Source organism: Netta rufina (assembly GCF_964035555.1).
Source record: "Netta rufina genome assembly, chromosome: 1".
Lineage (NCBI taxonomy): Eukaryota > Metazoa > Chordata > Aves > Anseriformes > Anatidae > Netta > Netta rufina.
In genome coordinates this window covers 195,655,768-195,727,856 of record NC_140123.1, presented here as the reverse complement: position 1 = coordinate 195,727,856, position 72,089 = coordinate 195,655,768, and the positions used below count along the sequence as shown (strand labels likewise).

General features: G+C 36.8%; 1 protein-coding gene across 1 annotated transcript; it reads left to right on the top strand.

Moving 5' to 3' along the window:
- Window positions 1–20,216: 20,216 nt before the first annotated feature.
- Window positions 20,217–46,413, top strand: GNAT3 (G protein subunit alpha transducin 3; the record flags this gene model as incomplete). The annotated part of the gene is made up of 8 exons (XM_084284442.1): window positions 20,217–20,334; window positions 27,411–27,453; window positions 31,643–31,784; window positions 37,209–37,366; window positions 39,894–40,022; window positions 44,345–44,474; window positions 44,681–44,834; window positions 46,223–46,413. The coding sequence occupies 8 exons, from the start codon at window positions 20,217–20,219 to the stop codon at window positions 46,411–46,413; spliced, it is 1,065 nt and encodes a 354-aa protein (XP_084140568.1).
- Window positions 46,414–72,089: the final 25,676 nt, after the last annotated feature.

Sequence of the window (72,089 nt, the reverse complement as noted above, 5' to 3'; positions counted from 1 at the left end):
CACAATGTATCCTCCCAAGATTTTAATAATATATAGTGATTGTCCTCATCCTTTTTTCCTGACAGGGAAGGGCCCCATGCTGGCTTCATCTGAGTAAGCCACCAAGGAGTATATAGGGAGACCAAAACCAAGATGACAATAGCAAATTCTGCTGCTGCATTGGAGCTCTCTAGTGGAATACATGCTGCAGAGCAACCTCCTCTTAACTGAAGGCTCATGCATTTACCTCAGTTCCTCAGTTTCCAGAACGCAACTATATTCTGGCATTCCTAAGGAGTGAAAAAGCACCAGCGCTAAATCACTTTCTGCCAGAACAATATTATATTGTGTTTCTTAAGAGAGGAGCTGAGGAAAAGAGGTAATATGCAAAATAACAAAGGTGAAATGCATTTCTACTACATCTATACACTTATGAAGAAACAAGATAACAAAAGGTACTTATTCATCCAATCCTTTGTGCAGGCGAAAAAAAAAAAAATGTGTCAGAATCAATGATATCTAATCTTAAATAGCATATATTATTTTGACTATCTAACAAAACATACCAAAATATTGGGCTTGATTGCCATTCTGAGTACATGAAGATAAATGGTATGCAGAAAAAATTAACATATCCAACAACACCCTCTTTTTCAATGTCTATTGTGCATTTAGCCTAACTCCAATGAAACTCTCAACAGCATAATCCAGCAGCAAAGTAAGGTTCAAAGACAGCTATGTTTCTGCTGGGATATAAACTAGACATTCTGGATGACCAGCACATAATTTTTTTACTCATATTTTTAATTTGTGTTAGCTGGGCACAGATAAATATAAAACCCATAGGACAAGACTGAGTTTGAAGAAGATTCAGAATTTTCCATTTGACATGTTTTTTGCTGCTTAGTTCAATATTAAAATCATTTAAATGGGCACCACTAATGGTCCAAGCTCATTTGAGGTAGGACTGCTGCAGTTTGGGTAACAGATAAATAAGAGGATGTCAGCACTCTCTGTCAACCACAGGAGGGTACTGAAGGCCAAAACTCTGTTATACTTCCACTTGACCCTTCATAATAAAGGAATCCCACTTAAGCAGTGCTGCTGAGGGAATCACAGCGCAGAGAGACCAACCTGATTCATTCTCCATCTTCTTCCCTTTTTCCCTGCTGTTTGGCCACATCAGAGGTTCTGAGAGAACTACATGTGAGGTAGTTGCTACACTCAGTGTCACCTGGAGGCTCAGAAGCAGCATGGCCCTCATTTTAAGCCTAGCATCTGCACTCCAGGAAATCTTTGTCCAGTCCTGGCTAAGCCTTGGATCCCTTCATTTCCTGTGTGTAATGGCATGAAATTAAGAGGAAAAGATATTGGAAAGGAGGCAATATATAAAACAACAAGATTGTATGTGCATTTATACTACATCTATAGACTTGTGAAGAAACGGGAACAAAATATTCTGGTTCATGAAACCAGCACAGGAGACTGGGTAGAATATACATACAGCAATATCATTCATAAACTGTGTCAACAGAATTTTTTATTTATTTTTATTTTTATTTTATTTTATTTTATTTTATTTTATTTTATTTTATTTTATTTTATTTTATTTTTTAAGCAGAGCATATACTTATGCATATAAATAGCTTTCTAATCAATTAGATGTCATCAACATAAAGATCCAGATTCTATTACTGTGAAACATTAGAGACCCCATTATTCATCACTAATGAGGATTATATACCTGATGTTACCATAGCACTTAAAGGCATCAGGTGACTATTGGTTCTCTTGCTGTTTACAGTTGAGCAAAAATACCATAAGAAACAGACCGTAAGTGACAAAGCCAGTGTTGCACTACGATTAGCTTTCCTGTCTCTCTCCATAACAGAAAACATAGGATTTCCATGATTTGCAGTTTGAACAGCTCTGTTCTCAAAGAATTCACTTTCCAGGCTTGTAGAAATTGTTGTACATTAATAAACCAATGAAGAAGGGAAGTAGAGAAGATGAGGAACTATAAAATGAGTACATCATTGTAAAGTAGAAGGAGGTTTTGTCCCACCATCTGTGTTTCATATCACCTTCTAAGCAATGATCTAATTTTTTATAAAATTCTCAACAAAAGAAGGAAATAGAAACTAGCTAAAGAATTTCCTTACCTTAATATCTGTTCTGAAATCTTAGAGACATCCTTAAAAAGCAAAATATTCTAGGAATTTTTGACATAAAATTCCATTCATAGGTAATAAGTCTTACCAAAGTTCATTTGTTCCTATTTTGAAAAACACACGAGGTAAGATTCAGATCACGTACTTGTGTGCCGTTGATAAACCTGAGGAGCAATTAGGAAGCCTGAGCTGAATAAAGAGAATCTGAATATTTGCTCTCCAGCATGATGTAACCCTGAACACAGCAAGATTCCAAAGATTTGTATTTTATGCCATAAAGTCCTTCAAATCATCTTTATCAGAGTGGACACTAAAGTTCCCTTCTGAATCTCATCTCAAGTTATCCCTGGAAATCTGAGTTTGCATTCCAAAAAGATGGGGGGAAGCCCTTCTTCCGCTGTTTTTATGAATTGGTTACTGCTGGATAAAGATAAATGTATAAATATATATAAAATAAAATAAATAAATTTTCCTCAGGGTTTTTTTTACTACTGAGTACGGTAGTTTACAGAGCCATTTTACCTTATGATTTCCTCCTGTTTTGTGCTCCTGGTAGAGAAGTCTAAGCAACATTTCACACTCATGTTTCTATTCAGCATCACTTTGGAGAGCTCAGCATCTCTAACAGAGGTGAAAACCTTTTACTGTACTGGGAACCTTGGTGTGCCAACTTCATTACTGTGACTCCCCTCTCTGGGCCAGGCAAGCACTAAGTTGGCTAATTCAGGTGATCAGAGTCTACACTGAGTCTACATCTGGTTTAAATCAACAAATCAACAACTGTATATTAAAGTGACTAGGCACTCTTTTTTTTTTTTTTTTTTTTTTTTTTTTTTTTTTGTGTGTGTGTGTGTGTGTGTGTGTTTGTTTTGTTTTGTTTTCTGGATTAATTGCATACACAATTTTCTTTCATACTTCCATTGTTCAGTCTAGACTCCTCTTTGAGCCTTGGAGTCCTCCTGAAAGTGATTCATTACCACATGATTGGAGGATGGAGGAAAATCCTCAACCTAAAAAAGGTTTTTGAAACCCTTATCATTTTCTTCAAAGTAAATAGATGGCTATGTTTTGATCTGGCATACATCATTGTTATATGGTACAATATTTCATTGAAACTTTTGGGAAGGAAAGGGAAAATGAAGAGCTTTGTGAGTAGCTAAAAAACTATTTGAAGAACAAGAGGTCATTGAGCAAGATAAATATGTGTAATGGCACAGCAGGATCCAAGTGAATGAGTAGAGAAATCATGTTGTTCAAATAGAAAATCTTCAGATTTTTCTTTAGGTACCTTATTCTTACAGATAAAGTAATGTAGTATTAGATAAGATATCAAAAGGATTCCATTCTGCCTCTCTGCATTATACATGTATGTGTCTGGATTTAGTATGCTACCAGAGACCCTGGTAGAAATTCATCCGACTTGTTGGGATTTCCATAAGTTTCATTTATAGCTTGTCCTGGGGCTTAATTACCACTATAGTTAGTTTTTAAAGAATACCTAATGGAAACCTTCATTATAAATTATGACTGTCTTTTATTTCCTGACATCACAAGCATCCTCTTAATGCATGTTTATGGACTTTTACATCTCATTTGTTTTTAGTTGATTATTTAAACTTGAAAATATATTGATTTATTTATTTATTAATAATGGAAAAGCACATCTACCTTATCAAAACTATTACAACTAGTTTTCATGGTCATGCTTTCAGACTGCATGTATTACATTAGACAAATACATTAGTATAACGTCACAATATCAGATATATTTCTTGTAAAAACTGGGTCCTAGTGGAACTGTCTAGACTGTTATATTCACCTGTTGTTTACATATAAAGTGGTACAGTGAACGTATATAACCTTTTTTGACTAGAATATCCTTTACATTTTCAATCAGAAAACGTGTAACAGGGAGAAAGAAGGCAATTTCTCCACTTTTCACTCCATTAAGAGCTTCTACACCTGTCTGTAACAGGCTTCTCTAAGTAGTTTCATGTAAAAGCTCCTCTTGCATTTTAGCAGTGTAATGTTATCTATGTGAAGAACTCCCCTTTACTATATTGACTTGTATATTACTGTTCCTTTCAGGTATGTCAGTTGTGACTAATTTGTTCTAAGAAAAACAACATATTTAGAAGATGTCTGTATGTCCACTTTCCTCCTTCTTTTAGTATATAGGGAAAGCTGAGTATATACAATTTTCTTGCCTCCAGAGATTTGTCTCTATTCATTTTTCCATGTAATTTCCATGCATAACCACATGAACTCAAAAAATACAGAACTTGGCCCATAGTAAAACAGATGTTTCTCTATAATAGACTGTGCCTGCGTAGTCAGACACACAGTAGCCAGTTTTGTTTGAATATAAAGTTTATTTGTGGTCCTTTTGCTGCTGGAGAAAACAGTTCTCCTTTGCTTCTGTTGTTTTGAATGCTTGTTTTGTTGTTGGTTGCTTGTTTTCATTTTTAAAACTATGGCTTCTGAACTAATATTTAAATGTTCAACCCACAGGCCAATGAAGCAGGTAGAATTTATTTCAGAGACAGATTTCAGTCTTAGTTATTAATTAGGAAAGAAAAAAAAAAAAAAACTGACATAGAAATGTTCTTTCAAAAGCGAGACCTGGATGGATGTCCTGAAAGACTATACAATTAATCTACTATAGTGAAAATAAATGTGTTATCTTGAAAGCAGAGTAGAAAAAGACACATGCAAAAGAGCTTTTTTCAGCACAAAGATGCACATGACTGTCCCCACAGGGACACTCCCTGTCTCCCATTGTTCTTGATTACTATTTCCTCATTTTGTGGTTATAGATCAATGACTGCACTTTTTTACCGAAACGTGTTTCTATCAATAAATCTTTTTCATCTCATTGCGCCCATTCCAAATTATTTGAAATTGGTAATAGCTTTGGCCATTTTCCAAATTTTTCTTTCTTTTCCAAAATTTTTTGAGTCATTCATGAGATTCATATGTACTTTTTTCCCAGCAGGTCCATCTTGGAGTTTATCAGGATGTCTCCAGAATGATTTCTACTAATCAGTGCAACAAATCTCTAGTAATAAGTCAAAAGTATTCATGCACTGGAGACTGGAAAGGTTCCTAATATAAAGATCTTTACACACTGTTTTCTTAAATGAAAAAATTAACTTTGGAACTCTTGGAGTCTCTCTGGACATTGATGACATTACCATTTGTCCAATGACTTTGAGAAGATCAGTTCATCCTCAGCTTATGTAGTAAAGAAATCCTTCACCAGATACTTGCATGAGAGTGGGATACTATCTATATTTTCCTTGGAGAACTGCTGAATTTGGAGCAGTGGATAATAATAATTAATAATAATAATAAAGAATAATAATAATTAATAATAAAGGTGTAATTATTAATAATAGTAATAATAAATAATAATAATAATACATATTTTGCTTCTGATGCAAAATATGTGCTTCTGATGAGAACCATGTTCAGAAGAGCCTTTGTGAGAATGACAATGAAAGTACTGAAGAACTAAAGTTCTGAAAGTAGTGAAGAAATAAAAAAGATTTTAGCATTCTTGGTGATGATTTTAGCCGTAGAAGATGAGGCCTCTATGCTATTTGCTGCATGTGTGAGAGGAAACTAAAATCTGGAAATGCCTATTATTTTTCATTGCCTGTAAAAAGGATAGAAGGTGACTCATTGAAATTTAGACTCGTACACTGTAGGCATCTGAGGACAGGTGCAACTAATAACAAATACACTTCAACATTTTGATAGCAATGAAAGCATGTAGTTTTACTTAGCATTCATGATTCTGGTGAATTATTAATGCAGAATACACAACATTGAAGTGAACGATGAAATATTTTGAATACGTCTACATAAATATGCTCTTTTGCATATTTATGCAAATAACAAAATATAAATATAAAAAATAATTATGCAAATAACAAAATAACATAATATAATAAAATAAAAAAAATGTTATTTTGTTTTCATAGATACAAAGTTGTACAAATGTGATGCTCAAAATAGCATCTCATGGTATCAGATGGTGATAAAGAGGATTTTTCAGTTCTTTTTTTACATAGTGTCACATAATTAGAAATGTCTCTGGAGAATGAGATGACCATATCCCAAAGTACACACATGTCAGAGAAATATTCTTTTCTGTCTTTGGGTATGCCTCTTGGCAATTTTTTAAAAGTTATAACTCTTCCTCCTACTTTTAAAGTTCTCACACAACTAATTACATCTTTACCTTTAGCCACTGTGATTTCTCTAATATACCAAAAAAAAAAAAAAAAAAAAAAAAAAGGAAAATGAAAATGAAAGAACTGCCATCCTGTAGGTCTCTATTCACAATGATGCACCATCTGATTTCTTTTGTTATTTTTGTTCTTTTTCTAAAAACTCTCTTCAACCTCGGGTCTTGGAAGTGGCAAGATATTTCCAGGGTTGCCCTTCCTGGAACATCCCAGGAACATTCCCTTCCTGGTACATTACCCTTCCTGAAACATTACCCTTCCTGAAATATGTGATAGGATTATACGTTCCAGCAAGATGCTGAGAGAGATGCTGATCAGCAAATTGATCAAAATAAAATGCTAGGTTTAGACACTGATACAATGATCAAACACAAAATAATAATTTTGACAGAGTAGCTGGGAACAAAGAGGAATCTGCGAGCATATCATCGCTTGTTCACATCTGAAGGCAGATCTTACTTTTTCAGAAGTTAACCTCTAGCATTCCCCACATGTTATGGTATATTATGAAATGAAACTGGTGGCCAAACTAGGAAAATAGGCTACTCTGCTTCTTGCTTTATACTGCTTATGGCAGCTGCAGAAGTGGAAGATATCTGTACAATCCACAGACAGCACTAAAAGGACCACATTGCTGAACAGTGTTTGTGCTACTCTGGGACATAGGCACTGGCTTCCATAAATACATGGATCAGCGCAGACTGTGATGTAAAATAAATAGGATTCTGCAGTCATCTAAAGAGAAATGCATCTTTGAAAGACCTTGTCTGCCTTTTATTGACTAATTTGCTCTAACGGTTGTAGATATTAATGAAGCCAGAACTCAAATATCTACTGCCCTTTTGTTTTCTGAATTTATTGCTATGCTAAAAGTACTACTAATTCTAGGGATTTTGACTATATCAAAGGCTAAAAAATCCAGGAAGCTAAAATATCCTGGCAGACAACATCATGAAATAAATGAGCTAGGCAGTACAATAATATTATGTTAGTATCACATAACTTGTACTGGAAAGGCTTCCTCCAAAGTCTGGATTGCACCTGTTATCTAAGTGGTTCTTCCCACTTATAGAGAAACTCCTGTCACTGGTATTACAGATTTGTGCATATTGTGGGCATAGAAGCCATCTCAGACTGTTCTCACACTCTAACTTAGGAAGCACAGGAAGGTGTAATGCAGAATAAGGCTTTGAGAGCCAAAATCAGGAAAGGCTGACCACGAGCTAGCTTGGACACATCTTGTCCATTAGATCACCAGCTTCAGAACCTTGCACCTACAGTAACTGAGAAAAAATATCACAGACCATCTCAAGTCTGTGTTAATAAACAGTCAAAGGCCTCAAAACAGACAGGTTGTGAATAATCTTTCTTTAGTCATGACAATTTTCATTGTCAAGCCAAGTCCAAGAATTACCCAGGGAAAGTTGCAAACACTCTACATTCTTCACCAGGATGGTTCTAACAATTCCATTCCAGGATAATCGCCAGGCATTCTTGAATACACTAATAGAGCTGCTGCCTATAAATTAAACACTTAACTGAGCATAGGGGTCAAATACTGAATAGGAAGACCTATTTCTGTCGCACCTCAAGTACTGTGTTCAGTTTTGGGCCCCTCGCTACAAGAAGGACATCGAGGTGCTTGAGCGGGTCCAGAGAAGGGCGACGAAGCTGGTGAGGGGCCTGGAGAACAAGTCCTACGAGGAGCGGCTGAGGGAGCTGGGCTTGTTCAGCCTGGAGAAGAGGAGGCTTAGGGGCGACCTTATTGCTCTTTACAGATACCTTAAAGGAGGCTGTAGTGAGGTGGGGTTTGGCCTGTTCTCCCACGTGCCTGGTGACAGGATGAGGGGGAATGGGCTAAAGTTGCGCCAGGGGAGTTTTAGGTTAGATGTTAGGAAGAACTTTTTTACCGAAAGGGTTGTTAGACATTGGAACAGGTTGCCCAGGGAAGTGGTGGAGTCACCATCCCTGGAAGTCTTTAAAAGACATTTAGATGTAGAGCTTAGGGATATGGTTTAGTGGGGACTGTTAGCGTTAGGTCAGAGGTTGGACTCGATGATCTTGAGGTCTCTTCCAACCTAGAAATTCTGTAAATATCAAAGAAGAGCTGGTCATCTGGAAAGGCTAGTGGCATTGCCAATCTACATATGTAGTGAGTAGTTTAATTACAAAGTGTAAATCTGAACAGAATATGGGGCTGAATATGTATGAGGAGTCTGATCACAAATGCTGAATCCAGCTCTGCAGTGTCTGCAGGTCAGAAGGACTTAAAAACTGGGTGGGCACAAATGAAATCTAAGACCCAAGCAGAGCAACACACCAAAGCATGAGGTGTGACTGCTCGACTGCTCAGATAGCAGGACTGCTTCTCTCCTCTCCTCCCCCAACACACAAACACACACATACACACTTCCATGAAGCTAGAATCACAAAGGGCAGCACAAGGCATCCAGCCAACACTTCAACCCAGAGATGACTTTCCATCAGGGTGACTTGACAGCAACAGAGGGCATGCAGTTAAATAAGTAGCCTGAAAAAGTTGTGTGAAATACCAGTAATACAGCTTGCCAGCTGCACAACACTAACTTTAAAATAACGTATGGGTGTTACAATGACTTCTGGAAGAAGAGAGCCTGCAGATTCTGTTCTGCAGTTCAGTTACAGACAGACTCAGATAGTCAAACTTGAGACAAGATAAATGCTGGGAATAGAGACTATTGAACAAAACATTTGGAGATGCCAAGAGAACAAGTCCCCTGAAGAGTAGGAAGCAATTCTACTTAAAGTTACAACTTTCAGAATAAAAGTGGAAGGATATTTAATTTTGGAAACGAACATGTGGTTTTGAATAACAAGACCATCACTCTTGAAAGCATAAATTAATGTGCTGCCTGGAAGTAAATAGGTGTTCCCCATCTTAAAAAGTTAGTTTATAATTACCAAATTATTTTTATACTTCCTTTTCAGCATTTGAAGTTGGACACCATTGAGGATGGAGACCCACTCCCAGATGTGATCTGTTATGGAACAACACTTAGACATTATTGACATTCATAAAATGTCTGGCTAGTCTTGTAGGCTCTTCATTTCCTTTTCACCTAAGTTCTGATCTCATTTCTTGTTAGACACTGAGGATTCAGAGGTTCACAGTATGAGAGTAAAGTTCTTAACATATGTGCTTAGGATCTTCTTTCCCAAATGTCCAAGGAGGTTGAGCTGTGCTCCTGTCATTCAGGAGAGTAGTAAAAATATTTTGTTTTTGTTTTTCCTTCCCTCTCTAAGTACAGAACATTTCAGGGGTGGAGGCCCAGCTCAGGAAGAAATGCTCGTCTCTTAAATTCCTCTTTAAGGGGAGTGGGAGCTGAGAAAAATGAGGTAATTTCCATTTTCCCTTGAATTCTTCCCAGGACAATACACATTTTTCTAGGGGAAATGTCACCTCAAGCTGCATTAATTATAATGCTACTTTATAAGCAGCATAGAAGAATACATAAAACATAATTCTTACAATCCCCAGAGTGAAAAATCCTAGTACTTCCTCTACATGCTACATGTGTCAACATGAGGTACATCATGATGCTATTGCACATTATTTCAGAATACCATTGAAACTGAAATTACTTTATACGTCTTAGTTGAAGATGTTTGAAAGTTGAACTGATCTGACCACAGAAGTAAATGAGAATGTATAGGGCTCAATCAGAAGCTAAAAAGGTTGCAAGCCACAAAGATAATGAGAAACAGCTTTTCTGCCCTGGAGAAGTAATTTTTCTTACAGAAGTTATACCAAGCAGGAGACAGGCTTTCACAGAATAATTTGAATACCATAGACTGACTTTCCCAGGAAATCACTCTCTCTTTCTCGCCTTACCATATTTTGTTGCCATGTTCTGTTCTTTTAATTCATCGGGTCTAACACAGAGTTACAGTGAAATGTACCTTTAAAAATGGTTCCCTTATGCCACCATCCTCTCTAAAAACCCACCAACATAAGAACCTCATTTATGTAATAATGTGATCTAGAGTCAGAATGAGAGAACTAGTAAGACACTGAAGTCAACTTCCATGAGAATACAGTATAAGAGTCCATACAGATTAAACCATCTCTCTTCAGATGTGATGCATTACCTCAGCAGCAGAACAACCTCTTCTACAGTCTTTCCCATAGGGATTATGACAATATGACAACAGCTCTTACACAAAAGAAAAGAAGTGGACACACTTCAAGCAGCAAGGTTTGATTCAGTTAGCAGCCTGTAACTGCTTTTTATTTGTTTGTTTCTTTGTTTATTTTCCAGTCTGCAAAGTTTTTCCAAGCTCTGAAACTATCTACTTATACCATCTTCAGTATGCAGAAGCTAAACATTGTCAATAACTACTCAGGTATGTTACAGTACAGATCTGCTCATGTTCTGTGTGGAGTCCCATGCTTGCCAAAGGGACTGCAGTCACGCATGAACAACAACAACAATGCCACCAACAATAACAACAAAAAAGGAGGACTACCATGATGTCAAGAAAAAAAAAATATTTCTTTTTTATCTTTTCAATATTTTCCCCTGCATACCAGTTTGACTCCAAAAGGAAAGGTTAAAATATTTGTTACTCAAGGAGTCAAATTAGAATCGTTTTTGCTCATACTCTTTCTTCATTTTTGACAGTGCAAGGCACTGTGGGACTTGGCAGATCTTAATATATGGCTCTTCTGGGAATTAGAAATGTTCAGAGTGAGATGTTGGCAAATATTTTCCCATTGTTTTAAGATTTTTAATGTACTATGTTGACTGTTCATCCTGTACTAGAAATGAAATCCTTTTTGCAGAGATTGCAGGCATCATCCACTTTTTTTTGCTAAGACTCCCTAACATTTTTCTGAAAATATGAGATGCACCCCTTGAAGAAGCCAGCTGGAGAGTGTCAGACACTCCAGTGGGAAATACATATGAATCAGTTCAAAAACCTAAAATAACATACTCATTACAGTGCGTTGCTTTCTGACTGTCCCTTTCAATTTTCTCAGGTGAAAGTCAGGAGAAAATTTAAATGCACCATAACAGAGAGATCATCTGCTAATATTTGTAGAATGGTCAGACGCTGAGATATTTGTTGTCTTCATGTAAGAAATCAGGGAAAAACACTTTAGACAGTGCAGTTCATAGCTCTTTCAAATACATTAGAGAAATCCATTCTATAAGTGTGGTCTGGAATCAAAGTATTTGTTCAGGAGAAACTGAAGAGTTTGGGGTTCTTTAATGATTTTGCACTAGATGTTTCTTTTTTACTACTAAGGCAAAATTATGCAGCAATTTAAAAATTTTTGGAATGACTTGAACATAATAGCTTAGCCACATGTTTGCTGTCACAAAATTGACATAGGTTCAGTAAGAACACAGCCTATGTTCAGCTAAAGTATTTGTAAACACATCAAAATTATGTGAGCCTTATCTGGACTGATACTCAGCCAGCTAGCCCCCACCCAGCTCCCAATAATCTCTACACACACAATATCACATATTCCATTGCATCAGTATGTGTGGCAAATATAGAACTGAAGATAATGAGTGTACTGAAGTTCAGTTTTCAATTTAGAAAAACTGAACTAACTTCAATACACTTCACGTATCTCACAGTGAGCCTGAGATCTTCAGAAAAAGGTAGAAGAATTATTGAATATGTCAATATATTAAAAACAAATAAAAAATAAAAAAATCTGACAGCATTAAAAATGTAAGTTTTTTCTTTTTCTTTTTCTTTTTCTTTTTCTTTTTCTTTTTCTTTTTCTTTTTCTTTTTCTTTTTCTTTTTCTTTTTCTTTTTCTTTTTCTTTTTCTTTTTTAATATTCTTTCTTTCTCTCTTCTACTTCCTTTTCATTTTCCTCTGTAATCAATAAAAATGAATGACTATATAATTACTTTTTATTTTTTATATAACAAAATGGCTTTGGAAGTGATAGAGCATCATTTCTTTAATCCTGTTATAGAACTAAGGGACGAATTTTTCTTTTTTTTTTTTTTTTTCCTTCTATTTGATAATGCTTCCTAGAGAAAGACAATAATAAATTAGAAAATAAAATAAAATAAAATAAAATAAAATAAAATAAAATAAAATAAAATAAAATAAAATAAAAAATAAATGTTAAACATCATTCACTTATTTATATCTTACATATATATATAGAGAGAGAGAAGGAAAAGATGCAGGATTTTCAACTGGGAACTTAACCTATTAATATATTCTTTGCATTTAAATGTTTTTCATAGAAACAATATTTTATTCATCATAAAAAACTTACATTTTTTTCTTTGTTTTTGTTTGTTTGTTTTTGTTTTTGTTTGTTTGTTTGTTTGTGTTTGTTTGTTTTCCAGTTAGAAAGTTTCAGGAACTTGTAGTTTAAGACTAATATCACTTATAAGGGAATCCACAGAGCTGTCAATCATATCTTTTCCTAAGTATCTGCCGTAAACATGGATATTAAATCTGCATTGTTGACTTTTAAAATTCTTGACTTTTAAAAATGTGGAGGTAGTATAAAAAATAAACCAACACAAAGAAGCTTCAAGAAATAGATATATAATGGTCTCAAGTGAGATTAAGTAGATCCATGATTTCTTACCAGTTATCAGGATATTAATTAACCTTGTTTTACTACAGCTGTTCTGAATAGCATGGAAACTACAGATGATAGCTCATCATGTAAACGTCCAAGACAATATCTAGAACACTGTGTTCAGTTAAGTCCTGTTAACATATGTGACTCTACTAAAACAGTTGTGTTAGAGATATTTTAATTTCTGAAAAATATGCTTGAAAAGACTCAAGCAACTTGTAAACTTTTTCCAGTAGGGAATAGTTCTGTTGTCCAAACACTGAATTTCAAGTGTGCCTACATACTGCTCTGGGTTAACTTAACATTAACTGAACAGTGTTTATAAGTGATTGGTATGTTACAGGGCAAGGCTGCCTTTTGGACAGATGAGCTACAAGAATTACAGGACCAGTGTGAACCTCATGAAGTTCAAGGTAAAATGACAATTCCTGCACCTGGAGCAGAATAACCTGATGCAGCAATCCAAGCTGAAAGTGGCTTTGCAAAAACGACCTGGATGCTGGACAGCAAATTGAGTATGGGTGTGTAATAGTAACAGTGTGCCCAAAGAAGCATTTCTGGATTCCCCAGTCGGAAACTGAGGAAGTCCAAGCTCTGACTACACTTGAGTCAACTCAATTAAACACATCATGTATGTGCACTGGCAGGATCAAAGGCAACAGTGCTTTAGGGAAAATCAGAAAACCTGATGCCAGAGACTCTGAAAGGTCTGCTTCTATCGTGGAGACAGAATGATGAATAGCAAAAGTAATTCTGTCTCCTAATGCTATTTCCATAAACACAGGATTATGAAGGTGCTACCAGTTAAATTATACATTTTCTTATTCTATATCAGATATTTCAGTGCCATATAGCTGATTTTGAAATTGATATATTTTCTACCTTTCTTGAGATGTATGATGATTCCTAAGAGGACATAGGTACTTATTTGGATGTTTTATGTGGTCTTCATATCACACTTGAACTTCAACAGCTTTGCTTTTATGACTAAGTCACAATATCTTGGAAGGGTATTGGAGTGGCAATGGGGGATAGTTTGAGAAGACTTTCATAGCCAATCTGCTACCCAAAGGTTCTCCCCCATTACCTGTTATTGCTAGGCTGGAATGAAAGTTTTGAAGTTAACCCTACTACCTGCTTCCAGATCCATCTTACATTCCTGTTCTTTCAAGTCTAAGAGATGAAAAGATACCCTGAGATGTCTGGTCACAGTCAAGTAATACGGGCATGTGTACACTGCACAATAAAGATGACAATCCAAACTGTAAACATCACATAGTGAAACGCAGTCTTATGTGGATAAAGTAACTCAGATCCATAAACACTTAAGCCACGTGACTGTGGCCAAGTGCCAAAGGTAATAAACTTTGATTCTTAACAGATTTCAAAACAGTTTTCAAAACATCTAGCTTTGTGTCATGTTAATGAAGCTTGCCATGGGTCTAAACTAATAGCAGTGCTGACTTTGAGCATATAAGGAGACTCTGTACTTCCTCTCTAATATCTGTCATTCAGCAGGGTTTCTCATGAAGTACAGCACAAGAGTAGTTATGAAAGTCCAGATGGACTTGACAGCATTTTGGGTATAAGGGAAACTTTCTTCCCCATTGTCCTAGTTTCAGTTAGGACAGAGTTAATTTTCCTCCTAGTAGCTGGTAGGGTGCTATGTTTTGGCTTAGGATGAGAAAGAGTGCTGATGTTTTAATTGTTGCAGAGCAGTGCTTACACCAAGCCAAGGACATTTCAGTTTTTTGCTCTGTCCTGCCAGCAGGCAGGCTGGAGGTGCAGCAAGAGCTGGGAGGGGACAGACCCAGAACAGCTGATCCAAACTAGCCAAAGGGGTATTCCATACCATCTGACGTCATACTAAACAATATATAGGGGTGGCTAGCCGGGGTGGGAGGGCTGGACTGCTTGGGGTTAGGCTGGGCATTGGTCAGTGGGTGGTGAGCAATTGCATTGTGCATCCCTTGTTTCATACACATTGTTATTAGTAGTACTATTATTGTAATTATCATTATTATTACTATTGTTATTATTATTTTTCTGTTTTAATAAACTGTCTCTATCTCAACTCACAGGCTTCATTTTCCAGTTTGTCTCCCCCATCCCAGAGAGGAAGAAGGGAAGATGAGTGAACAGTTGTGTGGTATTTAGCTGCCGGCCGGGTTAAACCACAACATGGTTTATCACAACATGGAAGTGGTCAAATGTGCAATAGAGTAATAGAACAACTGAAAGAGCTGAAAGTCTTCCTGTGATTGTAACAGGCATTGTATTGAAGATTTTTCAGGCTTCCTTTATTTAAGAGTATACTGGAGGAAGTGTATTAAAAGTTTCTATATCTAGAGAATTCTATTCTTAGTAAAACTTCCTCCTTTTCCACCAATGTCACTCCTCCAAATGTTATCAGGTGAAAGGGAAAACATCAGTTGTAGTGAAATGTCTGTAGTGAAACAGACTTAAAATCACAGAATCATAGAATGGTTTGGGTTGGAACGGACCTTAAAGATCACCTAATTCCACCCCCTGCCATGGGCAGGGGAACCTCCCACCAGACCAGGTTGCTCAAAGCCCCAAGACTTCCAGGATGGGGCTTCTCTGGGCAACCTGTTCCAGTGAATCAACACCCTCAGAGAAAAGAATTTCTTCCTTATATGTAATCTAAATCCCCCCTCTTTTTTGTCCTATCACTACATTCCCTGAAAAAGAGTCCCTCCCCAGCTTTTCTGTAGGCCCTTCTTAGGTACTATAAGGTCCCTGTGGGGCCTTGTCTTCTTCAGGCTGAACAACCCCAACTCCCTCAGTCTGTCTTCATAGGAGAGGTGCTCCAGCCCTCTGATCATCTTCATGGCCCTCCTCTGTATTCTTCTAATATATCCATGTCCTTTTAATGCTGGGGGGGGGGGGGAGGGGGGCAGCCCAGAGCTGAACACAATACTCCAGGTGGGGTCTCACAAGAGCAGAGCAGAAGAAGAAAATCACCTGCCTTGCCCTTCTGGCCATGCTGCTTTTGATGCAGCCCAGAATATGGTTAGCTTTCTGGGCTGCAAATGCACATTGCTGGCTCATGCTGAGCTTTTCATCAACCAACACCCTCAGGTCCTTCCCATCAGGGCTGCCATCAAACCATTTTCTGCTCAGCCCGTGTTTGTGCTTGGGATTGCCCCGACCCAGATGCAGGACTTTGCACTTGGCCTTGTTGAACTTCATGATGTTTGCACAGGCCCCCATCTCAAGCCTGTCTCTGGATGGCATCCCTTCCCTGCAGTGTGTTGACCACACCACACAGCTTGGTGTCATCAGCAAAATTGCTGAGGATGCACTTGGTCCCATTGCCCATATCACCAACAAAGATGTTAAGAAGTGTTAGTCCCAATACTGACCCCTGAGGAGCACCACTAGTTACTGATCACCTGGACATTGAGACGTTGACTTTTTGAGTGTGACCATGTAGTCAATTCCTTACCCATCAAGTGGTCCATCCATCAGAACCATGTCTCTCCAATTTAGAGACAACGATATCATGGAGGACAGTGTCAAATACTTTACACAAGTCCAGGTAGATAACATCAGTTGTTCTTTCCCTACCCATCAGTGCTGCAGTCCCATTGTAGAAGGCCTCCAGATTGGTCAGGCACAATCTGCCCTTAGTGAAGCTATGCTGGCTGTCACCAATTGCCCCCCCCCATTGCCCCCCCTTTTTTTTTAATGTGCTTTAACATAGTTTTCAGGAGGGTCTGCTCTAAGATCTTGCTAGGTGCAGAGGTGAGACTGACTGGCTTGTAGTTCCCTGGTCTTCCTTTTTTCCCGTCTTGAAAATGGAGTTCTGTTTCCCCTCTTCCAGTCAGTGGGAGCTTCACCTGACTGTCACAACTTTTCAAATATGATAGGCAGTGGCTTAGCAACAACATCCGCTAGGTTCCTCAGGACGGCAGAAGTATCTCATCAGGTCCCACGGACTTGTGTACCTTTAGGTCCCTTAACTGGTCAGTTTCTGAATGAAAAGACATAGAAATAAAATAAAGAAAAAAAAAAAAAAAAAAAAAGAAAAGAAAAAGAAATTGCAAATTTCCTAAGCTATTCATTTTTCTTTGACTGGAAGGAAGATAGGAAGATTATAGGCTGGTTGTTTTTTTCATTGTTTTGTTGTTTATTTGTTTATTTTAAGAAACTGAAAATAACTTATAAAACAAATAAACAAACAAAAAAATAACACCTAAGTTCATTGAAAGAGTCTTTAAAGACTACAATCTATATAAATGCCAAACAAAAATCCCAAACTGGTACACCTATAACATAAGTTACAAAATCAAAATTTGGAATTGCAATCCAGAATTCCAAATCCATGAACTGATCATCTGAAAGATCCATTCAGAAAGTGTCTCAGAATTTCTCATAGTAGCTACAAAATGCTTGCAATGTATGCTTTATATATCAGCACCACCTAGAGTGCATCACTAGAAATAACTCCAGTAACATAATATTCTTAACAAAGTGTGATTGTATTTCAGAGGAAGGCTTTCCTGACTTACTCTTTTTCAGTGAGTTTAATTTCAACCATACCTGGTTTACACAATAGAAGAAAGACAGGGAGGCAATATTTTTGTTATTGCAACTAGAAGAGGTGAAGAAAAGTTATTGCAAAATATTTTAGATTCAACTGAACTCTGTAAGTCAGTGTCTATTGCTTCTGTCTTGATCATGAGTAGAAAGTTCCTCAATCAGAATATAGGTTGTGATAACAATGATGATAATGATGATATCCAAAGCAGATCAGAATCCTCTTCATTCTCCTAAATCTGTTTTAATTTCCCTGAGAAATAGGCACAGAGTGTTGTGTTTTTCAGTAAACTATTTAGTCAAGACTTGGAAGGCAGAACCAAGCAAAACAGATGGGTAAGATGTTAATTTCATGCTATTGCATGTTTATGAAGAAATTGTTATTGCATTGTTGTTTTGTGAAGCAATTGTTAATGCATGTTTATGAAGTAGCTGTTTTTATCTTTATTTCTATTGACATTCTCTTTGCAGCATGTTTGCATCACCTAATTATATAAAGTTAACTCCTGTATGTAGGCATGACGAAAACAAGAGATGGTAGGAAAAATGATATAAAACTTTCTCCATTGTTTACTTACATTCATTTTTTTCCACTGCAGATGAATAGGAGCTAGTTTGCCATTGTATTATTCCAGTTTGATATTGTAAAAATTTAATGCAAAATGAGTAGAGATATAACAGTATATGCCTTGAATAACTCAGTAGGGTATTGGGCTCTTAATCTGGAGGTGATGTTCTCCTTCACACTTTGTGGCTGTAGCAGTTAATTTGTTAATTCTGGCAATGTTCAGGAATGCTCAAACATGATTAATTTTCAAATCCACTGAAAATCCATAAGAGCATGGTACTTGCCTATGGTTCTGGTAAACAGACACTTGGTGTAGATAGAACACTTCTGGGGCTGTTTATTTTAATTTTTTTAAACAAACGTTATTAGTATGGCTGCATAAAGATTTTATTATGGTCTATATTAACGAGTAAAAAAAAAAAAAAGAAGTAGGAATATAAGCTTAACAAAATAGAGCATTTTCTTCCTTTGAAGATGTATATGCAAAAAAAAAATCAGCTGTTGGTAAGTACTGGTTATTCATTTCTGGCAAAGTAATGCAAGGAGACTGAAAATAGGGCTTCTTGCTCCACTGACTGAGAAGCATAAGACAAACAAGCACATCTTCAGATCTTAACTGCAATATGTGGTCTTTTTACAAGATGACACTCTTGTAAATGGGACTGGGACAGCAAAAGGCCTGTCTTTTCTCAGAAGACAGCACTCTCCTGCTCATATGGAGCACAAGTCATTAAGAATGCTGCTCATCTTTATTCCTCTCCCTGCCACCCTTGTGACCCAGTGCTACTTGCCTTCTTGTTAAATCTGGGGTCCTGCTGTGGGAAAGTTTCTATTCTATAGGAAGGATGAGTGAAAAACTTTGCTTCAGGTCCTCTTCCACATTTTTCTTCTGGCTGGAAAATACATCTGACACCACCAAACTGAGAGCTTATACCTCTCTTAAACAGTATTTCTGGGCTAAACCTTCTAAAACTTACACACTGTAAAGTCAAAGCATTACTGACTATTTCTAGTCAATAATTGTAAAAGAGTAATGCAACTTTATACAAGTTTCTATATTTAATGTAACTGAAATACTGGGCAAAGTGAATAAGTATAACATTACAAGTATTTATAGTATTGTAAACAATCATTTTCAATCTTTTAGTCCTGACGGTAATTTTACTCTTACCCACTACAACCAGGTGTGGATTACAAAAGAATATATTTTCTCAGCTCTGCTGGCAGCACATACCAAGTAATGTGTCCACCATATTACATACAATATTTCTATATTGCTATTACATTGTGAAGAAACTAAGACAAAATGGTTACATCAGTAAGGAGAATCTGACCTCTTTCCTGTCTTAGGCAAAGAAAGTGTGGTACTTTCAGCTGAAACTGATAATAAAATCATAAAGAAATGAAAAAAGGACTATGAGTTATTAAGGAAAGACCACACAAAAGTATAACAAAGGTGTTACAAACTGCAGTGAAGTGCTTATTGTCATTACAAGAAAACAAATGAACTTGCCATAATATGAAAATATATCAAACATTCTGCAAGATAATTAATAATCCAAAATAAAATGTCTTCAATACAGATCCAAATTAGGTTAATTTTAAATAAAGAATACTGATATTTAGGGTTGTAACCACTGAGAAAGATGAAAACTAAATTATTGGCTTATTTAACTTATGTATTCCTTTTTTTTTTTTTTTTTTTTTTTTTTTTTTCCCTTTAGCTGAATTATTGCCATATTTATTGTTTCAAGACATTCTTCATATTTTTTTGAAATGTGTGAGGCTGGACACTGTCTGGCCATGGATAAAAAACTATCTAGACCTTGATTTTGCTTTTGAATAGATCATTTTAATTCTCTGACATCATAGCAGTACACTTCATATTGCTATGTAAATCCTTGACTGTAGCATCTCCAGATCATATGACATGTGAAATTTGATTTGAAGTCTGAACACAGAGGTGTTCAGGATTCTTAGATTTCCTCAAAGCACAGGCTGTTGTCCTGAATTAAAGCAACTAGTCTACAGAGAAGAAAATCAGTTGGCACAGAGAGGATTGTGACCACCTCAAGATGGGCAGCGGAGCCAGTTCTGAGAGCAAGGAGTCAGCCAGGAGATCCAGAGAGCTGGAAAAGAAACTCCAGGAAGATGCAGAGAGGGAAGCCAGGACAGTCAAACTACTACTGTTGGGTAAATAGAATAAAAATTGTTGATAATATTTTTCCAATGAGGTGTTATTTTGCTCTACAATTACATTTCAGAACAGTGGATTTCCCTGCCTTTACAATTTTACCGGAAGAAAACAGTCCTGCAGCACATATAAAGTGTTTTCTGGTTGTGGGCACACATAAAGCAAGCAATTAAGACGTGGAATGAGCTGAAAATGACGATGTAACTAAATTGATTCATTTTTAATTTTTATAAATCCTTGAGCATAGAAAGGTTTGAGAAATTAGAACCTACTGTTAGAATAATTGTTCTGATGTTTACATATGCAGAAGGTAGAACAGATTTTTTTTATGATTCTATATGCATTAATTTTCAGGAGGATTAAGTGAGAAAATTCCCAGGTGCCACTAAGTATTGAAATAGAAATTACTTATTTTCCAAACTGTTGCACTTCATTCTTTTACATAAAAACTTACACAGTGAGTTTGGTTATTTTTTGTTTGTTTGTTTCTATGTATAAAAATGATACTGTAAATAGAAGAACAGAATGTAGTGAAATGAGTAGAGATGAATATTCTCACAGACTACCACTTCTAATCCACATTATGAATAATTTATTCAGTGTGTGCAATAACAAATGAAAGATGATACTTTTCTTGAAGACACTTTTTTTTTTTATTATTTTTTCACCATGTTACTACTTAGCCTGCTAGAAATATCCAACAGCACAATAACACTGCCAGTACCTTAATATCTTTCTTCTACTATTATACTATGAGAGTTTACAGTGGTTACACCAAACGAATAGAAAAATAGCCTCTTATCATTCATTTTTTTCTATGTATTCTTCTTCATTGGAACCACAAGGTTTACAAATGCTGTTAAACTGAAATTTATTCAGCCTGAGCTAGATGCCTCACATAAAGTAAATCAGATGAATTCTATTTTGTATCTTATGCAAAATATCTGTTTATGCCAGCTGAGAATCTGTCCATTATAAATAATAAATACAGGAAAAAGACTAGCATGCAAGTTTCTCAAATGAATACGGGAAAAAAACAGTTTGACAAAGTTTAAGTACCATCAGTATTCAGATTGCAATTTACAAAGTTTTAGAAATCTGGAGACAATATGAAGATTTTCTATGCTACGTTAATAGAAATTATTGCTCCTGCTGACACAACCTTAAGTTGGTGAAAAACAGAATAATATTTTCATTTAAACTTTCATAAATTTCAATAATTTCTATATATTCTTAAGAAAATAAATTGGCAGATTGAGTTAGAACCAGAGTGCATCAGAGTGCGTCAGAGAGTTTCTGTCTCTGACCAAAACTGAAGATGTAAGAAATCCTTTAAAAGGAATTTAGAGGATAAAGATAAATTTATAAGATAAGCAGTTTGATGATATACTTTTATCTTCAAACCTTCATGTCCTGGCTTTCATACTGCAGGTTGTCTTACACCAGGACACAAACTAAATCACTCCTCCTTGAAAATATGCATGTATTAGTATTTAGAGCATTAATGTTTCCCATTGGATGAGTCTTTTTCTGACACTATTTATATCTTAGTCTTAAGATACTTCTAGTAAAATGTTTTGAGATGAACTGAAAGCTAAATTAAAAAAAAAAAAAAAAAAAAAAAAGAGATTTCTATTTAGTTTAACTTTAGCATATTTTAGCCTCATCAACTATTCAAACTCTCTTCATGAAACAAGACAATCACCAAAACTTGATGAACTCTTCTCTATAGCATATATTTCTATTTTATCTGCTTTTATTCATGCTATGTCAGTGGGTGGTGTTTTAGAAGGCTTTTCTCCTAGGGTACATATGATATAGATCACAAGGAACCAAACAAAAAATGTTACAGGGGAAAAAAAAAAAAAGAAAAAAAAAATAATAATTTTCTTCTTCTTAAAATGAAAAAAAAAGGAGAGAGAGAGGGGTGAATAAAAATTAAGTTTTTTTTTAACTTAGTACACAGCTAGAGTGAAAGTGTCCAACATTTGGAATCACAGCTGCTGAAGCAATGTGTATATGGGGCATCATATAAATCTTCCTATGGTTAACCAGTGAACTGGCCAGGTAGGACAAAATGAATCCACTATCCAGATCTGGATTCAAGGCTGAATTATTTTATTTTATTTCAGAGTTTAGATTATTCTGATCTTTCTATACCTCCAAGGTGATCTCAGAAAATGATTCAGTTCTTATACTTCATAATTCAAGGGCACCTCCATTCAAACTGATAAGACTAGTCTTATCCTAGCCCTAGATTTCTATTCATTTTGATCACACATTGCCTCTATGTTATGGTATCACCATTGTTTATTTTGCGGTAGGCAGATTGGTAAATCTATATACATATGTATTTTAAAAGATTTCATATATATTTCATATGTTTTTCTGTGTCTTCACAATTGCTCTTACCTTTAAAATGTGAAGAAAAAAATGAAAACAACAACAACAACAAACACAACCAACCAACCTAACAAACAAACAAAAAGCATTCTGACCATTTCCTGAGAGGAGTATTTAATATCTAGTCTGGTCTCTCCGTGTCCTCCAACAGGCCATTTTACAAAAATTAAATTATATACAGAAACTAAAGACACCACATTACCACGTTTCTTTATATTAAGTTCCATGACCTAGGTAAACACTTTCTTGGTACAGAGCTGATAATTTGTAGTTTATAGACCATGCACAAGGAGAGGAGGAAAGCAGTGCCCCTTCCTGGTTTTCTTCAGAAGTTGCCCCAGAGCCAGAAAGGTTCAGAGCTTTGTGCTAGGTGCTTCTGTGCTGTCAAGGTCGTTCTTGTCCGGAAATCTAGTCCTTGAATATTTATACTTCCAAAATTCATATATTTTTATGAGTCTGGAACAAACTCCAAGGTGAAAGTTTTATTTCTTTCGTATCAGGAGATAAATACAGCCACATCTTGTACGTACTTTGTAGGAGGCCAGCCTAAAGGTAAAGTACAATGCACACTTGAAACACTGCCAGAACAGCTGATGCTCACAGTACTGTAGGAACAATAATATTTCATAGAAATAAGAACTTAACTTTAGTTTAGATAATCATTACAACTTTGAACTTTATTAATTGATGACTTCATTGTATGCAGTTTCTGGTGGCCTATTACAACTCACCCGCATCAGAGCTGGTCACCCCCATCTCACCAAGAAATACTCATTTTTAGAGTATATAATTTAATATAAGCATCTACTTCAGGATGACCAAAATTGAAGTAATATGTTGGTTTTATTTAGTTTTAGAAGAAAATATTTTTCTCCACTGTCTATAAAGGGTACCTGATGGTGAGTCTGAACATAGTGGTTTGCAGTGTAGACATTTAAAATCCACTAAATGAGCCAAATCCAGTTCAATTGCCATAGTTATGAGGCAAGGCTTAAATTATTGCTATTAACACCTTCACTGAAAGCAAAGACTTCGAAAGCAAAGACAGCTGAATAATCCTGCTGACTGAAAGGCAGTGGTGTTTTTTTGTTTGTTTGTTTTGTTTGTTTTCTAATTTATCTCTCCTGTGGAGAAAGTAAGTTCAGTTTGGTAAGAGGACTGGAAAGATATGATTTCCAGTCTAGTTCACAGTTTCCGTTTTTCATTATTTTTTTTTTTTTTTTTATGACACAAAAACTGAGGTGAGATATACTATTTAGTTGTGCTACCTTGGGTCTTGGACAGATGGAAAAATGGTCTGATAGGAGCCTCATGAGGTTCAAGAAGCAGAAATGCAGAATCCTGCACTGGGGGAGGAACAACTCCAGGCTCAAGTATATGTTGAGGATCACCAGGCTGGAAAACAGAAAAAGACCTGGGGGTCCTGGTGGGCACCACTTTTAAAAAGTGTCAGCAGTGAGCTCTTCCTGCAAAAGCTAACCATATCCTGGACTGCATTAGGCAGAGTATTGGCAGCAGGTTGAGGGAGGTTTGAGGCTTCTGCTCTACTTAGTACTGATACAGCCACATCTGGAGTACTGTGTCCAGTTCTAGGCCCTCCAGTACAGAAGAGATCTGAGCATACTGAAAGGAGTTCAATGTAGGGCCACCACGATGGTGAAGGAGTACTCCTCCTCCAAGGAAAGGCCAAGGAAGCTGGGACTGTTCAGCATGGTGAAGAGGAGGCTCAGGAGATCTTATCACTTTGGATAAATACCTGAAGGGAGGGTGCAAAGAGGACAGAGCCAAGCTCTTTTCAGTGGTGCCCAGGGACAGGACAAGACGCAATGGGCACAGACTAGGACACAATAGGTTCCTCCCGAACATCAGGAAGCACTGCAGTGCTGTGTAAGTGACAGAGTACTGGCACAGGTTGCCCAGAGAGGTTGTGTGGTCGCCCTCCTTGGAGATCTTCAAAAGCCATTTGGATATGGTCCTAGGTAACCAGTTCTGCGTGGCCTTGCTTGATCAGGGACAAGGTGGCCTCCAAATATCTATTCCAATCTCAACCATGTTGTGACCCTGCGAAATTCTTCTTAGGAAAGTAGTGGATTCAAGTTACAGCTGAGGTCTTGTGTTCTGCTCTCCTTTGAATTCAATCAGTTCTCACTGTCTTTCAAAGTACCTCCTTTTTCTTTTTTTTTTTTTTTTTTTTTCTCTCTGTTCCCGGTCTGTATATACACCTTTGTAGTCTGCACTGTAGAGGCTGGACCATCCCAAAGCAGAGGGGCAATTCAAGACATGTCTCTGGGTGTGGCTACTTTGCAGATCCTTGCCTGCAGCTATGCCATGCTCACTGCACTTCTCGAGGCTTCTCTGAAGCCTCAATGTGTCCTGAAACAGAAATCGCATGGAAATTGGGAAGTTGAGTTCAGAATAGCCCAACCAAGATGAGAGGCAGTTTACAGTCTGCCAGACTGCTCTTTGTCCAGCACAGTGCTGAAGGTGGATGTAGCACGCCCTGATACACCATGAAATGTCTTTCATCTCTCAGGAAGAGGCCTAGAATTTCAGGCAGTAACAAAGATTTCTGTGCCTTTATTTTACATGCCTATATCCATCTCAAGGAAACTTGGCATACAAATAGAGATATGGAAATCAAAGGTAAATTTGAATAAAAAATAGATCATAAGAATGTGAAATGCAAAATACAGGCTATAGCATGTTTTATGAGGTCCCTGTCAGGCAGAGACACAAATCTTCACAGATACAGGAAATTGTTTAAAAGCCAATTAAATTTTCCAGACTTTAGAACAAGACTGACTTTGGCCTAAACTCTAGTCTTTTATGCAGAAAATTTGGGCTAGATTATAATTTCCCTCTTCACCGCCTCCTAAAGTGAAGCTGCCCTCAGCTCCCCGTAGTTCTTTTGCTGCCATTTGCATGAGCAGAAGGATTCTGTGGTGAGTAGAAATGTAGTTGTGGCCCTGCTCTCCTGTCTTAAGGGCTCGGGCCAGAAAAGCAGGCTGAACAGGAGGGGGAAGAAAGAAGGGAAGCAGGTGCAAAGTAAATTGTTACTGACTTGTTTCCTGTAGTACAACTGCTGCTACAATTAACACAATACTCCAGAGCGGAGCCAAAGTCTATGAGTCATCTGTTGTTTAGATAAAGGCATTACTGGGTCATAAATTAGAGATGAGCAGAGGTAGAAAAACACACCTATAAGATATAAATTATGACTCCTACTCTATTTTAACCTTGTCTTCCAAATCTGGAAGAGAGGTTCATTTCTGTATTATGCTTCCTGGCATCTTTCCATGAGGTGGATGCAGGAATTCCCAGAACTGCTTGCTCTCTTTCCTACAAAAAGTTTAGCAATGCTGCTTTCCTGGCAGGGCTTTACCCTTCAGAGGGGAATTACTCTTCAGAGGGGAATTGAGAGGATAAAAAGTGATCTAAAGCAAATTTGCATTTTGTCCAAACTGTGGCAGATGGCAGCATCAGCTCATTTTGCATGGGCTTGACGTTTTCCTCTCGCACTTTCTGCCATTCACATTGTGGGCTTTAGAAAATGTTTTGCATATTGTTTGCTGTCTGTTGTGATTCAATTGAGTAAATTAATCTCTGTCATTTAAATGTTATTAGCTTTACAAAATCTGTTTGGAAAGTCTGTAATCTGTTCCATTCACTGAGAGGCCATCACTTAGAATAGCTATGCCTCAAGTTTTCTCTTTAGCCAAAAGTATCCAGTAAGGTAAATGATAATCTGCAAAAATCAGAGTAGCGACAAGTCTTGTCCCATGGATTCATACAGAGAAGTCAAACCTTCTCTTCAGATTCTTTTAAAATCTAGCTCCTGTTTGGCAGGTGTGGTCAAGCCCTGCTCCTCACCAGTCTCACTGATAGAAGATAAAATAGTTAAACTCATACTGATTTGCAATGGAAAGTCTTGTGTTGTGATCATTCACTTTGCATGAGATAAGAAGGCCAAATTAATCTGAATAATCTGACTTAAACTAAGACCTAGTTCTGCAAATTGCCTGTACAACCAAATGCCTATATCTCCCTGACAGCAATGGGAATTTACTGCAAATTCATTCTCAAGCTGTATCTGCTGCAAGGCTGTGCGGATTTCCCACTTTCAGTGGAAGACCATAGGGCAGAGGAAGTGGCAATAGACCGGTATCAAGACATTTGCTCATGTGCTGCCTCTGCTTCATGAGCTAAACCTGCTCATGAAATCCTGCTTTTCCACTTGTTTAAATATGCTAGGTGGTCTGGATTATAAAGTCAGCATAGACATTAAATGAGCAGCTACAGTCATATAATGAACAACACACTGTCAAGTGCTGTAGTTTTTTTGTGTCTTTTCACCCATCTGCCCAGGTGATGGGGTTGAAATCAAAATATGACCAATATCTCTTTGATAATAAGCAGCTGTATTTTTCTTAATTGACTGCACTTTCCTTTCTTTTCAAATATCTCTCCCCTCTTTTAGAATTTATATTTTCACCAAGATTTCATTCTTTCTAAGTCTGAATGGACACTAGGGAGGTTTACAGTTAGTGAAATGGGGATCTGAAACATCTGTATGTCTCTTCATAAATACCAAATTCTGTTCCAGAGAGTTATTTTTAATATTTGCTACTTATTGATGTATCAATTATATCTTCTGAATATTCCCTCTCTGCAGGTGCTGGAGAGTCAGGAAAGAGCACTATTGTAAAGCAAATGAAGTAAGTACATGAATATTCATATCAGTTGTTGAATATGGTATTTGTAGCATAAGCTATCTAACATCTTATTGCAATATTTATGTTATTTGAATAAAATGCAAAGAAACATCATTAAAATCAAGTTCTCATTCAGACACATAAACAAAAATACAAAGTGACTAAGACGCACAGCTGGATTGGTAATCAGATCTGTCTGATTAAATCATGCACCTGTCCAGCCCTTTACTGAAGCTTCCTCTTTGGCTTCAGTGGGAGTTGCACTACTGTGGTGAGACCGTATAAGATAACAGGCCATAGCATATTCACCTAGCCTAGTATCTCATCTCCTGAAGTAGCTACTGGAGGATGTTTCTAGAAAATTATCAGATCACACATGCAAACACACTGTAATACTTTCACCGAATACCCTGCCAATATCTGGTGATCTGTGACTCAGGGACCATCCTGAACCAGAGAAACAGAGATGGTATCGGTATGGTAAATAGTCCTCAGTTAATTCATGTCAGTTTTCTCCTGAATCTCTTTTGAAACAATGTTAACTAACAACGCCCTCATCTCCCTTTGTTCAATTTTAATTTTTGTCCATATCACTGTCATCCAATTTCACTGTATTACAAGTGAAAATATTGAAATATTCACATTATGTAACTGTAGTGTCAAGATTTTTTCTTCCTTCAAACTGGGTTCTGTGGGTCATTCTTGGTCCTATGAAAATATAAAAAAAAAAAAAAAAAAAAAAAACCTGCAAAACTTTAAAACATGATCACACTTTGTCATTTTGTAAACACTAGCATCTTGCTGTGAAAAAAAAAAAGTGTCTTAAGTTATCCTAAATATTTTATACCTTCACTGATGTATTTCAAAGAGTGAAGTAAAAAATGTCATATCATAAAAGTACTTTTCTACTACATAAGCAGCTCATTTTCTAACAAGACACATTCAGTACTATCCATCAAATATTTTGCTATTTTTTTTGTTTGATTGTTTGCTTTGTTCCACTTCAGTGGTGGATAACTTTATTTCTGTTTTGAGTTTCATTCAGGAGATATCCACTAAACCATTGAAATGTATTTTGCTGAAAGCTTCACCAAGTATGAGCAGATTAGAGATGTTCCTCTGAATTAAACACTTTAAGAAGGCTGATAACCCTAAACAACTTCAAGAAGGGAGCAGGAAGTGGAAAAGCTGAGTCATCTTTAAAGCCATGTGTATACATGCTCTGTCAACCTGAGCACAAATGTGAATTATTTTCCCAGGAAAATGTTGATGAAAATTATCACTTTTCATACAAAATATCAACTTTATGTCATAACCATTTTTTTTTCTTAAAAGGGAAATTATACAGTAAAAAAGAAATATCTATTTTTTTTCAGTGAAGTATAACATTTTCTAGAGAAGACTGATAACTACTAACAAAAGAAGTCATTTTGCTGAAAATACAAATTCACACTAAAATCAGGGTTATTTTACTCCTATTACTATAATTTTCTAATCCATAAACCTCACTCTTTCCAGACTGAAGACTTCAATCAAAGTTAAATCCTTCCACTTAGCTTTGCACAATGTCTTGTGATGCTCCAAACATAGATATGGTGCAAGGCCTAAAAAAGCTAGGATGTTTAAGAGGGATGACAAAAAAAAAAAAAGAAAAAAAAAGTTTTCTGGCTCTCTGTGCTTCTGACTATCTCATTTCCAATGTGTGAGCTAACTTGTTTAAATCCAACCTGAGTATTTCTCTGCTATGCCTTGAATTAGAAGTATAAATCTACTTTATAACATTCAGAACTGTAGAAGTTTGGGAAATAAAAAGCAGGAAACAAAATATTTGGTAACTCATCAAGCCAATTGAAACTAAATCAAAGCCTCCTGCCTGAATTTTTTCCTCCAATAAAAACATATTCTAGATATTGTGACAAGTAAAACAATCCACAACTTTAGAATCCTCCATTTATTTACAGGTTGGATTTGTTTGTTTGTTTGTTTGTTTGTCTTGTTTTCCAAGGAGTGTTAGAGAACTAAATTTTCCATTTGATAGAAAGCTCCTTCTAACTACACAAGATGTTAGCCTCTTTTACAATCCTTTCTTAAGAATGAGCAATGTTTAATAAATGTAGCAAAATTCACTAACGATTTAACAGGCTGGTTAGCATCTTTTCTGCCAGAAGAGATAAAACATATATTATTTTTTTTTAAAAAAAAGGGGATTAGGGAGTGGCACAAAAAAACCTTGAGCAAAAACAAGTTTTGTTCTGTAATTACAGAATCTAATTTTATTTCAGGATCTTATATGTTCTTCCTCTCTTTGTTCTTCAAAGGGAAAACATGAGAACAACATATACAATAGTTATCTGGGGACTCCATTTAGGCTTTCTCTTTTCTGTTATCCCAGATTTTCCAGTCACAGGAAAAAAACTTATCTTCTCCACATATCCTGTTTTGGACACTGGTGTAAGACACTCAAAGTAATCAAACAAAGCTCATGATTATCATGGGGTAACCACATTGTCCTTCTATTCAAGTACATCACATCTTGTCATGGTTTGCTATGTAAGAAGTTCTGGCTTAATATGAGAGGGTTCTTTTGTACAGTGAGGGTGATTGAGCACTGGAACAGGTTGCCCAGAGAGGTTGTGGACCCTCCTTCTCTGGAGATATTCAAAACCCACCTGGATGCCATCCTGTGCAATGTGCTCTAGGTGATCAGAGTAAATACATCTCCCTTCTCAATAAGTCTTACTATTTCATTTAAATCACCATGTTGACATAGGATACACAGATACCTCAGGTGCTGGTAGAAAAATGTCCACAAGTATAGCCTGCATAACAGATTAGTGCTGAAATCAGCATTAAATAAATAAATAAAATTTTGAAATGGAGTTTATAGATTTGTCTGTTCAAAAAGTGGTTGTGAAAACACTTAAGAGAACTGTGTTCTCTTATAATGCTACAGATATAAGTACAGAACTTTTGAATTCTGTGCTATCCATAAATTGGACATGTTATGATTCTTGAGCATTCATTTATGATCTAGCTTGTGTGTGCAAATGAACTATTTTCTGACAGGACTGAGTTTGCAGGGATAACCCGCAAATATAACCTTCCCCTTTCAGGGAAAGTGTCCCCAAGACACACACCTGTACTCATTCTGGGCTGGACTGTCAGATTCTTTCATATCACCTACTTTGGCTTGTATAGTTCTGTTAAGACTATATCTCTGGCAAGGTTGGGGGGTTGGTGCAGGAATTAGTTATTTAATAACCTGGCCTTCACTTCTGAACAACTGAAGTGAGGAATAACAGTCTTGGTTCTAGAAGTAGCCAAAGCAGCTTGCTGTCTGTTCACTGAGAGTACGCTACACAAAATAGATGAAGTTTTCATCTTTTTCACAACTACTGGAAAAAGATCTCTCTCTGAGCCATGATCCACTCTGCACACTGATCTCAGAGACCTTTAACCCTATGCCACACTTCAGTTAGGGAAGATTATGAAATTACAGTCCCTCTCTCAGAATCAGATTAATTGAATTTGACTGTTAAGATTCTTTGACCTTTGGAATATGGGCAAAATCCTCTTGAGTAATAGTTATTTCCCCAAAGGCTACAGAAAATATTATCATCTTTCATGAATTAGAAGTTTTAATTGATGTACAAAGAAATATTCAAGACTGTGTTTTCTGTTGAGAAAGTACCTCACAGTGTAGAAATACAATTACATGATTGTTTTCCACTCTAGATAAGACTCAGATTAATAATGAGAGGTACTAAACAAGCAATGTGAGAGCCTGGTTCTAATATTGTAGACTGTAATAATACAATATTTGAGGCCTAAGTCCAGCTATGCATCTTGCCCTGTAACCACAGGAATGGGCTGGGGACCGGTTTTGGACCCATGCAACATTACCTTATGTTGACTCACAGGTGAAAAGAAAAGTACCTGTTCAGCCAGACAACTGGGGAAAAAAAAAAAAAAAAAAAAGTTATTTTTTATTGTCACAGAAACTGCTGCTGTCCCATTCCACCAGAACAGGCAGAACAGATAAATGCTTTTCCAAGGGCCAGACAGATTCAATCCTTTTTCATGCAGAGCACAAAAGTATCTGGTTCAACTTTTATCATTTAATGCATCCCAAACAATAAATATTTATTTATTTATTTATTTATTTATTTATTTATTTATTTATTTGCACCAGGATCATCCATAAAGATGGTTTCACATACCAGGAACGCATGGAGTTCAGACCTGTCATTTACAGTAACGCAGTGCAGTCTATCCTGTCTATCGTGAAAGCAATGACTAAGTTAGGGATCAATTATGAAAACCCAGCTAGAATTGTGAGTATGATGTTCTTTCTCTTGAAATAGGCATTTATATATATATATATGTATATATATATATGTAGTAGTAGAGACTAATAGAACAAAGTAAGAGTTCAGTATTTGCTTTATGATAGTAAAAACTAAGTACTGTTTGGGTTTTTGGGTTATAGATGTGATAAGATACCCTCACTTATTTTCATTTTCTAAAGACTGACACCTGAGGTCTAAACTTTGCATAAGCTGTCATTTACTCTACTACAAAAGAAATGTTCAAGTCTTATGTCAAAAAAAACAAAACATAAGAAATAGAAAAAAAAATTTTCTTGGCTGCTTAGTCATTTATTCAATGGTATTAGAAATGTGATAAAAATTTCCCTTTTAAGAATAAATCTTGGGGCTCAGACATTTAAGGAAGGGTCATATAGATGTGTTCGGAATATTTCAGTTTCATCTTGCTCCTGGGGCAGAGATCTCATTGTACAGAAGGAGTACTGCAGAGAAGTGGAGTTTGACCTTCCTGGCATGGATAACTGTCCTGTACACAAGTGTTAAGAGCAGTACTTCTCTTTTTACAACTTCATTAAGCAGCTCATAACACTGATTCCAGCACCTTGCAGGCTTTACCAAGAGGCTGGAGAAGAGAAGAAGAGGCTGAGGGGAGGCCGCATGCGGGGAGTGGAGAGGCAGGCACTGAGCTCTGCTCTTGGGGACAGTAACAGGACCCAAGGGAGCTGGGACTGAGGAGGGTCAGGCTAGGTAATAGGGAAAGGTTCTGCACCAAGAGGCGGTTAGGCACTGGAACAGGCTCCCCAGGGCATTAGTAACAGCACTGAGCCTGCCAGAGCTCAAGAAGCATTTGGAGAGTGCTCTCAGACACATGGTCTGATTTTTGGGTGGTGCTGTGTGGAGCCAGGAGTTGGACTCTATGGTCCTTCCAAATCAGGTTATCCCATGATTTTATGATTCCATGAAATAAGATTAAAGCAGTCATCAGCGAGTAGTTTTTTATCAGAAGTTTAATCAGGAAGACTAAATAATTGAGGAAACTCAGTCCCTTCTTTTGTGCCCAAAAACAAAGACACATTTGAGAGATGCCATACTTCTCCTCAGTACATATGTTCCAAATCAGGAAATTTTTGGCTTCATTTGACAGGTAAACTGACAGTGCCTGCTCATTTACAGTAAGAAGACCTGCGATCTTCTGATAATCATGCAGAATTTTCAGGGAAATAATTAAAGGGAAAACACATACCTTTTTCTCAATGGGATGATTTGCTTGTAATTCAGATCTTGCTGAGAATTTCTCAAAGGCCCATCAGAATACCTATTGGTTCCAGTTTTGGCAAATTCTCCATATTCCCTAAGGGTTCATCTTAGAGGGAATTATAGCTACTTATCTGAGATCAGATCTCCTTCTTACAGAAGACTATATCTCATTCCATTGATATGCAATACTTTGATCTAAAAAACAATAAACAAATGCTTCAGAGGTTACCAAAGGACATACAGTCAGATGACAAAATAAAAACTAAATGTTTCTTCCTGCATTCTTTTAAGAGTCCATGTCCACTAATCATGCAAACAAATGTAAAAGTGCCCAAAACCACCACACAGAAAACAGGCTCATATGAACATGCTGCAGCTTGGCTCTGTCTCAGTTGCAATAGGCACACATACTGAGTAAGGATCCATGCCCCAGTCTGCACAGCCTAAGACAGCTGAACCTTGCAGAACCTAGCCAGCTAGTTCTGTCTCATCCTTCAGTATCTACTGCCAGGTCCAGACTCTGTTTGCCACTTATACTTGAGATATGTTCTGCCCATGTCCCAGTAGTTCAGCTTATTTTCCCAGCCTTACCAAACTTTCTGAGAAATGTATATATATATTCAATCATCATTCTTCCATAGGGATATACTCACAAAATACAAAAGTAGGGAATACAAGCATAACAACTTAATTTATTTAGCCACAGGCACTATAAAATCACCAGAAAAATACAGTTTGGAAGGGATCTCCTGAGGTTACTCTGCTCCATTCTCCTGATAAAATCAGGACCAAATAAATTGTTATTCTGGGTTGTTCCAGTCAAGTTTCAATATCTCAAAGGATGAAGATTTCTTCACATGATAGCCTCTCTGGGCCCTGCTGCAGAGTTTGAAATGCTTCACAGAATTTCACAAGGTTCCTTTGTGTTCATATTTCCTGCCTGCCTGCTTCCCCCTCCTGTGTATCCAGTGCCTCCAATTTTGTATTTTCCACAAAATTTCTGAGAGTGCATTCCAACCCATCATCCAGGTCCTAAACAAAGAAAGGGCCCAAGTATCAGCTCCTGAGGCAAACCTAAACCTAAACCTAAATTGCTACAAGTTGGATGCAGTACTGATGATAACCATCCTTTGAGCCCTAAGATCTAACGAATTAGCCAATGAGATGATAAGATCTAACAAATCACCAATGTTATTGCCCACTTACTCAGTTCAATGTGGTTATAAAAGTATTGTGGGCAAAAATGTCAAAGGCCTTGCTAAAGCCAAGATAGATACCATCCTCTACTTCCCCTCTTCTTCACAAACTAAATTTCACTGTAGAAGGCAATCAAGACAGTTGTGCGAAATTCGTCCTTGGTAAATCCATGCTGGCTGTTCCGAACCACTGTGTCTAAGATGATATCAAAGACATAAGTGACTGAAAAGCAAGATAACTTCTTTGGTTTCATATGAGGCAAGTGCTTGATCAGAGTCCTTAGATTCATCCAGGCCTTACTTCGACCTCTTTTTTCCAAGATTTTTTTTTACTCAGAAAAAATGAATAGTTACAGAGATGAAATATTAATATATTAAAATATAATATTAATATTATATTGATATTAAAATGTTAATTATTAATTAATTAATATTAATTAATGTTTAAATAATTAATATTTAAATGAATAAATATTAATATTAATTAATATTTAAATACCAACTACTTTTTATTAATCTATAAAACTTCTTATCCAGTGTCCAAGCTGAGAATTTCCTGGAACTGGAGAGGCCATTGTTTCAGGAGTTGACCATGGGACAGCTTTTCAGAAATAAACGTATACCAACTATTGACTACTCTTAAAGAATGACTGCTGTAATCCACTGCTGTGTGGTTACCAATGTGAAAAAGTTTTGGGTTTTTGTTTGCTTGCTTGCTTGGTTTGTTTTGTTTTGTTTTTCTCCTTTGCATTCATTTACTTTAACAAAGTTGAAATAAGAAGGAACACTGCAAGCAGGTTATAAAACTTCTTCCAAAAACCTATGCCAGTTTCATAGAAATTTTGTTCAAGTAATTTCACAGCTTGAGGAACCAGGAATTGAAATCTTTTGTTAAGTAGCACTTTTTATTTCTTAGCATCATATACAATCAAATGTAGAAAACTGCAGGTATGTTAAGTTTACCACTGAAAGCACAGGAAGACCACACTTCCATTGACATTGGAAGAATAGGCCTCTAGGAATACAGTCAAACACACCTGTATAAAATATTTGCAGTGCCTACCTTCTTTCCCCCCCATGATCACAGAAGAGCAACCTGGATGAGAGTTTTAAAGAATCTTCAAATTTCAATTGCATTTGCTAAACATAGCCCCTGCTTCCAAAAAAAAAAAAGTTAGTTTACATTTTCTGTAAAATCATGAGCCATACATAAGTTTGAGTTGTTTTGGTATGAAGCTTGACTTCAGCTGGACTTTGATCTTGCTGAGTTCTGGTCCAGAATTAGCTGCCTAAAGTCAATGAGGCATTGACTGGGCTTATCTTGGTCCTTGAAAGCAGTGAGTTTATCCATGTTCCATGATTGCCTATAAGTACTACTCAGCGATTCTAAAAGTGCCTAAGCATGCAGTTTTGAACAGCACCTGATCTGAGGAGAGAGGTTTCATTGTTTCTGGTTTTGTTTTGTTTTGTTTTGTTTCCCCTAATGTGGCACTGCAATCTGTTTTTAGCATTAAAATCGTAATGTCTAAATATCAGAGACAAACAAGATTTTATCTAAACCAGGGCTATGATAAACTCTGCTATCTTCCATTTTTACGTAAAGAACAATATTTACAGTTGCCACCTTTTGCATAATAGCCCATAATTACCAATAAGCATTTACTGGCAGGCTCTGAGCTTAAGTCATTATACACTACTCAACCAACAAATACAACACTGTAGAAGAACAGTTATACTCATTAAATGATATGTGATATCGTTAAGGAGAATACTTTCCAACATTTATCTTGAAGCTGAACAAATGTGTGCCCTGGAGTCTAATGACAAGCATACACAAGACATCATGAGTCAGGTCTGCTGAACACAGCAGTGACATATATTGTGGGTTTTGTTTGTTTGTTTGTTGGTTGGTTGGTTTTTATGTATAGTGACAACTGCACTGCTCTCTGTTTTCCTTCAAACAAATGTAAGCCTCTATTTCCCCCCATTTTCCTCTCCACTCCAACTTAATTCCACAAATATTTTAGAAAACCTACAGTATTTTACTTTTGATCAGTCTCTGACTTGCACAAGGTTTCCAGAAACTGCAATTTCTAATGAAACATAAAGATATACAACATTTCTAAAAACAAATTTTACAAAATATTGTGAAGATGTCTTCTACTTTTGAATAAAACAGATTCCCTGCCAAAACAGGGTCTGTTAGAATTAATTTCTACTTTTGCAACTATTGACTGCAAGTCTACTTATATGGCTAGGAAGGAATTATATTCTATAATTACCCACTGCTGTGACAGTGTATCAAATGACCCTATTTTAATCATGCACTTTATTTATAGTGCATTTCTAAGCCAGTAACCACAGAAAATAAATATTTTTAAATCTAATAAATTACTTGAAGTCTTTTGCAAAAATGAAGAAATTAGAGAATAATACATATTAAAATATTTGGTATTTGTTTAAATTACTTGTTTCTTCTTCCCTAGGGGAAAGAAAGAAAGATAAAAAGAAAAGAAAAAAAAAATCAGTCAGGAAATACATTCACTGCTTATATTCACTTTGCTCAGTGTGCTCTAGAGCTAGAAAACTCTTCTTCCAAATATATTCAAACTCTTATTTAGCTACATATTTCTACATTAATTTAGTCATAATATGTTCACTCTTGTTAATTTAGTTGTTAATAGTTTGCTATTCTCTTTCTTACAATACAAGCCTTCCTTCAGAGTTGGAATTTTTGTGAATACCTATGGTAAAATGAAACTGGATGAACTCTTATATAAATGAGAAAGAACAATTTAAAAAAAAAAAAAAAAAAAAGTCCATGTGATACCTGTGCTTACATGCACATCTCATGGAGATGTACCTCTCCATGGAAAATATTGTGAAAATAAGAAACTTCTCTGCCATTGTAATTAATTGTAAACCAAGTACATCTTCAAGCTGTGTTTGCATTACATTTACTGAAATTTCTCTTTAGGAAGATGAAAAGAAACTCTGTGCCATGGCAACAAATCTGGAGGATGGTGACATGACTTCTGAACTGGTGGAACTCATGAAACAACTGTGGAATGATGGTGGAATCCAGGCATGTTTTGCAAGAGCATCAGAGTACGAGCTCAATGACTCGGCAGCCTAGTAAGTGAGGGTGTAGAACATTTAGCTAGTAGCAGAGAGCATAGGAAGCGTTATAACAAGAACTCTTCGTCACATGTAGAGCAATCTATGAAAATTGCTCCTCAACCTGAAAAAGGACAAGACCTTTTGTTAATCTGTTAATAATATATTAGAAACATTAAACCGAGGAAATCAAACAAAAACAAATAACAACTTAAAAAAAAAAAAAAAAAAAAAAGCAAAAAGCTATCGCTATGATCTCTAGGTAATTCTAAGATTGGCAAAATGAGGGGGAAAAGTGAGTTGAAACAACTAGGTTTTACCTGAAATTGTACTTTGTGTAGATTTCAAGCTGCTCAAATATACTTTCCAGTGAAAACTATGAAAGGTTTCCTCTAAACTTGCCAGACTGCATGCATTCGTGTTCCCTAGGCCATTACCATCTCAGCATACATCTTAGTCATCAGTACCACAGATTCTCTCCAGCCTGATGGCCCCAGTTCTCTTTCTGTGGCCCAAGAGGTGGCAGACATAAGAGGAGACTAGTGCTGCTCAATTCTGACTTCAAGAAAGGTCAGGATCCTGATGTGGATGGAGTCAGTAATCCCTTATGTAGTCAGATGGTCACATGTTGATGTAGTCAGTTAGCTTAGATTTTTCAGCAGTCAGTGTTTTCATAGCTTCTACAGATGTTCTTGCAGACCACCACAGGCCCTGAGTGGTCCTGTTCTGCCATTTTCTCCCTAAGGACATACAAGACCAAGAAGTGAGGTGTCATCTGGGTCTGAGTCTTCCTGGAGTGTACAAGTTTGACCAGAACCTGGGGAAGAGGGTCTGAGTTTTCCTGGAATGCACAAGTCCTGGACCTGGGGAAGGGGGAGGTTTCCAGCTCGTGTCCGTTTACCTTGGAAGATTGCACTCTTACTAAGAGCTGCAGTTTGAGCCTTTGCTGCTGCTGCAGCTCCTCCTACTGGTTAAGGTTACATGCACAAGGAAGCTGCACAAGGTGTACAGTGCCACTTCATCCAGCAGATAAGAAGCGTGATCACAGGCCAGAAGCTAGGCAAACTGAACTTATTACTAACTCACCAATTTTAGATAGAAGGGACATATCATGAGTTTTTTTTTCATCTCATCTTATCTTCAGACACTTTCAGCAAGATACCTAAACACAGAAAATATTGTCTGTGATTTGTGCCTTATTTGGCATTACTTTATAGCAGCCTTGTATTTTGATTGGAATAACTGATGGAAGTACAGAGCAATCTTCTGTTTCTTTTCATATTCTTCTGATAGGTCACACTTCATAGGTTGCCAGCATTAATAGCCCATACCAAGTCAGTAAAAGGAAAATCAATTCTTGAAATAATAACAATAACAATGGAGAAAAAAAAAAATACAGAAAAGGAAATTTATTCCCTGTTTACCATTCTAGTAGTGTGTGCACTGTGTCTGGTAGATTAGGTTTTGCTGCCTAAAAATAAGATAGGACGGTCTAAGGAAATCCCCTAACAGTGCAATGGACTGTGTTATGTTTTAACCTGTGAGAGATATGAACCTCAAAGGATTCAGTATACACTGTAAAGGTGCCAGTAATTATTTATTGCCAGAGCTACTTTAAAAACAACAAAGTGATATGCTTTGCCTCTGCTTGAACACTTCTGAAAATCCTTCAACTCATTTATCTTCATTTTTAGGTACCTAAGGGTACCTAAAAGCTTTAGATATGTTTTCGAAAATCTAGCCTTTGGCTCTGAACCATTAAAATCAACTTAAGTTGAGTCCTTGATGCTAGGCTCCTAATGATCAGTTTAATCAACCATCTAACACTACATTTTAAATTGTTTAAAACCAAAAGCCTGTTTTTCAGCCCTTGTAAATCAGTACCTACACAGAATATTGATTAGTACTGTGTAAACTCTGACTTTTTAAGGTTATCTTCTCTGAGTCTTTTCATTATTCATTTATGTTAATAACTCCAGGGTTGTTAGAATAATAACTTAGTGGGACCTCAGATAGGTTGAAGCTTCTGATTTTGATTGAAAAATATGTATTTTTTTTTTAAATATCATATACCATATTCTTGTAAACTTATAAATGTGAATGGAAAACAGCCTTGAATGTGAAATCCTCCAAAGTCTCATGCCCTCGCTGTCACTTGAAAGCAAGATATCTTTACAACAGAATATTGTTATATGCTGCAATAATTTCTAGTCAACCTGATTTGAAGATGCAGGGGTTCTTCCCTTGTGGTGATAATTTCCATTTTTCCATTTACTGAAGTAAAATAGACAAAAACATTTAGGAAGGAAGGAAGGAAGGAAGGAAGGAAGGAAGGAAGGAAGGAAGGAAGGAAGGAAGGAAGGAAGGAAGGAAGGAAGGAAGGAAATGATCTAGATTTTGGATCTAGATTATATAAACCCCAATTTTAAGTGTGCAATTTACAGAGAATATTTGAAAGTGGCTCAATAGAAATGGATTAGTGGCTACATCATGTTCAGATAACCTTTTGAATTCATCAGTCAGCATTTCTTATTATTCTCTGTAGTTACCTGAATGATTTGGATAGGTTAGCAATGCCTGACTACATACCAAATGAGCAAGACGTTTTGCACTCCCGAGTGAAAACAACTGGGATTATCGAGACTCAGTTTTCCTTCAAGGACTTGAACTTCAGGTAAGAAAGATGTATTTGACAAGTTTGTGTAGTTTTAGCTTTTTTAAGTATTTTCAAAGGCATTGATCTATTATAATATTGCTAATCCTATTGTGATATTCTTGAATTTACTCATTCAATAATTTGTAAGAGGCAAAAAACAAGTCATTTTAGTATCAGTGCTCCAACTCTAGGTATATAATGGACTGTTATTAAGAGATCTCAGAATATCAGTTTCTAAAAGGACATTTTACATATGTAAGTGTCTAAAAAGCATGATTTGTATGCTGCCATTTGAATAATTGTTTGTGACATTTCTGAAATTTGCCTACTTAAATGTCCTTAACAGCATGCAAAACACTTGATGGCTACTAATTTGTATGCACTGCACTCTCAACCTTTCACTTTCTTCCTTTGGGAACAGAAATAACTGCTGTTAACATTGGAATTTGTTACTGTTGGAAAAAAAAAAAAAAAAGTGTCTCATTGTCTCATGGGAAATTATAGTATTAACATGCATGCCTTCATGCTCGTTTAAGATGAAAAGCAAAATGTTCAGAAAAAAGTATTGAAAATAATGTCTCTAAGAAATTTGACCGAAAATAATTGGCACTTTCATATACTCAAAATTTGGTTATGCTTGGTGAACAAACTGAAAACATAATTCTGCATTAAAATGTATTTGAATTAATTATGATCATTTCAGTGTTCAATGAGATCATTTTTCTCTGTTGATTGAATGCTATTTAATTCTTCATTTAAGGCTGCAGTGCATGCAGTGCATATTGAGGAATGCAGTCTGGACAAAAAAAAAAAAAAATAGAGATAAATTTAGGAAGCATTAGGATTAAAATATATACATTTTTCAGAGCTCTTACTTCTTCCTCATGTAGCAATTAAGTATCTCCTGAACTATTTACCCTAGCACACAGATGTTCTGATTCAACTGAGATTATATATACAAATAAGATTCTGAAGTAGATGCCCAACAAAGAAATTATCACCCCCCAAAATAGCCTGATCACTCCTGAAAATTAGAGTAATAGAATCATAGAATATTCCCAGTTGGAAGAGACCTACAAGGATCATCAAGTCCAACTCCTGACTCCACACAGGAACATCCAAAAGTCAAACCCTATGTCTGATAGCACTGTCCAAACACATCTTGAACTCTGTCAGTCTTGGTGCCATTACCCCTTCCCTGTTCCAGTGTCTGACCACCCTCTCAGTAAAGAACCTTTTCCTAATTCAGCACATATCTACAAATGCTATAGTGCAATGCCATACACATACTGTTCTTTTTCTCTGACTAATATATTTCAGATAGCTTTGTACACTGGAAATCTGAGCACCTTTACATTTACAACAATTTATAAAAAAATAAAAACTAAGTCAGGATGGAGAAGGAAATTATCACAGTGCAAACACCCTCAGATATGAATGCAATCAGTTGTAATATTAAAATATTAGAGTTGTGTGTCTGAATGAAATGCAGCCTAACTGAAACTAAAGTTACCTGAGTGTCTGTAAACAGGAGAGGGGATCCTAATGACATTGAAAAGACATACACACACAAAAAAACTGTGTTTAGCCTCTCTATTATGCATCACAGTAGTGTTCTGTGAGTAAATTCATTAGTGGTTTTAGGCAATTAAATAATATGAGGTAAAGTCACTACAAAACAGTCTTAGAGTTTTGAGCTGTTATAAGGATGCAAAGCAGCAATAAATCCATCTTAACCAGCCAGTTACTGCTACTTTGCATTGCCAGAGCAATGCAGAACAGCTGGGGGATCCTGATGACTCTGCATTTACCTTGATAAGTACCATAGAAACATCTACAAAGAGAGGAACGCTTCCACATTCAGAGTGAGTTTTGGTTGATGTGCTTAAGTGAGGCTTGGGGTCACAAACCAAATGCAAATAAAAAGAAATCATGAACAGATGCTTCATTCACTAAACACTCCTCCCTCTTCTAACTGAATGAGGAAGAAAAAAAAGAAAAAAGAAAAAACATAATTTGTACCTGTGAATTAAAAGTCTGAATATTCCAATACTGCTCCAGGGAAATTAATTGTAGTTCCACGGGCAACATGTCTTGTTATTTGCTATCTTCTTAGTCATGACTTTGCTGTTTTGACATAAACTGGCTTTCTTGTGCTCTTCAGTTTATTTCACTAATTGATTTTGATTTCTAAAGATAAGAACATGCTGGAATATATATAAATATTTATTTATTTATTTATTTTTAAAGAAGTCTGGTCTCCATAGATCCTCTCCTGCACTGAAGAGCTGGTAAAGGTCTCACTGAAAATCAGGCAAACTTCATTTCAGCCTTCAGGTCTCACTGTATGTATCATTAGGACAAATGAATACAAAACTAGCCCCCTACTCATGTCTAGATTTTCCAAGAGTAGTGCTGGGAAAATACAGTTTTCAAGACTAACTTTGTATGTCTTTGCAAAAGAAAAAGATAATATCAGAAATACACTGATCACAGCATGACTTCAGCTTTGCATACACTGATTCTGGGCTGACAAGAGAAGAGCTAAGCGAGATGAGTTTAGTACAACAAAAACTGCCCATAAGCACTGCTGATCTTGCTGATCTTGTCCTATTTTAACTTCCTTCTCATGAATATTCACAGGGTCATATGTTAAAAGTGTGCAGGAAATTAATACAGATTTGTACAGATTATGTGTGTTTGTGAAACTGAAATACAGACTACATTTTGAAGCTTTCTTTTATTCCCATGTCTCTGATTTTGGAGGTATACACTGCAAATCAAGGAAGACACAAGTCAGGTGACTTTTGGGCACTAACCACAGCCAAAAGTCAAAATGCTTTTTTCATACTGACCTTGCTCTTCAGTAAGCCTGCTGAACTCAGGGAAGATATGCTTGGGAGAATGCCATTACTGTTAAGAAAATCTTGTTTCACAACAGCTTCTTGGTTTCATTTCTTCTAAGCAGGATTAAAAATGTTAAACAATGAACTGTTTCAGTCAACTTCATTGATGATGATGAAGAAAATAGGATCTATATATTGAAAAAATGATGTTTCAGTAATAAATTTTGCCCAGTTTACTACTGACTTGCTTTTCTCATATTGAATCCCAATATTTTCATTGCTAAAAAAAAAAAAAAAAAAAAAAAGTCTTTAATTTTCAGATGCTGCAAGAGATACATCCACAGTGTAAGACCAAACTCATTTCCTTAAAGGAAGGGAGAGTGCAAGCAAGGATTAGGTTTTAGAGTTTAAGTTCAACAAAATGCAGCACAGGGAAAAGTCATGCACACAAGGAAATAGAAACAATTGACTTCTAACATGTTCTTTCTCCTTCCTAATGCACTTGAAAAATGTTTATTTTGTACATTTTATGTCAAAAAAATAGGGAAGAGAAAGACCTGTTATTGTTGTAAAACTGTAAGTGGGAATTTTAAAACCTAGTCCTAAGAACAATGGTAATTTTGACAGAAGGTCCATCTGTGGTAGGCACTAAACTGTATTATACTGAAGGTCCAAACTAATTATGCTCAGTTGGCTTTGGATGCCTTGTAAAAAGTCCATAAAAAGTTCATATGTCTTTACCTACAGACAGTAATTTCTGCCACAAGCTGAAAGAAAATAATGTAGACAATGACTGCCCTTCATTTTCCTCTCTACATGTACAAATGAACAGATTTATGTCCCCCAGGCATTACTGCTCAAACAGCAACTAAATGAGACAGACAGGGCAGAGACCCACACACAGAAACATGAGTTGCTGGTTATATAGCTAGTTAAATGATCAAACAACAACAATCAACAGATGACTAAATACTACAATGAATATATACTAAATATTACACCAGCCAGTCAAACACAAGTGGTGGATCAAATAGAATAGATCATATTGGACTGGCTTCCAAACGTATGCCTTATGTGGTAAATGCATCATTTCACCACAAGCAATACTATAAAGTAATACATAATTATGGTTGTGAGGGGCTTTTGTCAATGTTTCATGTATGAATTCTCTCTTCCAAAAATCACCTGCAGGACTAAGTCTTGCCCTCAGGTCATGTGAAGAGCTTGCTCAAAAAGAAGTGCCACCTGAAAATACTGAAAATATCTCCTTTATGCAGATATTTAAGCCTTTACGTTTCATTCTATGTTCACTATAAAGCTTTAAGTAATATATAGTTCTCCTTGACCTGATGGGTCAAGGAAATAGACCAATAATTGGAAAAGCTGGATGTTTTATTGTCATCCCTCTCTAGTTGCAGTCTGCACATTAACAGCATGACTACATCCTTATTAGTTAGTACTTTACATTGTACTTATGTTATTTTTTCTGCAAAGGATGTTTGATGTGGGTGGACAGCGATCAGAGAGAAAAAAGTGGATTCACTGCTTTGAGGGAGTTACTTGCATCATATTCTGTGCTGCACTCAGTGCCTATGACATGGTTCTGGTGGAAGATAAAGAAGTGGTGAGTCAGAAGAAACAAACAATACTTTTTGCCGCTATGGTTGAATGTACTCTCTGATGGCATATCAGAACTATCCCTGTTCCCTGATAACCGTTTAAAGGCTATTATGCTCTATGGGTTCCTGGCAGTAGAGAATATTACAGTAAAAAAGACTATGGGGGATGAGATTTGTCGGTCTCTTATGTTCACCTTTTGCATCAAAACAGAACAGAATGCATGAAAGCCTTCAGCTGTTCAACAGCATCTGCAACCACAAGTGCTTTGCAACCACTTCCATTGTGCTGTTTCTAAACAAAAAAGACCTCTTTAAAGAGAAAATAACAAAAGTTCATCTGAATATCTGCTTTCCTGAATACAATGGTAAGGCTTTTATTTGTTTGTTTGTTTGTTTGTTGTTTCTATTTTTTTCCCAGAAGAAAATACATTCACATGATTAGAGTAGGCCATGCATTAAAGATTTTTGTCCAGGTCACATATATATAACCATTTAAATGCCAAGCATCATGTTTAAGCATCTAGCCTTTCTCTCAAAAGACTAGAAAGGGATAGACATTGACAGAATTTGATTCATCTCACCTACTTATGATTCCTAGGTTGGGGACGGCTCTCTCTGGAGATGCTTATTACTCTCCACTGTAAGTAGAGGAATTTGAGACTAGAAATTTCAAATGGATGAAGTCTGGTGTGATAAAACCAGCCCAGGTTTCAGTAGGAGAATTGGCTCATCACTCATATACACCATAACTTAATCCCAGTTTTTTTGTTCCCATTTTGAAAACTATTACCATAAAGAAAGTCTGTCTCTTTTTACGTGTCATAGTGGTACCTACTGGCAGCTGTTCCAAGCTGATGCAAGAAAATATATGAAGATATGCCAGAATATGCCCGATTAAAAACAAAAGCTATCTGTTATTTTAGGACTAACCGCACGTATTTTTGATAGGGAGTGTCTGAAATGAAACATATTTTAAGTTTCATTACTAGAAGGTAGGTTTTGTGTACTTCCTGACAACCAGCTCCTTCACTCCTTTTTGAAGAACACATCAAGACAGGGACCAAAAATTGTTCAGAACTTCAGTGGGATAATCAAATACTATGTGCTAGACTCTGTGGAGCAATACCGCTTTACCTTCAGAGACATACGGGAGCCAAAAAGGCCTCTAAGCAGCAGCCTGCCAGGTGTCCCATCCTTCTACTCTGAGTGCCAGTACCAGTGCTTACTCCAACACTGTTGCTTTAACAAACTACTATCAAAAGGCAGAGAAGCTGTGTAAAGAAATTATAAATGAACATATAAGCATCTGATTTTTGCCCTTCTTTCTTCTTCATTTCTTTATCTCTTCATTTCTGTAATTCCCACCAATTTTGTCTATTATGTAGCTATTCCCTCAGAATTTATGGTGCCTCCTTTTTTTTTTTTTTTTTTTTTCCTTCCATTTCACTCATTTTCTGCTCTTTCTAAGGGCCTTAACAGTTTCACAGTGTCCTACCTACTTGTGAGCATTTCTCTTCAGAAATTAGTACTTTTTGTTAGGAATAGAAATTTGAATTTGAATGGGCAGTTTAGGTACAAACTTTCATATCTAATGCCTGAAAATAATCCCCACCTTCTGCCTCCCCCCCCCCCAAAAAAAAAAATAAAAATAGAAAAACAAGAAAGAAAAAAAAATGTTTCTTAGCAGCTGTGAGGAAGTACATGAGTACAAGTTGTTACGTTTCTTCTTGCCTCTTACTGTCATCTCCACTAGGACTAAATACATTTGAAGATGCTGGAAATTACATCAAGCAACAATTCCTAGACTTGAACATAAGAAAAGAAGACAAGGAGATATATTCTCACTTGACATGTGCCACAGACACCCAGAATGTCAAGTTTGTTTTTGATGCAGTCACAGACATAATAATCAAAGAAAATCTGAAAGACTGTGGGCTTTTTTAGCCATTCATTTCCTGACTTGTAGCCTGATTTCAGGTCTGTACCCTTTCTTCTGTACATCTTGCTGGCTGATAGAGAGAAAAATCAGTAGGGAATAAACAATATCCTTCAGGTTTTCGTTAGCTGTCAATTGAAGCTTTGGGTATAGCATGAGCACTGCAAAACAATACAGACTTTCTGTATGTCATAAGAAAACTGAAAAATATATGCCTTCTTCAGAGATGCTAGCCACTGATAAATTCTAATGGAATCAAAGTGGAAATCCTACTTTACTCATGTATTTTACTCATTTTAAGGTAATCAGCACTTCTCAGAAAACTGGGGGTACTTCAGTATCTTATAACCCTTCCCTGTAGGGGGGTTAAAAGGATAATACAAAACAGAGATTAGATAATTGACATATCTAAAGCCTTAAAAAAAGCTGTACCATCAAAAAAGCAGTATCAGTAGATAATTTCCATTCATTGCTCTTGTGTTTTCATGTTACATTGACAATAAAAAATGTCATTCCACAAGTTTAACAGTAGCAAACACACAGACTTTACTGTCATATGACAAAGAGCAGTGCAAATCTGAATGTTTAATTACACTGTTTTGATAGGAGAGCTGAGGGACACACATATAAAAACTGCACATATACAAAATTCATAAATGCTGCTCACCAGTTTAGAGAAAACAAAAATAAACAAAAAAATAACAACAGCAATTAAAAAACCCACAGCAGTAGGATGGAGGCAGATGGTAGGTAAGTTTTTGGAATCACTGAGGGACAAAAAAATATTACAGTAACTGCCAGTTTTTGCATATGCTACAAAGGCAAGGTGAAACATTTTTAACAATTAGATATTTGACTTTTTTTTATGATTATTAATTATCCTACTGCTGAACCTCTTTAGTACCCTGTGATTGCAGTAGTCATCTCCACCAGTGCACAGCATATGTGACCCCCCTGTCCTTGAGGCAAAAACATATTATTAGGAGTTTGGTGAAGAAATCCATTCTCTATACAAAGAACTTGTTAATGAAGAACTGATCCCATTACATTTGATTTACTGTGACTATAACAACAGAAAACATTTAGCTATGGTAAACAAAATGCAAGTTCTAAATATATTAAACAGAATTTTAAAATTTGGTCTTGCAGAAACATTCACTTTTGAAATCTGATAAATGAATTTTACTTTTTCTTTTTTCTTTTTTCTTTTTTTTTTTTTCAGTTTAGTTTTCATTAAATATATTTTGAACTCATTTTCATAATAATCTTGTTATGCTCTGATTAATCTAATTATAATAAACACTAGGACAGGCAACTTGGGCACTGAACAACAGAATCCTGCAAGCACTTGACTTAATCAAGGTTATCAGTCTGTGCAGGTCTCCCAGTGGAACTTGGAACTTTGTGCTAAATGCTACAAACAGCACAAATCTGGAGGTAAAGCCCCACTGTGAAACCATGTAATGACAACAACACTGGAAATTGTAGCCCAGTGTCTCACTGAATTTTAAGACTTAAAAACCGTTACTACTACCTCCTTGTGTGAACAGACTCCCAACATGACTAGTCTTTTTGTCACTGTCCATCTGGAAATCAGCTGTTTAAAAAACAAACACTTTTGATTCAGTGGCTTAGTCTTGACAGTAATGAGAATAATTTTGATGGTGTGAAGTCATGGAAGTCCCCAGGTGGATACTAGGGACTGGGACATGTAGTCTTAACTGAATCCCAACTGAACAGCTAACAGTGGAAAAGTTTACTGCATTCTACCAAGAACATATTTAGCAGTTGATAATAGAGGAAAGCAATTTATGTTGCTATTGGTAAAATTGTATGTGAACTATATGCAGATATGTAAGTAAAGAAAATGTGAAAAAATAGTGAGAGCTTAAGTAAATCAAAAGTAACAGAAGGCATTATTAGGCCTTGGTTCATGGAGTAGCACCTTGACAAACACTTGTCAGATTAAAGGACTGTCTCTGACCACTTGATTTTGAAAATTGTGTACACAAAACCTTAGAGAGAGTTGCGCAGAGAGCTGAACCAACATGTTGGCTAAAACACAATTTGTACTGGTTAGATTTCTGTTACTACCTGATCTGTAATGCCCCACTTGATTAATTCCTAGTTTATATTGAAAACAATGGAATTCCAATGAAAAGTGTCTGGATTCATTTCCAGCAATAAATCTCATTTAAAATGAAAATTTCTGGACATCTTCATGGCATAGTAAAGTTCAAGATCTTTAAGAGACAAATCCATAAACAAACACATCTCTGAAACATTTTCTTCAAGTAAATGGCTTAGAATTCAGATGGACTTTACACTGTAGCTTGAAAGTTAATACATGTAAAAACTGTATTAGATTAGGTATCCTACATCACAGTAGGCTGACCACTGGTAGAAATAAAATACTTAGACATACTGGTGTGAACTCTCTTTTTTTATATATATATATTATTGCTTATCGAGTTTCTGGAAAGTAAGTGACAGATGAGCACTATACTTTGTGACCCTCCAAGAAAAATGACTGTGGGTAGTGTCACTATAATTCCTGTGCTGAAAGGGCTGGAGGACAGTGGGGCACACAGCGAGTGACTTGAGTGCCCTGTTCTGCAGAGAAATCCAGTGGCTGTTCAAATGCCATCATGCAAAAAATCTGATAGCAAAAATGCTGAGAAAAACCTGGATTCAGAAGTCTGTGGATGGTGGGAGAGGCAGGCTTACACTATCACAACCCAGGGCCCCGCTGGTGGCAGGACTGCAAGTTTCCCTGCAGTGGAAACATAAGATGTGATCTTTCCCACAAATCCTTGTACGCTTTGCCAACGAGCAACAGAGTTCTTTGAGGGAAAAAGACACAAAGACATGTCCCACCTTGCCCTGCCTCCCATGCAAATTCACGATTGTGTATATTTTACCTGAGGCTGATTTTAAGCCCAGCCAGCCACGGGCCCAAGGGTCTCCCATTGAAACCAGCATGCCCAGACGTGACATAGGCAGGGAGCACTGGTATCTGGGAGTGCATACCCTGCTCCATATGCTGGGGTCAGGCCAATAAAAGCAGGTGACTAAATCCCCAATAATCACTTCATTCTCTCTTTTAAGGGGCATCATTTATGCTATTGACAACCACTGTGACATATTGATTTGCAGTTCACCGAAGAGGCGGTGGCAACCAACACTGGGGGAACGCTGACTGTCACCCAGTCTAGACAAGCTCATCGTGATGCCTGCATCTGCTCATAGGCGAATTTAGACAAAACAAACAAAACAAAACAAAACAAAACAACAACAACAACAACAACAGAGTTAAAGATGGATAGTAACGATTATGTCAGCTGAGCAAGCGGGGAGAGGCCGGATCTGAGAGGAGGCAGCGCGGGGCCTGGGGCCTCCTTCAGCCGTGAGCGGCTCCATAGGGGGCCGCCAGGGGGAGCCATAGCACCGCTGCTCCAGCCCTGGCGCCTTGTAGGCCGAGAAGGCCCGGCCCGGCCCTTGCGGTGTTTGTAGCTCGTCCAGCACCGCTTTTTATTTCTTCCTGCAAACGCAGACAGAGCTCTCGTGCCTCAGGCAGTCAGGGGAAGGGCAGAGAGAGGGAGTTCTGTGGGCTGCTGACAAAGTGTTTGTCTTTATTTTCATTTTTATGGGAAGGCTTTTGAACTAAAAGCCGCCCCAGAGGTGTGGCTGAGGAAGGGAGCATACATGGTTTGAGTGTCACGGTTCTCACTGAGGTGCACTCCAGTTCACTGGTGTCCTTTGGGGCTGGGTCATTCCAGCAGAGAGCTGTGTCACTCACTGGTCAAGGCTGGCTCGTCCCCTAAGTGCCTAAGTCCATTAAGTATCTCCAAATTTACCTTAGAGTCACTGAGCATCTAAATTCAGGCACCAGCTTGTGGTTAGCAGGGCTAGATCTGCCATGAAAAATACTTAGCACTGATGCCTAACGTGGCTGTCAGCCCATGGGGGCCTGAACTCTGAACCCAGGGCAGACCAAAAAGTGAGATAGGAGGAGAGCTACAATAAACAGGCTGAGGAAATACTGTTACCTACCATGTGTTTTTTTTTGCATTTTAGCAGATTAGCAGTCAGGACATGGTGGCACCTCCATTCCTAGGCTCTTCCTGTAATACACAATAAATGTTTGTTCATTGCCTTTTGTATTGTAAAACAAGGAGTTCCGTTTGAGGAGCAGGAGTTGCAAAAGCTTCCTGCTGAAGTAAGGAGATGTATAACACTTGGCTAGACACTATGAAAATTCTTTTGCTTAATGTAACAAAAAAGAGAACCCCCTCCCCTTCTCTCCTTCTGCATCTCAGTTGCCTCTTTTGTTCAAAGACCCTGCTGCAAAGCTCATGTAACCATCTCCTGATAAATTGCTAACCTAGTGTATCAACATCCTGCATTCCTGTCTCACGCTGGGCCAACATGACCAAATAAAAAAAGAAGTTGAACCACAACGCTGAGGAAGACTACGGCCTTCATCTTCACGATCACCAGAGGGACAGAGATGACCCCCTAGCAACAGTGCGCGCAGTCGCAGAATATACCAGGATGTGCTGCGTAATCCCGGAATTACCAAGATATAAAAAGGGACCCTGGCGGGGGTGAGGTGTGCGCCGTTGGCGGAGCCGAGACTCCCCGGCCGCCCAGCGCTGTTTTGCTTGCTGTTGCTTACTCAATAAATTCCTTTCTATTATTAATGCAATGCTCTCTGAAAATTAATTAAGGGGGCAACTTATAACATTCCTAGATGAAAAATGTTTTAATCTACAACCACACCCCAAAAGGGGGGGAAAAAAAAAAAAAAGTGCAAATTTGCAAATTGACCTTATTACAGGGCTATGAGGTATGACAGAGAGAAATTACCCTCCCATTTTTGTTGAAAATGGTTATTTTCAACAGAAAAACAAAGAAAAGAAATTTAACAAAAAGAAGAAATTTCAACAAAGAGAAGAAATTTTGGGGACCAGATATAATCACAAAACATGACTTCCATGGAAAAAAAAATATAGACAAGGGGATCCAGAAGGTCCTCCCTTTGAGTTTTCACTTTCCATAGAAGACACTAAATAGAAAACAATATTCCCAAGCCCCAAGCCTAACTTCAATTCTTCCCTTAGGTAGAACTTGGGTGTATGAGCCTGTACTTTCCAAAACCGTAGATGAAACTCTGATCTTGGTCCTACCTCATTTCAAAATGTAACGGTGGGCATGAGACTGGAACCAACAAAGTGTTAAGAAAAACAGTTTTGATAAAAATGACACAAATCCTCTTCCCTGCTCCAAGAGACCTCCAAGACACAGTAGGGACCTGGGATCCTCAGTCTGTACTTTCCCAAATTCTAGCCCTATTCCTAGTTTTAACTATCCTTGCTAGAAATCAGGTCCAGTCTTTGAGATGTGAATGACAGAAGGTAAAACAGCACTTTAAACTGCTATTAGCGCTTTTCATTCTCCTGAGTTATTGATACATTGAGAATTTAGATTTCTCAAAATTGTTCATGTCCAAAGCCTAATCCTGTCTTCACTACTGTACATCTACTATCCTATCTTCAGTACTGTACATTTCAGAGATGCAAAGATACTATCATTACTATCACTACATAGTTTAAAAAAAAAAAAAAAAATGAGAACTGGATCCTTTGGAATCTCTTCTCCATCTTATTGTGCCGTATGTAGCCCCATGTATCTGTAAATAGTGTCGCTGTTGCTGATAACAAGCCACAGGTTTTGTATTAATTTAAAACAGTCCTGAGGGCTTGTTAGGTTTTGTCTGTACTAGTCTCAGCTAGCTTGGTACTTTGTTTCAGCTTGTTTATCTCTAACAACAATTGTTTAATGAGCAGGGGTCTCATCCCTTATCTGTTTTCATTTTGCTTAGCTTTATATAATTGGTGTAATACCTGTTGCTAAAAGTTTTTATATACATGTAAATAGGAATAGCAAGTAATTATACTGTGTAGAACGATTTATGACCCTAGATTAATGATGAAGCATAAAGTAAAGCTGCAGAGTGATAAAAATGGCTGTAAAGGTTTGGGCATAGGATGATACCAGAGGCCCTCGGGCTATCATTAAATCACCATCAAAGGTACTGCAAACCTAGGATCTGGGCAAAAACAGTTTTAGGGATAAGAGAAAAAACAAGTGTCTCATGTATAAACCCCATTACATATAGTAAAGTTAGATGTAATATAAGAATTGCATTGCAAACCAAAGAAGAAAAATCAGGGTATAGTCGTGATTAAAAAAAAAAAAAAAGTACCCAGGTAGCCTCTACAAGTGAGGAGGAAGCAGCCATCAGCATCAACATCATGTTTTTATGTTTTTACTAGCAAAGAATGGGAAAAATCCCCTATCATGAAAATCATACTCCTCCCAGCAAACATCTCAGGGTGACAACTTTCTATCACACCTCTTCCTCCAGGCAAAATCCATCAACATTAGTAGATAGGTAGGTAAACCTAGCAGATCAAGCAGTGAAGAGGTAAATGTAGCACCAGAGAAAAAGCACTAGATACCAGGAGGGTTGTTTTTTTTTATTATAACTTATAGCTTTGGTGCTGTTGATGAGATATATATATTTTACCTGGAAATTTTTATCTTTATTTAGACTAATAACATTAACTGTTTTCTGTACTTGGATTATATAGTCAATCTTTATATGAGATTAACAATAAAATCTTGACCTCAGGTGTAAGGTATTGTCTTCTCTTTGCCCATAACAATATTTTAAGCACCATGTATATGGCATATACAAATGCTCTCGGATAGCAGTGGTATCACACTGGTCAAGTCATCCCTACCCATGTATTTTAGATGATGTCTAGGAATGTATGCCTTCCAATGGGATCAAATGACAAGAAATTCCGTTTGATATCACACCTCTTCATAACTCTCATTGAACTTCTCATTTCAGGAACCACAGTTCTGATTCTGTGTAATTCAAATTCAAATGGATTCTTCCAGGTGATAAAAGGGAAAAGAAAAGATTTATTGCAAAGAACATATATAGCTTGTGCTTACATTGGAAGACTCCTTGATGGACAACGTAACATACTGAAGGAGCACTCAAAAGCTCACAGACTTCAGTGCATTGCTATTATGTTGTTTTCAGTTGGGGCACTATTGTTACAATAGTGTACATGTGGCCTTGATAATCCATGAATATTTTTTGAGTGATATGCTTTAATTTGAAACTGGCATCCAAATCCTCACAATCTTTTGTATCAGGAAATGTATACAAAGGACAGCTTTGCTTTCTGCAGAACTACAAATCCAGCTCAATAGTCTGTGTAAGATCATTTTGTTCATGATTTTTGTCAACTTGCACTGACATTGTGTCCCTCTGTTACATAAGGGGCATGAAGCATTAGGCATCGACCTTAAAAACTGCTTAGAGTTCTTCTATATTGGCAAGGTCACTAGGGTTTTATTTTTGATGTCTAATAAATTAATAATTATTACCCCTACAATTTCAAGAAATAGGTTAGATCTTGACTACTTACACCTTTTCTGAAATATAGAAATCATGAGTATAATATCCATAAGGACCATTTTATGATGACTCAAATGTGACATGGACTTCTTCATTGACAAGATATATCAACATTTATTCTAGATTTCCTTTGCCTAGGTTTTCATCAGCTTTTTTTCTTTTCTCTTTAACTATGTCTTCTGATTTCCCCCATCTAATCCCAGGAAACATCCAGAGGGATAAAGAAACCAGACTATGGTTTCTTCAACCCTTTTATCATCAGAGAGGAAAAAAAATCTAATTTCTTCCCTTGAGAACTATCAATAGACACAGTCTGAGAGAAGGAAACAAATCACCCTGTGGTGTACTTACTTCTGCACTGCTTTATCTTTGAAGATGAAACATTTCCTAAGGCCCTGATTCAGCAAAATCATCAGTCACTAAGAATGTCTAAAGAACCACTTAAGCAAATGAAACTGTTGTGCTGTAGAGCTGCAGTACTGGGACCAAAATGGCCAAAGAGGCCGCTCAAGAAATACTCAAAGAATATTCTTCTCCCTGGGGATTACAAGGAGTTTTTCTGTGTTGGCACTAGAAACAAACAACTGATGTCAAAAGGTTATGATCCTTCTCAACTCTGAGTCAGCCACTCATTCTAATAAATTGAATTAAAGACTTTGCAGTCCATTTTTTAGTCCACTAGGACATGTAAATCCTATTAGTGTCAATGAAGGTTGCAAGACTCTTAGAGAAGATAATATACCCTCCTTATATCCTTTTTATAATCTATAAAGTACATTACATGTCCTGAAACCACTTCTAAAACATTGTAGAAAAAGTGCCATAAATACAGCCCCTTTCTATAACATTTTAAAAGCATAGGAATGCCATATAAATCATAGGATAGTGAGATGTATGATGAGCACTGTGAAAGCTTCTTAGCCTTGGTACAGTCCATTAAAAAAAAAAATAAATGATAAATTGTGAAGAAGCACATAGGATGATCATCTGAGACTGAAGACCCAAGGGTGCCTACATACTGAACATGCAATGAGCAAAACCTCTAACTAGGTTTACTCAGGGGTGCAAATTCTGTCCACACAGGAGTAAAAATCTATAAAACAAGATTATCTAGCCAGGAGAGGGATTCTTAAGGGATTTTACTCAAAAGATACAAAACAACAATTTGCTACTTGGCAGAACTGTTCAGTGGCTGGTTTCATAGCAGGAAAAGGAAAGAGAGGAACTGATACCCTACTTGGCTTACACATGGAAAGAACATAGTAGAGCTGAGAATACTTTTACAGTTTGTGTGTGTTTATTGTAGCTGTGCTAAAGAGCTGCAGCCTAAGGGGAAATCATGTTCGTTCCTATTATAAAAAGAGATTTGTAAAGAGGAATCCTTAATGCCAGCGCTCAATGAATTAAAAGTTAGTGAATTGTTCCTCTTGACACCAGTAACATGACATGCTTTGGGCAATTTTTTTCCTCATGCTTAGTCTGATGTGATAATTTTTTTCTCCCTTACTGTGCTATTATTGGAAAACCAATACAAACTTCATTTAGTACTTCTGCTTAAAACTGATATTTGCTATATATTGTATTAGTAATAGAACAGTAATTAGGAGTTAGTGTGTATGCTGGCTCTTTGAGAGCTTCCATTGAATTTTTAGATATATGTGTTTGTCGATGCCTATGTTTATTTACATGGTATCAGTAATGATCCCATTAAATAATGTGCTTAGTTGTTTAATCTACTGGGCTTCAACTCAGTGTTTAGAATAGGGAACAGGTAGAAAGAAAGTGGAGAAAAAAAAAAAAAGAGAGAGAGAGAAAGAGTTTATTCTATTGGAGGGAAGAAAAAAAAAAGCCATTAGTTAAATAATGTAAAGAGTATAAGTAGTACTTATATAAATGTTTTTGTTTGTTTGTTTGTTTGTTTTTATTGAATAAGTAGACTATCATTTATTTTGAAGCTCATTTATAGCCAGTATTTTTCATATTATATGAAATTTGGAATTCTATGTAAATCTTCTGAAAAGCTGAAAACAAAAAAAATCTTCTGAAAATCTTCTGAAACAGAAGGCAGAGAAAATATTTGAATAATATGGGGGGCTACAGAGAATTGTAACTAGAGAGACAAGGTGAAAGTGGCCAGGCTCAAAAGAAAAGAAAAGAATTGAAGAACAAGTACATTACCACATTGAAACATGTTTGTTTTTTTTTTTTTCTATTTCAACATTATTTTCTTTTTTTTTTTTTTAATTCCACATATTATGACTTTAAATACTTCAAAGCTCAGACAAAACATTATTTTTTTTTGTTGAAACAAAATATTTTGATAAATCCTATCTACTTCTCTTTTCATGTGTGAAGAACTTCGAGCATCTGTTAAAAACAGACAAATATTGAAAATGTTAAATCTTCACTGATGGGGAATGCCCATTCTCTGCATAGTTCTAGTCCGCAGCATTCATTTTCTCTGAGTTGGTTTGCATCAGCAGGACATATTTTACCGAATGTGACTTTGCACCAGCAGAGAGCAGTAGTACCCCCATCATCAAGGGTTATACCCTGCAGAATCTCAGTTTTTGTTCAGTTTTGGTACACAATGCTACCTTGACTCACAGGTAGCATCCAGAAAGCTCTTCAAGATCAGGTCTGCGTGCTTCCTCCTAGCCCTCACATCTCAGGATCTGCACAGGCAATTGTGCTTGATATTTTGCTGTCTTCAGTTATGTTTTTCTCTGGGTTGCCAGGAACACTGAGGAATTCAGCTCACAATATTTGCTTTGAATTATCATCCTTGAGCTCACAAGTAGAAAGGAGATGCTGCTTTCCCCTTTCAATATTTAATGCAGAGTTGCTTTTAGCTTTTGTTTACTGAATTTAGGTTTATTCGATTTTTCTTCCATAAAACAGTGTTTATATACATATACCTTTGTGTTTACATTATAGCAAGATTTCCACCTTTTAAAAAGACTGTTTATGCAAACAGAAACCTCCTGTTTCCACCAGGCCCCAGCAAATGCCTGTTTACATTATCTCTGTGATCTGTAACAACAGAGCACCCAACTGAGCCCCCACAGATTTACAAGTGCAATGAATCTTTGAGGTTAAGATATCAAACATCCACTTGCTAATTGTGACATTAATCTCACCCTGTCTGCTGCTGAGATGTTAATGCTGTGCTAGAGCCACGTTGCCATTTAAAGTCATTTCAACCTGTAGTGCGAGTCATGTGGTTCTGGCTGCTGGTACAGATCCAGCAGATGGATTGTGAAGGAGTAGGAGGCAGAAAGCAAAATGCAAACAGACTCACTGCTTTTAAAGTATGGTGTATTCAAAGATTGCCTCTGATTTTAGATTTCTCAGTTGTTAAGCACCCAAAATTAGGTGGTGGCTCTCATTGCAGCATAGTCAGGTAGCTCACACTGACATCCAGACCTGGTGCTGGGAAAAACTTCTGCTCCACCACAGGGCAAAGAGGTATTTAGACACAGTTCAATCCCCTAAGTAGAGCAGTGAGGGTCGCTAGAAAGTGAGAGGGAAGAGTTCAGCAAATCAGTGTGAGGTTACGAGTGCCAATAAGATATAGAATGTGCCCAGTGTAGTCAATAGGAAATGCTGTAGAGAAGGTTTTGCTGTAGAGATACTGTCTTTTCAATACATAAGTGAGAATCCACATACCTTTCTGAAGGAAATTCTAATCTCCAAAAGCCTGATGTTGCTACCTAGGTCCCTTTATGAAGATCAACTTAAGCACTTTTCTAGAAGTGCTCAGCATTTGGCAGAACTGTCCCTCAAACGTAATTTACGTTGTAAATGGGCTCTACAAAAAGAACAGTGTAAAGGATTTAGGATTTCTGAAAATCATCGAAAGTGCCAAAAATTTGAATGAGCCTCCGTGTTTCTGTTTTCTTAGTGCTAATTGAATGCCAAAATCAAATAACATCCACCTAATGATAGAGAACGGCAATGTGCCATGGAATTTACATATACAATCAAAATAAGTCAAAACTCTGCACCCTCAGTAGAGAATATTGAGAAGGTATTGTAGGAAATACATTTCTGAAGTGATGGAACAAGTGGTGGCTTTAGAGATCATAGAAAGAATATCTCCATAACCAACATAATTAAATAAACAAGAGCTTACATATGCTTTTTAGTAAAAGGTTGTAAATCAAATTCTGACAGAAGTGAGACCAAGACAGAGAAGTCAGGAAAGCTGTGGCCCATTCTAGGAAAGCAGCTGCTTTCATCTGGAATTGACTGAGAGCTGTCATGACAGAAAAAGTGTTAGCCAAGAAAAAGCTTGCACTTAGCATCTTGTGAAAGGTTCAGCCTGTTCTCTCTGTCTTTCTGCCTTTCTCTGAATAGTTTATTAGGAATTGGATCTTTCCTGCTCAAGCTGCAGCAGCCACAGGTCATTTTTATTTTTTTATTTTTTAATTTTTTTTTAGCTTATGCAGTAGTTGATTTGTCTTCTTAACCTCACTGTTTAGCTTCTGTCTCCTCAAGGTTTCAGTGATAGTGTCGTACAATACAAAAGAATAATGTTAATGTAATCAGTGCTGTGAAATTAGATTAATAATGACTGTTCAATCTGGCAGATTGAAACAGAGGATTCCTCATGAATAGGAAAGATGGTGTATTGCTAACACTGAGTTTTCCTTTCCCAGGTTCATTAACTTTGTTTTCTTCCTCCAAATAAAGTAATTTGCAGTGAAATATTCTGCCTTTTGGAAATTTTCTTTGATACAGGGAAAAACATGCAATGCAATGAGGGAAGATCTTGCCTTCAGTTTCTCCTGGACAAGCCTGCCACCTTCAATGGGACTGGATGGAATCTTCATGTCTTGTTTTCAAACACTGGGCAAGCATTGATTAGGTAATCCTTTATGTCTGAGAAGGGGTCTAGGTAAGCAACACCACTAGGTAAGCCCACCAACAAAAAGAAGTTCAAAAAGAGCATTAGGCTGGTTGGTTTCTTTGGTGGTGGTGGTGGTTTGTTCATTTTATTTTATTTTATTTTATTTTATTTTATTTTATTTTATTTTATTTTATTTTATTTTATTTTATTTTATTTTTTATTATTATTTTTCCACACCTTGTGACAGGCAATTCAAATGCTTTTGAACCTTCTGGAAAGGATCGTTGTTTCTTTTGCCATTTTCCAAATTTTCTAGGGTCAAGATGACCTGGATAATCTTGCTGAAGGTGATTAAACCTTGCCACTGATTGCACAGAAAGTCTCTGGAAAATATGCTGCTAACTTTGACCTCTCAGAAGACTATCTGAATAGAAGTGAAGTGAAGATGTTAGGCCAGCTCTGTCAGGAAGAAAAATGGCTAAAGCAAACTTGGCCCAAAAGAAGAGCACGGCCACCTGACATAAGTCAGAATGAAGTGGTGTACCAAAACGTGCATGTGTGCATACACGCAAGCGTCTTTATATGAAAATATGAAAAGTTTATGGGTTGCTTTTGATATTTTCCATTTCACAGAGGCCTCCTGGGGTTAAATAGGCCCAACATACATCTGTATGTAATATTTTCTTCCAAATAATTCTGAACTGCAACATACTATCTTCTGCAGCTATGGAAATTAGAGTACATTAGAGCTAACCCAGCAACATGAAAAACCTGAAACTCATAATGATTTGAAGGTTTTTCTTAACTTCAGCTAAGTGCTTCTTTTGCTTCTAGTAACCTATAATAGAGAGTCAAATGTTATGCCCCTAAATTGTGGGGCAGGCAGTTGAAGAGTGAAAGCCATCATTTGCTTCAAAACTTTCTTTATAAGGCTCTGGTCTTCAGCATTTTTGAAGAATAGCACATATTCGTGTTTATCCTCTAGCTCCCTGAAGACTAGGATTTCATATGAACTTGGGTTATTATGGGATGTATTGTTTATGAGTTTGTCTAGCTGCCATTACAAACATGGGCTTGGATTTGTCTGCATCAGATATTTGTATAGAGAGTGCTAAAAATGTGGGGTTGTCCCGCACAGAGTACTGCAGCCCAGCAGCCTGTGGGAGATGGGATCTAATGGCTGGGACCGTGTAGAAAGGATAAATACTATCATTAGTCTGGGAAACCAGTAGCTGTTTGGGACATCAAGATGACACAGTTCTCCCTCCTTCTTCACTTCCAGTTCCCTGTTATTATCTGTCTTACACTGAATGTCCACAAAAACATTCATCACAACATAGACTTGGTGACATCGTCTGGTAAATTCATCTTCCTTTCAGCTACAGAGAAAAGGCACACCACACAGAAGCATGGGGACAATTGTAGAGATGGTGATGAAGAAATAGCTCTCAAAGAGAAAGGACAAAGAGAATTGACTCCACCAGGGAATACATGCTGGGGCTGAGAAAGAAGACTATGTGAATGATGGAGGCCATCTGAGAAGGGCATCATCCTCAGGAGACCGGGTTGCAAAGCATCATGTCAGCTGCTCTGTGCAGGTGACCATCGAAGATGTCCTCCCTAGCTCTCCACAGGGGTCAGGATAGCTCCTTCAGATGGCCACTTGTTGCTAACTTTAAATAACTCCTTTAGTTACATTTATTCTGATCAGGATTATATAAAACAGGAGCTTCCAAATGTCTTCATCAAGGTTCCCATCATTTCTAGTTTGGGAATAAGCTGAGCCATGCTGGGAAATCCTTAGAAAAATGTCCTTGATGTAGAGCGATGTGCAGATAAAAGAAGGGAAAGCAGTGTCAGCTGCTCACTCTCACCATTTCAGGGAAGCACAGTTCTTTTACCATTACTACTTTAAAGAATAGGAGACTGTCTATAAGTTCACTGAGCTGTCTTTGCTTTAGTGATTTCTTTTAAAACCACAGCGCTGAAGCCAATGCCTTTCACTGACACAGGATTTTAGTTAGGACTTCAGGAACTAGATGAGAGTGATTTCTTGGGTAACCTTTATAACCTCTGTGCAGCCATTTGAGATGATCCTGTGTCACAGAGCACTGGTAGTGCCTGCCCTTGTGTTGCAGTGCCCACCACCAAGTCCAACCACAATTCATAATTCATGAGTGGCTTTATAGGAAGTTCAGCACCTTTCATCCTCCTTGCCAGTTGACTCCCAAAAGAATTGATATTATGTGTGCGAATACAGACGAGCAAGAATTGCAGCAGAACACCAATAACATCAGTCTGTAGCTCTGTGGAGCTGAGAAACATGTTATTACAGCAAACAACTGGTTTATCTTTTGTCGAAAGGCAAGATGAAGGAATGTTTTGCTTTTACTGGAGTCTCAGTGATTTAGGATGAATGAAACAGGTTTTAAAAGTGCTTACCTATCCTGCATGCTAGTGGTGACTGACACCTCTCAAAAATCATTTTCTTTGAACATGCTCAGAATTCCATTAAAAACAGTCTTAGATATGCAGAAGCAGTGAAAGACTAGGTTAGTACACACTGTAGTACACCAGAAACCCTGGTACAAATCCCAGCAGTTCTGTAGGTACCACATATACCATTAAGGGTATGGAAGCTGGCTGTAAATGATAGACAGACAGTCTGAGATGGAAGTGCTTTTGACTGATACCAGTAATCAGTGCTATTCCTGTCGCTGATTATACCCAGAACTGCCATTACGAAAGGCAGTGTCTGTCAAAAATGTTTTGAAATTCCAGATTTAGACTATTGCAGCTGGAGACATTTTAAGCAAACCAATGCATTTCTTTCTGCAGATGAGCTGCGAGAATGGAAGTTACATTTCAAAAGAATGTTAGGCTTTCTATAGTTGACTTGATTCTGGTAGGAATCAGTGTTCCAGATTTTTCCTTGAAGATGTCTCAAAAGCAAACAAACAACAAAGTTGTACTTATTCTCAATGTTCAATTTTAGCAAATTGAAATACTCTCATATTCATTTTTTAAGATATGATGTTTAAGTGTTGGGAAAAAAGAAAGAAAAGAAAAGAAAAGAAAAGAAAAGAAAAGAAAAGAAAAGAAAAGAAAAGAAAAGAAAAGAAAAGAAAAGAAAAGAAAAGAAAGAAAAGAAAAGAAAAGAAAGGAAAGGAAAGGAAAGGAAAGGAAAGGAAAGGAAAGGAAAGGAAAGGAAAGGAAAGGAAAGGAAAGGAAAGGAAAGGAAAGGAAAGGAAAGGAAAGGAAAGGAAAGGAAAGGAAAGGAAAGGAAAGGAAAGGAAAGGAAAAGGAAAGGAAAGGAAAGGAAAGGAAAGGAAAGGAAAGGAAAGGAAAGGAAAGGAAAGGAAAGGAAAGGAAAGGAAAGGAAAGGAAAGGAAAGGAAAGGAAAGGAAAGGAAAGGAAAGGAAAGAAGGAAAGGAAAGGAAAGGAAAGGAAAGGAAAGGAAAGGAAAGGAAAGAAGGAAGGAAGGAAGGAAGGAAGGAAGGAAGGAAGGAAGGAAGGAAGAAAAAGAAAAAGAAAAAAAGAAAGAAAGAAAGGAACTAATCAGGAGTCAAAATGTCTTGTTCTGAAACTGTCCAAATAAAATGTCTAATCGTAACTGGAATGTTTTTCTTTGGAAAAACTCTAGAGAGGTCAATCTGATTTTAAAATGTATCTTAGATCCAGTTGAAAGCATATTCAAATGCAAAATCAGTCTATCAAAATTGCTCTCTGTAGTTCTACTTGGGATACAAAAGTTCATCTAATTGGTATCCACCAGGATGTTTGTTTGTTCATTCAAGATGAGAGACCAATTTACAAAGCAAAATTACATCCTCTGAGTAGAACAGGAACCCTGACATGAGACTCAGCTTTTCAATAAGTATTTTCAATGCAAATAAGGCTTCAAAGGACTGCTCTGAAAGGAACAAGAAAAAGAAAAACAAGCTTCTTCCTTTTTCATTCTTGAAGTAAACTGTATGACAGTTTGAATTACTAATATGAAGAATGAAGGTAAAATAAATATTCTTAAAATTCTAAGGACATTTACATATTACCTCTCTGTCTCTCCCCCTATTCAGTGAAAATGCAAACAAAGCATTGTCAGTAGGTTCATTCATTTTGCAACATGAATGGAGGTGAGAGGACTTTACTCTGCTTCCCTGGTCATCATTGGAACAGGAGCCGACTGATTTGAAACTTTAATTAAAGTCCTGTCAAGACAGCATAACTTACAATGAGAGCACCTTTTTGTGAGATTTAAATCATGTAAACCATGACTAAAGCATCTATCACACAGTGACTTGTAATTATTTTATGACTTATAGAAGGTCTCTGTCTCTCAAAATCACGTAGAAGACAGACCCAGTAGTGCAAATAGTATCTTACATTTAAGTACCCTTTGCAATACAAATGAGGCAGATGATGGATGATTTTCTGGGAGGAGCTACCCAGTTTATCAAAAGTATTTCTTGAGTTGCTATATCATACTTAAACTTGTCACTATACTTAAAAAAATATTCATTATACAAACACCTTGTTAATACCACAGTCGTCACTTTGTTCGCCTTGTCACAGAGAGACCCAATACAATATACAAACAGAACAGAAAACAGACTGGAGAACAAGGTGCTGTGTCTATAATAAATCTCCATGCTCTCCTTCTCGGCTTACTGATATTTTTAGGAGACTCCATCCTAAGTAAGATAAAGGCCATATTTTGCTGATGGAGCTAAGATGAGGTAGTATTTCCTCTTGTTTGGAAGGCATTCAGATGCTATGGTGACAGGTATAATAGAAATGCCTACATAGATTAAAGCAAGAGAAAGAGAGAAAGACTGCAGAGCCAGAGCTCTGCAGATAATCATAACATAATAAGAATATTAGATCACTGCAAATTTTTCTTTCTGTTACTGTGGCAGGGCTGCTGGACTCTTTCTCAGGGCAGAAGTTTTTAGGATATGATACTGTTTTTCCTTTCCTCAGTCTCAAGAACATAACCATATGATATGAATCACTGACAAGGAGCCTTGGGAAGATGGACAGATAACCACCCCTCATACCTTGAGGATGTAGTTTGTATAATGTTTTGGGAGAGTATTCTGGGCATGGTGACAAATGTACAGTTACAAAGTCTGAGTTGATTACTGATGTTTTACAGCCAGACTGCAGAAAGAAAAATGTGAAATCAATCTTGCATCAAAATATTTCAAGCTATTTGTAATTTTATTTTTATGCACTTTAGTAGGTATTTTGCTGTTGCTGTTTTTTCCTTAAGTGGAAGATACCACGTGCAGTCTTCTGCCTTTTCTCATCCTGACTGGCCCCAGCATTGTGCTGTGGGCATAGACTAGACCCTAGCCAGCTGCCTCATTGGTTTCTCTTTTCCAGTGCTCTTTGTCGGACAGCATGTGGGTTGCTCCGGTCCCAGGCATCAGTAAACTGCCATTCCCTGTACACCATGGTGTAAATCCCAGAAGATTCCAGTGCATTTAGGAGATTTATTTTGGACCAACGCTGAATTTCCTGATGCCAGGGTCCTTGGCCTCTGGCATAGAAAATAGCAAAGCAAATAGATTTTGGAAGAAAATTCAGGCAGGTGGCAAGCTTCATATATTCAGGAATTTTCTAATTGATTTTAATGGGATGACCCATACATACAAAGTTGAATGAATAGGCATTTGCAGGAATAATGTCTTATGTGTTTGTACCATAGTAACACAGAGGTTAAACTGCATAACTGCATTTGCAAGAAAAAGCAGCTGACAGTATGTGTTATCATTTCAAATCAATAAAAGCAGAGCATATGATAAAAATAACCATGCAAATTAAGAAAATATTTCATATCAAGTTCTTCTAAACCTTTTTAAAACATTTTTATAAATTAAATTTAAAAAATATACTGCTTCCTAGCAACCAAATTCCTTCCAAGCTTCTGCAAATCTCAAGGTCTGACCTCTGTCTTTCCATTTCAGCTATCACAGTTTCAGTCATCTGAAGTCCCAAAGGCCTGTATGTTTTTGTAGGCATCAAGGGCTTTCTGTAAATTATTCCCTACTTTTCTCAATAAATTTGAAAGCTTTTTATGGGTGAAGGAATTTTTTGTCTGTTTGTCTGTTTTGTTTAAATCTATTTGAAACCTGAGAAAAAAGAATAACAAAGGAAGTAAAACAACAACAACAACAACAACAACAAATACTCTAGCCTTACTTTAGTTCAATACACTTAAAAAGATAAACCCTCTGTTAGGTGATTGCTGTTGTCCTTAGCACACGGAAGTGCTGTAATTCTGTGTCAGAATTCTTTGAAAGTATTTTTTTCCAAAATAACTTGTGTGTAAAGAAAGGGATATTGGCTACCTAAGGAACATGATGACTAAAAGAAAGTATATCATAATGGATTCATTTTTTTTCACATTCATCTTTTCCGTGACCTCCAAAGTATAAATGAAAACACAGCCACCCAGAAAAGTACAGGTCACAGCTGGCAAAGTAAAAACTTCTGCTCCACCTGTCTTATCAGAAGAAGTGAAAAACATTCAGTACTCCAGAACATCCTAAAAACTAGCAAGGGATTAATTGAAAATAAAAGGTGGAACACTCAAATGTTGCAAAAGATGTGAAGACATACAGAGTGTTTCAGAGATCTAAAGTCACACAGCAAACATCCCTGTGCTTTGGTGGAGCAGATGAAAGGTAGAAGTGGGTCATCCGTATTCTGGACTGTGAAAATATACTTAATTCCTCAGCAAATAAAATTCTCCTTTGCATGGCTAATTAAGTAAATTAAGTAAAACTCATCCACAAATGAACACAGCTTCCAGAGCTCAAATTTGCTTTTGCTTGGATGTTCAGAACATGGATTCCTTCATTAGGGGAGCACTCCATTTCCAGATATGAAAATTTGGAAGAAAGCCTGCCATGCACTATATTAAACCTGTTATTGTCCTCTGTAGAAGTGTTTTGAGTTTATCTCAAGATTAAATTCACAATATTGGAGAGAGGCTTCTGGTTTAGATGGGGGCTGGTCTGATGCCATTCTGTTTCCAACTTGAAGCCCGGTAGAGTTAATGGAAAGAGTTCAGTTAATTCAACACTCTATAAACCAGGTACCCCACAGGAATCAGTAGCTCCACTTTCCTTTCTATAGGCCAAAAATCAGTGAATGAGGCCTCAGGTTCTTTGGCCCCAGGTTCTAAAAAATTCCATCCCTGAGGTTCTTACACTAGTGAACTAGTTTCACTAGTGCTAGTGAAACCTTGACTGCTTAAAGTTGATGCTGTTCAAGTCATACTATTCCCCTTCTTACTGATAGGAGACACAATGTTTCTGGCAGTGGAGTTGATCTAACAGCAAGTCAAAACACAGTAGGAGTAAAGCCTAATGCAAATAATAGCTACCATGTTTGTCCAGATGGCTATGGCCATCACGCTTTTCATGACCTTTTACTTAAGAATATGCACATTAAACTTTTTCATATGCATACATGTAAATATGTATACATTAATCACTGATTACTTTATCTGAGAAGACAGAAAATATATTTTCATACACAGCCATTTGTTTTCCGTAGTTTTATAAAGTAAACAATAGTGTTATAGAGTTTTCTTTCTTTCATAGTATATTTCCCAGAATCCAGTGCTGTTGTTTGTCTCTTTTGACTTGATTGCGAAGTACATCATAACGGAATTTTTTCATACTCGTATTTTCTATGACATCCAAACTACTGTAGCAAAAATCTAAAAATCTAAAATCTAAGAAAGACTACATATAGCTAAGCTGGATTTACAGCTGGATATACAGCTAAGTTCCAGACTGGTTTCTGCTGGCAATTACTTTTGGTACACATCACTGCAGAAAAGCTTTCTCTCTTTTATAACCAGTTTCACTTGGAAAGTTCTGTTTTAACTCTTCACAGAATAAATAGTAGATGCTGATTGAAAACAATGCTACTCTTGCATATTAAAATGATAACACATGACCTCAATTTAAATTTTAATTGGGTTTCCAAAGGTGAATTCTCTTTGTTATCTGATACATTTGGATCTCAGAGTACAAGGGCTTGCATGCTTTAATTCACATTAATAAAACGGAGCTTTTTAGTTAGTGCTTTTTTCCCCTTTGTAGATGAAAGGAAAGGAAAAATGAAATACGCACTTCACTCAGATATCTGCAATGACATGAATGTTGCCACAGGGGACAGAGACCATAGTGCTAGTAACATTCGCTTAGAATCCTCATCTATATTATATTCTTTGATTGAAAAAAGGCCTTCATGAATTTGACTTCCTGTTATCTTCCTTCCAGATGTGTTTTTACACAATGTATTTAAAAATTTCTCCTAATCATTGAAGAGTTACTTCCATTAAATAGTTCCTGGTATGTCATTTTAGCTCTTCGACATATCAGTTATAGGATCTGTGTGAGAATTGTTATCAAAGATTCATGAATACATAGTCTTCAGTCTCTTCCAGAATTTCAAGCTGTGGTATATGAACTATTAGGAACAAGGTAAACCAAAGCAGTAAAAGGCTATCTGAAGTGCTTCAATTCCTCTCTCAGGGCAGGAGCTGTTCTATCATTCTTTATCTCACCTTGGGAATAAGATGCCATAAGATTATTTCATTTTGCTCCAGTCATGATGCAAAGTGGCCCACTAGAGATGAGAATAAGATTCTCACTGTCTTTTATTTCTATTGGCAAAAGTAAAGTTAGAACTGTGTCTTAATTCCCCTATCCCTACAAACTTATTGGGACTTTTTGTTCTTCACAGAAGATTAAAATCAAAAAGATCAACAAATACTAGAGAGGGGAAAGGTCACAGTGTAAATATTTGTGTCGCCTAAACAAAATCATCTGGAGCAAAACAAGATGAGATCAGCAGATATCTTGTAACATTTCCATTTCAGCACAATTCCTCACTGGAAAAGGTAAATCTCTTCAGACAATAAGGTCTTTCACTGTGGCAGGAGGTATCAGTGCAGCCACAAGGCAGCCATTCAGAATGTTCTTTCCAAAGCAAAACAAGTAAATGAAGATGTCAAAGAGCAGTGTAATATACATCACAGATGTTTCATTTTTGGTGCTAGTGGAAAATAATACTAAATTCCTCCACATTCCACTGTATTTCTCAGCAATATTGTGCACTCCATGGACAGAAAGATACTCATTCTCAGTTACCTCTCAGACCCATTTGAGTGTTAAGATATAAAGAAGCATCCAATTCTTCCTAAAAATGAAAGAAGTTTCACATAATCACCTCCAAACTCTGGTGATTGTTGCAAAGCAGCTCCAATGGCAATGCATTAGTGAACTAGACATGGCAATATTACTAATTCTGTGGTTTCCAAAGGAGATTGGAGTATAAAAGGCAGTGTTATCATCCAGAATAAATGCATCAGGTAAACAGGATATATTTCCTTCTAATTTTTTGAAAGATAAAAATTAAGTACTTCTCATAGAAATGAGCAGTCATTTTATCAACTTTTCATTTACTAAAAAGAAACAAGTACATCAATGGCTAGGAATGAATGTGAGCAAATCAGTCTTCTTGTGGTTTTTCCTCCCACCAAATGAGGAGAGAGATGTAGTAGGATTCCTTTGAAGAAGTAAGTGATCAGGGCAGGTGAGGCTAGCAAACTTTGATAGAAATCTTCAAGTTCATCAAGGTTAGCTTGTCAGGTTGCAGAAGGAATGTTGTCCATTTATGTACCCAAAAGTCTTTTTCTTTTGGATTAGGAAGGGTTGGGTCACAGTATGCAAATTATTCATACACATTCTCATTGTACTTGGAAGAGAAGCAACTGCTTTTCTGAAGGGGGTTACTGTTATTGCATGCAGGTACAATCAAAGAAACTGTTAGGAAGTGACTAAGGGAAAACATGAAGCTGAGCATGAGGAGGAGGTAAATTAGTACATGCAAAGAAAGTGAATGCAGAATCAGTAGCTCTTCCCTTGGAGTAGTTGATTGAAGTAAAAGTTGTGTTGCTTTTGTTACTTACTTTATCAAACCAATTTATCTTGAAAGCTACACAGAAATAGATGAAACGCTAATTTTAGATATTTTTAAGTCCCCTTTGATTTTCACTCCATTCCTTTTATTTCTGCATGAGAACTTGATGGTAGCAGAGAGGCAAAATAGACCTTTAAAAGAGCCTTTGTTTATAAGCCTGCTAATCAGCATGACTCATCCACAAATTCATCCTTCTAGCTAATCTGACTTTCTTGATGGTTAACATGCTTACATTTCAGGCTAGCATGCCATTTTAATGAGAAGGGGCAGTGCTTCATTACATTTCCTAACAATGGTAATAATAGGCATTTCTCCTCAATCTCCTGTAGGATTGCCCTTGATTGCTGCAAGGGCTTCCACTTGCATTCAAGAGAAATGTTCACATCTATAGGTCAACAAAGACTTGTAGATTTTTAATTCAATGAGGACAGAATGTTTCACTTCACAGCTTTCCCATAATCTCCCATCTTTCCCCTTCAGCCCCTAAGTTATATGCATTTTTTTTCTCTGTCATGCTGTATGAAGTTACATATCTTCATGCAGATCTACCACAGAAATTGACAGTTTTGAAATTGAAGTTTGAAGTTTTGTTTTGTTTTGTTTTGTGTGTGTGTATAAGAAAACCTTACAGACATTGTATATTTTCTGTCAGTAGCTTAAAAGTATCTTAAATTCCTCTAAGCACATATAGAGTTTGGGAAGAATTTCAGGTTCAATCTTACTGAGCAGAATGTATCCAATTAATTCAGATTTCTATCAGGCAGTATGCACCCTCCAAATGAAACTTTTTCTCTTTTCATCTCCCTTTATTCAATATATCCACTATTGTTAAAGTTTTCAGAAAGAAAGAAAAAAAAAAAAAAAAAAAAAAAGAAAAACATGAAAGCACCTCTTTACAAAACCTGCTTGTAGTACATTGTTGATAAAAACACTGAATCTAATCTAATGACCTTTAGTAGAGCACATGCACCCAGACGCCTCTCAGCCTTTCAAAAATCAGAGCTGAAGGACTGCCTGAATTGATAGAAAGTGTAAAAGTAAGTGTCATTGCTAACCTTCACTCAGGTACACAGCAGGCCCCCAAAACTGAGGAGATAAAGCTGAATACTCTAGTTCACTGTTGTCACTGAACTGTATGGTTATTATCTACTTTACAATAGAGGTGAAGGCACATAAAGCTCTCTTTCCCTCTTACCCATAGAATCAGGCTTCTCATATTACAAACTCATTAATGTATCCAAAATCAATAAAATATACTATAAAAAAGACCAAGAGTCTCCTAACCTAAAGAGCTTACAAGTAAGCCAATAATATATCAATTTAACAGGTTAAGCTAATTTTCACTCTCACCTTCTATCTCAACTAATGGAAGGGTCATTGTAAGGCACAAGGAAGAGCAGATAGGAAATGTGGTTATGTGCACTTTGCTAACCCACAGCTCTAAATTTTTCACTAGGGACTCTGGCCAGCAGATGCACTTAAGAGCAGTATCTAGGGTGCTGTAACCAGCTTGCAAGCCAATGTTGGGCAAAGAACCAGGAAGCCATAACTTACTGCTTACACTTCTTGCTGATGAAATAAAAAATCAGGCAATTATATTGGAAGTATGTATTTTTCTGTATCATTTTTAATTGGAAAAGTCACCAATGAAGCATGATTAATTTAATTTAAAAAGTCTTGTATGGCACCCTCTGTCTCATTTCTCTGTGCTGTTGTTTTTTCCTATGAAGTATTCTGTTGGTTGATCTAATATTTTTTTTTTTTCAGAATTAATTCTAGTAACATGCATATGTACTTATCTGAGGCACACGTCCTTTCACAGAATTCAGACGAAAGAAAATATGGTAGGATTGACTGTAGGTTTTACAGTCTACCTTAATGCTTGCACACCCAAATTAGCTGCTACATTGGGTACTGAATTTTCATGCTCTTCACACCTTCCCACATACATAGAGATGACAGCAAATGGTGGTCAAGTGAAGTCTTCTTCCTTCATGTTGCCCTCCTGGGCTGGAGCTTTCAGATGGCATAAGATGGCATTTTGAGTTCCCTTTCCACTTTGGAGAAACAAGTTGTTACATGACCTAGTTCTTAAATTAGAGACAGCTGTTAAAAAGATAGCAAGGATAATGTAGTCAGCTTAGTGGGTTTTGTTTGTTTGTTTGTTTTGTTTTGTTTTGTTGTTTTTGTTTTTGTTTTGTTGTTGTTGTTGTTGTTTTTTAAAGTATTCTAAATATAGATCTCAAGGTCTTTGACTGTTCAGTATCATTCTATTTACATGTAGAATACATCATCATACTGTTTTGAAAGCTTTTTCATTGTGACACTGGCATCTCTGGAGACTATTTTGGACTTGCTGGAGATGCTTAATGGTAGTTTTTGTTTTAGATCTCTGGCTTTCCTCCAGTTAATTATTGCTTTTTATGATTCATTTTGTTTGGAGATCTCTAATAGAGATTATATGAATGTGACAGAAGGTCTTCAAACAGAACATAGCAATTATAAATTGCCAAATCCTATTAGAGAGAATTATCATTCTTGCTACAAACAGATATGGTCTTTTAAATGCACCTGAGCAAGGCAACAGTCTCGTAATAGTCCACCTAATGTGATCCTAGCCTTAGTCAGAAAGAGTTAAGATTTAAAATTCACGTAACAGAAAATGATATCATTCTTTTTAACAGCTATTTCAGGCATCATTGAATGGATTGTTTATGACAAGCACAGCTAAACAGTAGTGGCTGTAGGAACCTACAGGTATTTGGGGAATCAACTTGACTCTCTTGATACACATATTCTGTATAGATATTTGTGAAAGAATGGGGATTATTTGATCACAGTTGGAATGTTTCTTCTAGGAAAAAAAAAATATATATATTAAGGATATTAATAGGTCTTTATATCATGTAGTATTCATGAATGGCAAAGAAATATGACATGTGATAGATCTCAACTCCAGGTTGCATGACAATCATTTTTTGCTGTAGGCAACTGAGCTTATTAGATGCTCCCCTGCTTATCCCACATTGCACAGGAACTGGTTTGTGGAAGACATCTGTTCCCTAGACACCCCTATTATGATTCCAATTTGGATACATGCAAGTTTAGTACAAGATAGGTACATGAACTCCACACAAATTTCCCTTCAACTCAGTATTTAGCGTTTTGACCCCTGTTAGCTTCTTGTGACAGAGACTGCTGAAAACAGTGTTTGAACCTCAGCCTCTGTGTTACAGCACTATGCTCAGAGAGGGCAAGTGGAGGTCCAGGCCCCCTCAAATAGCTTTGTCTCCCAGGCAGCTACACAAAAGACAACAGGTACAGGC